This window comes from Pinus tabuliformis, chromosome 7 (assembly GCF_031772625.1).
Source record: "Pinus tabuliformis cultivar Carrire ecotype Pingquan chromosome 7, CPIR1, whole genome shotgun sequence".
In the NCBI taxonomy this organism is placed as follows: domain Eukaryota; kingdom Viridiplantae; phylum Streptophyta; class Pinopsida; order Pinales; family Pinaceae; genus Pinus; species Pinus tabuliformis.
In genome coordinates this window covers 1,473,948,807-1,474,009,754 of record NC_142293.1, presented here as the reverse complement: position 1 = coordinate 1,474,009,754, position 60,948 = coordinate 1,473,948,807, and the positions used below count along the sequence as shown (strand labels likewise).

The 60,948-nt window shown below is 37.5% G+C and overlaps 1 protein-coding gene across 1 annotated transcript; it reads left to right on the top strand.

The window, feature by feature from the left end:
• The first annotated feature begins 21,051 nt into the window (after positions 1-21,051).
• LOC149253376 (signal peptidase complex subunit 1-like) lies at positions 21,052-25,744 on the top strand. Its single transcript, XM_089456819.1, has 2 exons — positions 21,052-21,700; positions 25,404-25,744. Exons 1-2 carry the CDS (start codon positions 21,405-21,407, stop codon positions 25,489-25,491), a joined length of 384 nt encoding a protein of 127 aa, XP_089312945.1. The 5' UTR covers positions 21,052-21,404; the 3' UTR covers positions 25,492-25,744.
• The last annotated feature ends 35,204 nt before the right edge of the window (positions 25,745-60,948 follow it).

The window sequence follows — 60,948 nt, the reverse complement described above, 5'->3', positions numbered from 1 at the left end:
TGAAAGAAATGCTGCATATTCAAGCCAGATAACCACTTCTACTATGCTTAACCCCAGACATGGGTGAACACCCTCAGACTACAAGGCTTTAGACCACCAATTACTCACAGTTTTAAGGAAAATGTGAAGATGGAGAACACTGATCACACCAACAGATGCACAGGACCCTGATATGGCCCGCTGCAACCAGTTAAAAGGTCTGTCAATGTATTTCTTAATGCACAGATAGGATGACAGCTTTCTGGCATTAAAATAACAGAAACCTGCATACAAATTCAATGATACTAGCTAGATTCAAACACAAAGGTGGGATGACAGCCCCTCTAATGCTAAACATCAACAACACATGAAAAATGCATGACAGGCACAGCCTGGAACATAGAAGAAGTGAAAAATGAGCAATTGACAGCAAAAGAAGTTTGCATTAGTTGAAAATGAAGACCAGAAGCTGCAGGTGTCACAATAGTTGCAGTCTCCAGAAGTTGAAGTTTACATCAGAATAACATTCATCAACCTGATTACATCTTTCTTTTGGGTATATATAGAGTTTGTTCACAAAAAATTTATGCAGACCCATGCATGGAGGGGTCATAACTGACCACCAACCGCATTTACAATTATATATGGGCTTCTGATACAGTTTGATTGTTTTAATGGACAAAATGACATTTACTGGTACTTTGTTGTCCTTCCTGAACAAGTGAAGTATGATTTGAATTCTTTTCCATAACTGCTACAGTCATTGAGCTGCTCGAGGATCGTCCTTCTCGTCCTTGACCGTGTTGTTCTTTAAATGTGGTAGCTGAGGAATTCATGTGTAGATTTCTGGATCATCTCTTCCTTCTTCGCGTGCATGGGACAAGCCAAAAACTCTGAAAAATGCATTGAAAATGGACGAAGAGCCGAGAAAGAACGTTGGCCATTGGATGGCTCAGATGGACGGCCTAGATTTGATTACGCGGGCCATCGGAAGACATATGCGGATGGCAGAGTTTGGGCCGTCGGATCATGTGAATGAACGGTGGAGATTCGATCTAAGAGGCTATCAGGAGCAAACAGGAATGGAGGGACAAGGGCCATTGGATCGCGGGCGGCAGATCCAATGGCTGACGGGAGCGGAAGGTGCACGAAAATTAACGGGCGGGGAGCCGTACCGGAAGGGCGGTAAGCGGTTTCCTTGCACCGCTTTTCGACATCGGGCGGTTTACGTACACATGAGTGCGATCCAGTAAAATGATGACACGTGGCTGGCGAGAAACCATTTCCCCGTGGGTTATATGACATGCAGTTTATGGGAGCGGGGGTAGCATACAACGTTAGATCCCGAGGTGGAGGATTGGACGGACAGGATTTAACGCACATGTTTCGGGGTGATGTGACAGGTAAAGCCATGGTAGGTTATAATTTCCTTTGTATGCGCCTTTATAAGTGTTAAGACTTAAGCGCCTGGGGACTAAAGGGAGAAGGGGTAAAAGAGGTTTTTATAGTGTTAAAATAAAAATGCCCGGGAGGTTAGAGGAACATGGGTTATATAACGTTTAATCCTTAAGAACCCGGGTGCTAAAGAAACATAACTTTTACATTGAATTCGGGTGTAAAACAAGGGTAATGAGGGTTTTATGGAATTATAAACAAAAAGCGCCCAAAAGCCATTTTAAAGGTTTATGCGAGGTTATGGGAGGAAAACAAGGACAAAGGGGTTTAAAAGAGAATAAGGAGGATTTAAGGGGAAGGAGGAAACAGAGATGTGGGGAGTTATAAGGGAATAAGGCAAATGAAAGGGAAGGATAAAATAAACAGCTGCAAACCCTTTGCAACCCAAACCAGCACTGTCTGACCTAATTTAATCCATCAAATGTTGCAAACTGTAGCAGAGCTAACACTGGCTCCTTCTGGGGATGAGATCCTCCCTGTGAGGTCTCAAGAACCTGCAGATCAATGCCTTTCCAGCTGAAAACAAATTAGCCAAAATTCCTAGTGTTCCATTGGGCATGGAGTCTACTGCATCTGTACTAAAACTAATAAAAACACAATATTTACAACCTTTAAGGCCAAAGGACCTTAAACAACATAATTTTTTAGAAAATGCCCATTAACTGGGCCATCAAAAACTACTTCTACTCCCATACTTTTTAGTATGAAGGTGTTGTTCCCTTGAACCTGTGAAATAATGAAAGGCCCTGTCCAGAAAGCATCAAATTTCCCATGATTGCCTTTCTTTTCTTTTAGTGCATCCCATTTCAAAACCAAGTCACCAATCTGAAAACTATTTGTTTTTGCCTTCTTGTCAAAGGCATCCTTGATCTTTTTCTGATGTGTTGTAGCCTTTTCAACCAGTTGTTCTCTAATCTGATGTATTTCTACTAAATCAGTGATCCTTTTTGCCATGCATTCTTCCTCATCCTACTCTTCTTGAATGAATTTTGCCACAGGAAGAGTTAGCTGAATTGGAAATACAACATCAGTGCCATATACCAACTTGAAAGGAGAATTGCCTGTGGATTTTTTAATGGTCACTTTGTCAGCCCACAGTGCATACTTGAGCTTTGAATCCCAATTCTTTTTATTGTCCTCTAACAGCTTTTTAATTATCTTGATCAGACTTTTATTAGAGGATTCTGCTAGACCATTTCCCTGTGGATAATATGAGGTGGAATGAACAAGTTTGATACCCATTGAATCACACATTTCCACCAGTTCTTTTGCCCTGAAAGCTGCTGCATTATCTGTGATTAGTTTATGTGGACAACCAAATCTGCTGAAGATATTTTCAATTAAAAACTTCATGACCACATTATGATCAGCCTTCCTGGTAGGGACTTCTTCAATCCACTTGGTAAAATAATCAGTGGCTACTAATATCCATATGTGCTGGCCACTGGAATGTGGATTGATTTCTTCAATAAAATCCAAGCCCCATTGCTGAAAAAGTCCTTTTGCATGTATTGGTTTTAAAGGCAAGGATTTCAACTGCTGTTTTCCTTCAAATATTTGGCTCCTGTCACAAGATTTAACAAAAGAAAATACATCAGAAAATACATCAGAAAATAAAGTGGGCCAATAGTACCCAGCTCTGAGAATTTTAGGGACTGTAGTCTTCCAATAATGGTGCCCTCCACACATGCTGTTATGAAACTGTTGCATCACTTCAATTAACTGTTATTTGTCCAGACACCTTAAAAATATTCCAAATGGATCCCTCCAGTAGAGCAGATTTTTCATAATGCAATACTTTGCTGCTCTAAGTTTTAAAGTTCTGGCCTGACTTTGAGTAAATCCTGAAGGGATCTCTAGCTTCAGCAAGAAATTAATTATTTCAGCATACCAGTTACATGAAGCTAGATTTTCGGCCACTAACTGCTTTCTCTCTGTTTCAGCTGTTTCCTCTTCTTCTGCTTGACCATTTTCTGCCATTGTGCACAAGAAATCAACACCTAAAGACCTGCAATTTTCTTTAGCCAATAACTTGGCAAGCCCCTGACCTCTGACCAGCTTGGTGGGCTTCAGTTCTATGTTAAATTCTATCATCTTTGCAATCCATTTTTCCCTTCTTCCATCAGCATCAGTTTGAGTTAAGACATCTTTTATTGCAACAGAGGGTACATATGCAATTATATTTGAATGCAAGATATAAACTCTGAAAGCTTTCAAGGATTTGATGGGAGCATATGCCTGTTTCTCAATAATATCATACCTCAGTTCCGCATCCCTCAAATTCTTGCTGAAAAATGCCACTGGATGCTCTGAACCTTCTTCATTTGCTTGCAATAAAACAACTGCAATGGTGTCTTCAGAGGAAAAAGAAAATATATGGAACTCCTTGCTGTAATCAGGGCTGCTTAGTGTGGGAGCCTCCATAATAGCTTTTTTGATAGAATCAAATGATTTTCTTGCTGCATCAATCCACTTAATCTCTAATCCTTTCTTCAACATGGAGGTCACATGCTTAACCAATTCTGCAAAAGTTGGAATAAACCTCCTGACAAAGTTAATTTTGCCCAAAAAAGACTGAATATAATTCTTTGACCTAGGGACAGACAAAGTTTGAATTGCTTTGACTCTTTCTGGATCAATCTGAACACCTGCAGCAAACACAATATGTCCTAACAGCTTGCCTTCTTGTAAAGCAAATTGTGATTTTTTGGGATTGACTGAGATTCCAAACCTTCTGCACTTCAAGAATACTTTTTTCAAATGCTGTAAATGATTTTGATGGCTGCTGGAGTAAATTGTTATATCATCAAGGTAGATAAGCACAAATTTGTCCTTCTCTCCCACAAATGCTATATCCATAGCTCTCTGAAAGGTGGCTCCAACATTCATCAATCCAAAAGGCATTTTGGCATACATAAAAGTGCCCCAAGGAGTGGTGAATGCAATCTTTTCTTGATCATCTGGGTGCACAACAATCTGATTAAATCCTGAAAAACCATCCAAGAAAGACATTACTTTAGCTCTTGAGACTTTTTGCAGCAAATGCTCCATCTTGGGCAGAGGATAGTTGTCTTTCTTGGAGCATTTATTTAAATTTTGGAAATAAATACACAGTCTGATTTCTCCACTCTTCTTCCTCACCACCACTAGATTGGCCACCCATTTTGAATATCTGAGAGGGACTATTATCTTAGTAGCCAACAATTTTTTAATTTCTTTTTCAATTAGAGGAAGAAGCATGGGATTTATCGGTCTCAGCTTTTGTTTGAAAGGAATAGTGTCTTTTCCCAGAGGGATTTTATGTTGAATTATATTATTATCACGTTTTCAGATCACTATACTCCCAAGTAAACACATCAACAAATTGCCTCATTAAATTGCAGTATTCAGCACTTTGATCAACAGACAAATGAGTGGACAAATTTACATATTTAGGCTGACCTAGACTTCCTATATCATGCTTACAGACTGCAGATTGGTCTTATTTTTGGGCAGCTTTGTAAGGCACATCATTCCGGTCAAACAATCTTTCAAGAGGAATTAGATCCTTAGGAATATGGTTACTAGGAAGCTGAACAATGCTGTCTTTACCAATTTTATTTCTAAGATGGGACTAGGGCTTTTCTAACAAGACATCATTCTCTTGGTCAATTTGCAATTCAGAAAAATCATTAATAACTTGTAGAAAACTATTTATCTCATCATCATCTTCAAAAACTTTCCAATGGTGGACATTATCAGGTAAGGAAGGTCTGTATTTCATTTGGACTTCATAAACCAGTCTGGGAGGCATGGGAGGTATAAATAGACTAGCAGAAATAGCAAGGGAATCAGCAAGCTAATTTTGGGCTCTGGGAATATATGAAATACAGAAATAATCAAAACAATCTTTGATTCTCCATACCTCATCTCTGTATGCTTTCAGCCTTGGGTGCTTTGCTTGAAATGTTTTATTTACTTGCTGGATAATCAGATCAGCATCTCCAAATACCTTTATACTCTTGATTCCTCTGTCTTTTGCTGCATTAAGGCCCAACAACAGAGCTTCATATTCTGCTATGTTGTTTGTGACTTGAAAAACCAGCTTAAAAGACAGCTAAATGCTTTCTTGTTGTGGAGATACTAGCACCACCCCTGCTCCTGCAGTCTCCCTGGAACATGCTCCATCAAAAAACATATCCCAAACCTGACTTCCTTGCTCTTCCTCGGCCTGAACTATTGGTTTCCTGATCTGCATTGAGGCCTTCTGAGATTCTTCTATTTGGAGAATACATGCTCCAAAATCAGTGTCCACTGCATATGTTATGAAACCAGCTCAAGAAAAGATAGAAAAGATAGATCAACGCCTTAGAATTCAGCCTCTTCGAGGGGGCAACCTCCTTTACATTACATAAATGAACAATTCTTGGATGATTCAAATGACAAAACCTCCTTTCTATATATAGGAGTCTAAGGAGTCACAATATAATCCAGCCGACCTAACAATAATAATATAAAGCCACAAAAATAACAATAGAGGGATTCTATGGGCACATTAATAACAATATGGGGGCAATGGGGCACAACAATATAAATAAGGGGTATAACTACAATAGTAATGGGGTAATCACTAGTATTATAGGGACCCAACATGCCCCTCTCCTTCAAAAAAGTGTTGTCCTCAATGCTTGAGTAGTTCTGGATATTTCTGCATAAAATTCTCATCCTCCCATGTGGAATTTTCAGCGGATAAGTTCTTCCACTTGATAAGGTACTCTGAAATTGATCGATTTCGTAGCTGTCGAGTTCTTGTTTCTATAACTGCTTCTGGTTCCAATATAATTTTTCCTTCCTCGTCAAGTTTTGGCAATATTGTTTGAACTGGGAGCTTGTCACCTATAACCTTCTTTAAGCATGAAACATGGAAAACTGGGTGCAATCGAGAAGCTGCAGGAAGCTCCAATTTGTATGCCATAGTACCAATCTTTTGCAACACCTTGTACGGACCATAATACTTTGGTGATAATTTATTATCCTTCTTAGCTTGCTTGAGGGACATTTGCTTATATGGTTGTAGCCGTAGGAATACCCAATCACCTACATCAAAACTTCTTTCACTGCGATGTTGATCTGCCTGTTGTTTCATTCTATTCTGTGCCAACACAAGGTTATTATTTAAGAGTTGGAGGACTTGTTGTTGATGTTCGATGTGATGTTCCATTGCCTGAACCTTTGAATTTTCTCTTAAATATGATGTGATGGATGGTGGTTGATACCCATAAAGTGCCATAAATGGGGTCATTTTTGTTGCTGTATGAAAGGAAGTGTTATACCACCATTCAGCCAGAGGCAACCATTTGACCCATTGTGTATGTTTATCAGATACAAAGCAACGAAGGTATCCTTCCAAACATTTGTTTACTATCTCAGTTTGCCCATCAGATTGAGGATGATAAGATGAGCTATGAGCTAACTGAGTACCAAGACGAGAAAATAATTTTGTCCAAAAATTTCCAGTGAAAATGGGATCTCTGTCACTTACAATAATCTTTGGGTTTCCATGTAGCTTTTGAATTGTTTCCATAAATGCAGTAGAAACTGTACTGGCTCTAAATGGATGTGATAATGCACAAAAGTGTGCATACTTGGTAAGTCTGTCAACTACCACCATGATGACACTCTTTCCCTCAGACTTGGGTAAACCTGTGATAAAATCCATTGATACCTCCTCCCAACGTTGGCTTGGAATGGATAAAGGTTGTAATAGACCCGGTGTCTTAATTGTTTCAACTTTATTTTGTTGGCAAACCAAACATTCTGCCACAAACTTTTGAATATATGATTTAAGGCCATCCCAAAAAAATTCCTTCTTAACCCTGTGGTAAGTTTTTAAAAATCCTGAGTGCCGTCCTAAGGGAGAAGTGTGCAATTCCATAAGAATCTTTTGTTTTAGCTGAGAATTCTTACAGAGGTATAAGCGATCTTTGTACCATAACGAATCATTTTTCCAGGTAAATGTATCAGACGTACTGGAATCTTGTTGTAGCTTTCGAATAAGAGCCCACACTTCTTCGTCATTCTTCCATTCCTCCCTTGCTTCATTTATCCAATCTGGTTGGATGATAGAAATAGCGCACAACAATGCTTCCACATCCTCATCCTTTCTTGAGAGTGCATCTGCCACCACATTTTGCTTCCCTTTTTTGTAGATGATTTCAAAGTCATAACCCAACATCTTTGTGACCCACTTTTGTTGCTCTTCAGAGGATAATCTTTGTTCTAAAAAGTATTTAAGGCTATCATGATCCGTTTTTACCTTGAAGTGTCTTCCCATTAGGTAGGGTCGCCATTTCTTAAGTGCATGGAGTATTGCCAACATTTCCTTCTCATAAATAGCTTTTCTTAAAACTTTCCCTTGATTGGACGACTTTCAAAAGCAATGGGTCTTTCATCTTGCATTAGAACAGCACCAATTCCATTTCCTGAAGCATCACATTCCACAATAAAGGTTTTTGTGAAGTCCGGTGTAGCTAAGACCGGTGCTTGGCACATTGCCTCTTTAAGATGTTCAAAGGCCTTTGTTGCTTCCGGAGTCCATGAAAATGCATATTTCTTCAATAATGTCGTTAGAGGTGCTGCTATTCTCCCATAATTCTTAACAAACTTGCGATAATACCCTGTCAACCCAAGAAATCCGCGCAAATGCTTTATGGATGTGGGGATTTTCCATTCCTTAATGGCTTTAATTTTGCTAGGGTTTACTTTAACTCCTTCATGAGATACAATATGACCCAAATATTCCACCTCCTAGACTCCAAAAAAACATTTGGATCTTTTGGCATATAATTGTTTCTCCTCTAATAGTTGTAGCACCCTATCAACATGTTCAACATGATCCTTCCAAGACTTGCTGTAGATAAGTATATCATCAAAAAATACTAACACAAATTTTCTAAGGAATGGTTTGAAAATTGAATTCATCAAACCTTGAAATGTTGAAGGTGCATTGGTAAGGCCAAAAGGCATGACCAAAAATTCATAATGACCCTCATGAGTTCTAAATGCCGTTTTCGGAATGTCTTCAATCTTCATTCTGATTTGATGATATCCTGAATGAAGATCCAACTTGGTGAAGTAAATTGATCCATGCAATTCATCCAGTAATTCATCAATGACAGGAATGGGGAACTTATCTTTAATAGTGAGCTTGTTGAGCTCCCTATAATCCGGACACATGTGCCATGATCCATCCTTCTTGTGCACCAATACTACTGGAGCAGAGAAAGAACTTTGACTCGGTTGAATTATACCAGCCTCTAGCATTTCTGCAACCATACGTTCAATTTCACTTTTTTGGACATAGGGATATCTGTACGGCCTAATGTTTGGAGGAACACTTCCTGGAATCAGATGAATAGCATGATCATGATCACGCATAGGTGGGAGACCTTTGGGAGTCTCAAATACCTTGGAATGATTGTCCAGGACTTTTTGGAGATCTGGAGAAATAGATGATTCCAATGTGGAAACATCTAGCGAACATAATTGTGCAATTACACCTCTTTGCTCCTTTTTTAGAAGCTTTGTCATGCCATTAGAGCTGATTATCTTTCCTAGTTTCCCTGCAATACCCCTTAATTCAACTTCCTTTCCTTCCACAGAAAATTTCATGAAAAGTTCTTGAAAATTAAAAGCTATTGTACCCAAGGATTGTAGCCATTGGACTCCTAGTACAACATCAGCACCTCCCATTGGAATGGAAAGCATTGGGCTAGTCAATACATATTCTCCCATGGATAGCTTGATATTATGGCACTTTCCAGAACAATTTATTGTTCCTCCATTTGCAATCATCACTTGACACTCTGGTGCTGGATGTAGGAAGTAATTCAATTTTTTTGCTACCCTACAATGAATAAAATTGTGGGTGCTTCCTAAATCAATCAACACTATTACCTTTTTCTTCTTGATTTGTCCTTCTATCTTGATGGTTTGAGGAGTGGTAATTCCCGCCAATGCATTACAAGATATGGTCGGATTTATTTGCTCTTCATCTAGGCTTTGTTCTTGGAATATATCCTCTTCTTTGGACCTTTCTTGCTCCTTTTCTTCTTCCTCTTCACAATCTATGTAGAATAATTTCTTCTCAGCACACTTATGACCTTTTGTGTATTTGCTATCACAATTGTAACAAAGCCCTTTTGCTATTTTTTCTTCCAATTGTTGTGGTGTCAACCTTGTAGGTTGTGGAAGACTATGGGCAACAACACTTCCGTCTTTATAGTTGTGAATGGCATGCTTCCTAGTTGCCATAATTTTGCTTTCCATTTTTCTTGCTAACCTGAATGCCTTCTCTAATGAATCAGGTTCCCAAAGGCACACATCATGTTGGATATTATCCTTTAAAGACCCTATGAACACATCAATCCTATGCTCCTCTGGAATATCTTTTACCCTTATGTTCAATTTTTGGAACTCCTCAATGTGCTCCATTATTGAACCCTTTTGTTTGAGACTTATCAATTGGCTAAAAAAAGTGTTGCTTTTTGTATCCTCATAATGTGCTATCAATTATTCCGTAAAAATTGCCCAAGTGATAAACTGTTTACGAAAACAAAGCCATTGATACCATACAAACTGATTTGGTTCCAAATATAAAGTTGCCATACGTACCTTTTGTGTGTTTTGCACATTATTGAGATCGAAGAATTGCTCCATCTGTAATATCCATGTGGCGGGATCCTTGCCATCAAACTTCTTCATATCGATTTTTGGAACATGGTGAGTCTTCGATCCAACATTAGAGTCTATGGAATCATGATTAACATTTCTTTTGTTCTCATCATGAGTTTCCTTTAGTACTCTTTCACCCTTAGTGACCATTTCTTGTAGCAACTTATTCATATTTATCTTCAATTCTTCCATCTTATCATCCATGCCATCAATTTTACCGTCCATGCCATTCACCTTAGCTTCCATGCCATCCATCTTAGCTTCCATGCCCTTTATCTTAGATTCCACGCCATTTATCTTAGCATCTGTTAGCTTTTGTGAGCGTGACATTTGTTGCACTTGTTCTTGTAATTTTGATATATCATGTAGCATTTCTTCCTCTTCTTCATGAGTCATGCTAGAGCTTTCAGGTTCCTTACTAGGTGTTTGCATTTTCTTTCCTCGGGGCATCAGTTACCGATAATAATGCTTTACTATGCCCTTTGAATTCCTTCAAACCAAGCTTACGCAAAAATTTAAAAAAAAACTATACACCTTTTTTTCTTTGTAGAATCCTGATATTGAATCTGATGTATCTCTGTAATTTCGAATCATCCAGTTCTAAAATTTTGACCTGTAGTAGCCTTCTATGTCCTCTTTCCAATTCCACTAGTCTGATCCAAATTGGATTCTCCAAGAAAGAGTTATGCACAATCTCCCGCAGTGACCTGATTATAGACTAGTTCAGTAGAGCGAACTTGTACGAAGTGCCACGTGTCACTGTTTCAACCTTTGACTCTGAAAAATATATAAAATAAAACTAAAGTCCGTCCTCTTTCTGTACCTTCTTACGAAATTTCAATCCGATGCTCAGAAAGAAAGTTATGACGATTTTCCCCAGGTCACCTGTTTTGAGTGTAATTTAGGAGTCTGCAAAAAGACCAAATTCCTCAGATCATATCCCCGAAAATATCGAGCGAAAAGCTCTGAAATTCGGACCCGAGGTTCAACGCGATTACTTCTCAAATGGGTTTTTTTTGCGACTTCTGAAACGTCACAGAAAAAAAGTTATAGTGAAAATGCCACGATGACCTGTTTGGAGCAGCGAAACCCTAGAATCCAAAGCTCTGATACCAAATGTTATGAAACCAGCTCAAGAAAAGATAGAAAAGATAGATCAACGCCTTAGAATTCAGCCTCTTCGAGGGGGCAACCTCCTTTACATTACATAAATGAAAAATTCTTGGATGATTCAAATGACAAAACCTCCTTTCTATATATAGGAGTCTAAGGAGTCACAATATAATCCAGCCGACCTAACAATAATAATATAAAGCCACAAAAATAACAATAGAGGGATTCTATGGGCACATTAATAACAATATGGGGGGTAATGGGGGCACAACAATATAAATAAGGGGTATAACTACAATAGTAATGGGGTAATCACTAGTATTATAGGGACCCAACAGCATAAATGGGATGATTTGTAGGATTCTTCTCATCACTGATGATATATGCCAACTGTGCTTCTCTATACAATCTCCTGCTTTCCCCTCCAAAAACTGGGACAATGGCATAAGATAGATCATTCTGTAATGTCCCACCTAGTCTCTTAATCCACCCTCTGGACAGCAACATGCCAAACTTAGGAGGGACATCTGCTACCACAATATCCATCATCATACTCTTCATGGGCAGCTGAGTTAAGGTAATGGCCAGATCTTTAATCAATCCAAGACATTTCACCTTCCTTGAATCAAAATAAAATAAATCATGATAGGGTCTAGTGATATCAAGGCCTAACTCTTCCATGACAGCTTTAGGCATTAGATTGTGGCTGGCCCCTGTGTCTAGCAGGCAATTGTGGAGGATTTTGTCATGAATGGTCAATGAGACATAAAAAGATGGAGAATTATTATTAACAGGTTCAATCATAGGGCTGAGCATAATGGCAGGCTTGTCATCTTGCAAATTAACAGAGTCAGTGGAGGTTTGTTTGGTTTCTAGCTCAAGGGCTTCAAGGATAGGCTTCCTAAATACTTCACTCTTCACCAACTCAACCAGAGGCACATATATTTTCAATTTCTGAACTTCTGACTCAAAGCTGAAAGAAGAAGATGATTTATCAGAACTTTTTACCTCTTGAACTGGAGCTTTGAGGATGACTGGATCAGCTGCTGGTCTTCTCTGCTTGATATTCTGTGGTTCTGTTTGGACAACAGCTCTTTGTGCAGGATTCTCTTTGACATTTTTTGCATTTGACCTCAGGTTGTATCTCTACTGCTGTTCAGCTTGTAGGACAGCTTCTCTGTCCCATTCCTGACTGTTTTGTTCTTGCAGCAATGATTCTTCATAAGCAGCTAGAGTAAAAAATGCAACATTGCCTTTATCTTCCATGCAGTTAATTTCATCCTCCTCTTCTTCAAATTGTTCTTCCTCCATGACTACATTTTGGAAAGGAGCTGTAATTTTCTGTTCTTCTTTTGATTCTTCACCCCTCTGCATAATATGTAACTGCTCATTTGCTCTTCTAAATGGGATAGGATTTCTTGGAGCAAATGTGTTTTGCTTCCTTGTTTTCCCTGAATTCTGTTCAACTTTCAGCTTAGAAATTTCAGCAGCCAATGACTCTATCATCTTAGTCATTTTGTCCAATTTAGGCTCTGAAGATGAAGCAGAAGAAGTAGAAGCTTGAGCTCTCTGCTTTCTTCTGTCAGCTTGATTTTTTAACTTTTCTGCAGCCATAATATTATACTCTACTTCTAGTGCTGCATCCTACATATCAATTAGAGTAGCACATCTTCTTTCTCTCAATAACAGGTAGAAATCAGAGTCAAAAGCATTGGCATATGTGAGTTTGGCAAAGGTAGGAGTAGGCTTTACCTCAGCTGGTATCTTACTATACATTCGATTGAATCTTTTATTAAAATTAGGCAAAAATTCACCATTTTCCCTCTTCAGATTACCAAACTCAGTATGATAATACAACAAGTCTTTTTTATCTCCCCATTGCTTCAAAAACGCATCATTTTATGCTTCAATATCTGTTATTGATCTCTGGGGTAATTATATAAACCACTTCCTAGCCTCTCCATCAAGGCTCTGGACAAAAACTCTCATCCACACATCATTTTCACTTATATCTAAATTATCAGCATAACTGTAGAAAGCTTCAAGGTGTTCTTCTGCTGTTACTCCATCTGTGCCAGTGAATTTAGGCATATATTTTTGATATTCTCACACAGACATAGGATTCAAAGGGACAGGCAAAACCAAAGGTCCATTTCTAGCAGCAACAATTCTCTCTATCTTCGTAGGTGCTCGCTGTCCTGCCATGATTGGAATATGTGGAGGAGTACTAGCAGCTTGAATGATAGGAAGTAATGTGATGGATGGCAGAGACAAAGGGATGTTTTGGACTATATGGGAACCTTTCTTTGGACTGAGATTCAAAGGGGAACTAACTGAACAAGGGGCTGAATTAATCTTTGAAGGAATTTCCTTATTAATAGTGCTGATTTCTAAATCTTCAATCTGTATGTCTTCAGCTACAACTTTATCTTTCAGAGATGAATGAGACTTCTTAGGATTACCTGATCCTGATGCCCCTTTCTGTGATGCTTTCTTCGTTTTGACAGTCCTCTTAGGTTCAAGCACTGATTCAACAGGTGATTTCTGAGGATTTCTTCGAGTATTTCTCACAAATTGAGCTAGAACTTCAATGTGGATTCGCCAGATAGATGATTACAACCAAAAACTGTGTTCAAACCTTGTCTATCATCAAAGCTTGAAGCTGTGTCGTTCTCCCAGGGAAGCTGAGCTTTAATTCTAATCTCCTCGGCAACGACACCAATTAATGTTATCACCCCAAGAAACTCTCCTAGGTTGTATATCAGAGATGCTCGGGAACATTACAAACTCAACAAAATGTTGGATAAATGGTGGATGAATGAAAGAAATGCTGCATATTCAAGCCAGATAACCACTTCTACTATGCTTAACCGCAAACATGGGTGAACACCCTCAGACTACAAGGCTTTAGACCACCAATTACTCATAGTTTTAGGGAAAATGTGAAGATGGAGAAGACTGATCACACCAGTAGATGCACAGGACCCTGAGATGGCCAGCTGCAACCAGTTAAAAGGTCTGTTAATCTATTTCTTAATGCACAGACAGGATGACAGCTCTCTGGCATTAAAATAACATAAACCTACATACAAATTCAATGATACTAGATAGATTCAAACACAGAGGTGGGATGATAGCCCCTCTAATGCTAAACATCAACAACACATGAAAAATGCATGACAGGCACAACCTGGAACATAGAAGAAGTGAAAAATGAGCAATTGACAACAAATGAAGCTTGCATTAGTTGAAAATGAAGACCAGAAGCTGCAAGTGTCACAATAGTTGCAGTCTCCAGAAGTTGAAGTTTACATCAGAATAACATTCATCAACCTGATTACATCTTTCTTTTGGGTATATATAGAGTTTGTTCACAAAAAATCTCTGCAGACCCATGCGTGGAGGGGTCATAACTGACCACCAACCGCATTTACAATTAGATATGGGCTTCTGATACAGTTTGATTGTTTTAATGGACAAAATGACATTTACTGGTACTTTGTTGTCCTTCTTGAACAGGTGAAGTATGATTTGAATGCATTTCCATAACTGTTGCAGTCATTGAGCTGCTCGAGGATCGTCCTTCTCGTCCTTGACCATGCTGTTCTTTAAATGTGGTAGCTGAGGAATTCATGTGCAGATTTCTGGATCATCTCTTCCTTCTTCGCGTGCATGGGACAAGCCAAAAACACTGAAAAACGCCTTGAAAATGGACGAAGAGCCAAGAAAGAACGCTGGTCGTTGGATGGCTCAGATGGACGACCTAGATCTGATTGCACGGGCCGTCGGAAGACATATGCGGATGGCAGAGTCTGGGCCATCGGATCATGTGAATGAATGGTGTAGATTCGATCTGAGAGGCTACCGGGAGCAAATAGGAATGGAGGGACGAGGGCCATTAGATCGCGGGCGGCAGATCCAATGGTTGACGGGAGCGGAAGGTGCACGACAATTAATGGGCAGGGAGGCGTACCGGAAGGGCGGTAAGCAGTTTCCCCGCACCGCTTTTCGGCGTCGGGCGGTTTACGTACACATGAGCGCGATCCAGTAAAATGATGACACGTGGCTGGCGGGAAACCACTTCCCCGCGGGTTATATGACGTGTAGTTTATGGGAGCGGGGGTAGCGTACAACGTCAGATCCCGAGGTGGAGGATTGGACAGACAGGATTTAACGCACATGTTTCGGGGTGATGTGACAGGTAAAGCCGCGGCAGGTTATAATTTCCTTTCTATGCGTGCGTTATAAGTGTTAAGACTTAAGCGCTCGGGGACTAAAGGGAGAAGGGGTAAACGAGGTTTTTATAGTGTTAAAATAAAAATGCCCGAGAGGTTAGAGGAACATGGGTTATATAACGTTTAATCCTTAAGAACCTGGGTGCTAAAGAAACATAACTTTTACATTGAATTCAGGTGTAAAACAAGGGTAATGAGGGTTTTATGGAATTATAAACAAAAAGCGCCCAGAAGTCGTTTTAAAGGTTTATGCGGGGTTATGGGAGGAAAACAAGAATAAAGGGGTTTAAAAGAGAATAAGGAGGATTTAAGGGGAAGGAGGAAATAGAGGTGTGGGGAGTTATAAGGGAATAAGGCAAATGAAAGGGAAGGATAAAATAAACAGCTGCAAACCCTTTGCAACCCAAACCAACATTGTCTGACCTGATTTAATCCATCAAATGTTGCAAACTGTAGCAGAGCTAACAGGTACTAGTTAGATATCTAGGCATAAGAAGAAAAATAGATGAATGAATGGAATTATGTGGAAGTTACTTCAATAATCAGTTACAACCCAACCCAAAGAAAGACAAAAGAGGAACAAATTAAATCACAAGTTTTAGCTCAGGATAAGGCAACCAACCAAGAAGATAAGATGAAGTAGGAACAAGAAGCAACCAAAATAGAAGAGGAAATAACCTACACAACTAACCAAATAGAAAAATAAGAATATGAATAGGAAGAGACGGGGAAAGAAAGGGAGTGAAGAAGAAGAACTACAACTTAGTAGGAAAAATAGAAAAAAGGGACACAAGATGAAACTGAGGCTAGAATTCAAAATAATTCTTGTAGATTCAACTAGCAAAACCAAAACCACAACCTTAATCCAACATAATTGATTTGGAGATAGACCTTGTAATTCAAGCACTACTAGAGATCACAAAAAATCATTTACCAATAGAAGAGGTGGGCATTGTGCTAGGTAAAATAAAGAAGGTGGTAAATATAAACAAGATCATATTTGACGACACTAAGAACAAAATCATGGAGCACACAGAAAGAAAACATGTTAGACTACAACTTCCACCAATACATATTATGATTGAGAGGACTATTGTGCTAGATACTAGAGAGGGCCTGTTGATAGTATCCTCTACAGGCACAACATTTTCCCAAGTAACTAAAAGAAAAATTTATGTTCTTTTTGACCAAGTCCAAGAAAAGGATGCTTGAATCACAAAGGTTGAAGAGCAAGTGAAAATGTTGAGGATTGAAGCCAAGACCTTGGGGAAGATGAGTGTTAGGGTGGATGATTACAAGGATTACGCATCAAAATTTCACAACCATTACAAAGCATATTTCCATATCATTAGCCATGTATCAAAAAAATTATTCTCCAAATGACAAGATCATCAAAGTCAACTGTCATCTATTTGAGTTCAGAGAGAAGCTAGAGATGTTGAAGAGGGAACTGGGAAATTGGAAGGATCACCCAATGAAAAAGAGATATCCTTCAAAATTTTCACCCAAAATATTTCCAAGGAAAACATTAAGCATAATTTGGTGGAACCAACGCAACAACACAAAATACTCAACTCCTTCCTAGCCACAATACAAAGAGAACTACCCATATTCTCTCAGGGCACTAAAGAGGATCATGTTGTCATGGAGAGTTTATTGTCAAGTAGGATAAAAATGATTGGATCCTATCATGAAGTGTGGGTATCATATCTTAAGGAGAATGAGAAGATTCCAGTAGAAGATGTGATAATATTGTATGACTTGAAAAAAAATCAACAAATTATTATTGTAATTGTAATTAGAAAATTGGAGAAGTTGAAAGCTTGTAACTAATTTTGAAAAGTCTAATAGTCTTAGGATGCAGTTACCATTTAAGCCTACAAATAGTGTTGAGTTGAATGTAACAAGGATTGTTTTGCATCTTTTTTAAATCCTTGTAAATCAAAGATTGGGAGTTGGTGTCTATGTATTCTTTTGGCCATTTAATATAGAGAAGTCATGAAGGCCAACACTGAAGTTCACTTTCCGTACAGGGTGTTTTTGTTTATGGCTGTTCTTAAACGATTCACTTATGTATGTATCGGTGAGATTAATTACTGTTGTTTTTAGATTAATATGAAAATTGGATTGTAATTTCTTACTTGTGGTTTTATATTGAGTTGCTTTCTTCATTGAGTACTTATTAGTCTAGGAACTGATTATTATGTGTTCTAATTTTGATAAGTATACACCGTCGTCCAAGACTACACCTAACTATCCCTTGGTTGTGTAGTTATGTAGTTTCTTCTAATTTCTTCCAATTTCCTCATCCGTTTTCCCCCTAGATAGGTTAGAATAGTTGCACTTCCACACTTAGGACAAATGCTAGCTCAATAGGTGCACCACAATATTGTGATGATCACATACATCTTGTAACATTGACCCAAAACCAAGAATAATAGTTGGACTAGAATCTGGATGGGTCTCTCATCCTAAATGTTGTTAGGTGGGTGTGAGGTATAGTTGGGACCTCATACAAGAGAGTACCCATCATTGTTGTTGGGACAATTTTTCCAATCAATAGGTTGTAATAATGACCTCCCTCTCCTGAATATGCATCCACAGAGTCCTGTGGAAGTCCCCTTTCAAACTTAGGATCCACACCCAAAGCAGTCTCCTCACCACCTGATCCTGTCTCAACAGAAGAGAGATATTTTATGTTTTGAAACATATCCTTCCATGGGATGAATTCACGTTAGGGATACTTGGTGACCACCCACTAGATTCCATGATAATCCTAAAGAGAGATTTGGTAGTGAAATAAGATATAAAGGAGGAAAGGTTTGGGTAATATTACCTGATGAATGAGAGATAGAGGTAGACAATAGGCATGTCGAAAATTGCCTTCCCAAAATCTACTCCCAAGCATTGATTTCCTCCACATCCATCGACTTTCAAGAATGAGATCTAGTCAAAACCACTAGGAGGGGGTTAGACCTCATATCCCTAATAACCTTATCCATGTAAACTTTAGAAAGTTGAAATTTAGATAGCCATTGCATGATATCTTAATCAACTAACATACCTCTAGATGAATTCCTATCCAACTCAAAATCTTGATTCACTATCTTGGGAGTTATCAATGGTGACACTGATGAAACTAAAGAACCCATAACCTGAAAAAGTGTTTGCTTTTGAACTTTGTTATCATGAGCACAAGGATCCTTTTCAATATTGTCCTTTATCTCCAAGATTTGACTATTCTCCTTGTCATTAACACTATCTGAAGTCACTCTATCCTTCATAAGATGATATTCTTTTAACATTTGACACCAAGATCCCTCTAGAATTGGGGTCATAACCCGAGGAATTTTCATAGCTTCTTATATATTCGGTTGGAAAGGTAACTGACACTCCTCAACAAGGTGACCTTGAGTATGACAATGCCGACATTTGAATGGAACACCTTCATAATCTAGTTGTTGAATAAACTCCATCAGACGCTTTCTAATTTCTAGAGTTTCTACCAAGTCTTCCCTTAAATCCATTGACACAAGTATTCGAGCCAATTTCATTTGTCCCATTTCTAAGGACATATCCATCAATAAGATGACCCCTAAGCTATCACCAATAGCTTTCAAGGCATCCCAAACAAAATTTCCATAGGTAAACTTGACAACCTTACCCACATTAGGATTAGGTCAATCCTTTATTTTTTAGCACCAAAGAGTGGGATCCATATCTTTAGAAAATCTAGGGTTGAATCCCACATCCATGTACCTTTTAATATGAAATTAGCATCCCTTGAGTATTTAAAAAATACTGCAAACAAACCTCTTGGAAGAATGTAGCCTATAGGGACATAACTAAGCATCTAAGACCATCTGAGGTTAGATCATTCTTTTAAGATACAAATATTGAAACATCGACCCCTCACATGACATATAACTACCATTTTAGCCATATTTACAACCTCACCAAGTTTTATATCCTCACCAACTAACTTCACTGGAGACTTGTTAGGCTTGATGCACTTCTTCTTTTTCCTCAGATTGTCTCTCCGCCTTTCGTCCCCTTGCCTTCAGCTAGTCCCACTCCCTAAGGCTATGTAGATAACATATCCTTCCCATGAGAACAAGAGTAGATAAGAGCTTCTTAAAACTCTTCTTCACCTACCCTAGAACCAATGCATCACCTTGTGCATGCAACTACCCCCTTATTTATCAAATTCTTCAATAAGAAAGGGGGCTCCAGAGATGACCTAAAATCTCCATCATTGGACTGAATCTTGTCACCATGGGTTTGCTCTAAACCGCTATCCTTGAGGTGTACACCCCTGCCTCTTTCCACCCCACAAAACTGCCCTTCATCTCTCTCTTCTCTTGACCTCTTCACAAATCCATGGATACCCACAACTCACGAAACAGGCTAGCATATGAGGATTCTACAATCTACTACTTTGAGAGAATGAGATCGTATCAAATGACAATTGCCAATCTGATTTACTCTAGGATTGAACACTAAAAAACAACCTTTTAAACCATGAAAAACCCTCCTAGATGTCGGCGAAAGACAAGTACAAGATGGTTCAACCTTCCAAAAATGTGAGGAAAAATGTCTTGAGGAATTAATAACACCCAAAAAAGTATTTGTGATACCCTTATGCAAATCAACCCCCAGCTAAGAGATGATCAGGATCAAACCCAAATCATGTACCTTCCATAAAGGCAGTTGTACCAACCCCACCTAAACACCTATGTGAGGAATGTTTGGCATTTTCAGGGCCTCCTCACACTAATGAAGTACTATCCCATCTTGACTTTGCCAACCTCCATCTAGACTCGAAAACACCGCGTACAACTAACCATTTGTTATAAGAATTGACCAGGTATTTGCACCCTTGCAAAGATCGTCGGAATAGCCCACTTTGTCTAATCCTTCATCAAACAAAACTTTACTCTCACTTAAGTGCTCAATCAAATCCAATCCCCAAATGTAAAACTCCTACATATTTATTTATTTACTTGCTTTTCATATATATAATATATATATATAATCTCTCCTACATGTTTATTTATTTACTTGCTTTTCATATATATAATTAATATTTTTTTTATAATTTATAATTTTAATCTTTTCATTATAATCTAGATTTAAAAAAATATTTAATGTTAATTTTTTAAATATCAAAATTGGAATGAATTTTAAAACTATTATATCTTTTAACTTAAACTCTAAAATATTATAAATAAGAAATTGTCTACAAATTATTAGATATAAATTTCTTCCATCACACCCTCAACGTCCCTGTGACTAAATATAATATAATATTTTTCATGTTTAAACTCTGTTTAGGTGAACGCGATGTCACTTTTGCATTTTAAGAATGGTTTCCTTATTTAGTTGAACTGTCATTTAGAATAAAGATATGGAAGTTTATGATATAATTTTCTTAATCCTTTGGAAAGGAGAAATTTCCATAATGAACTGAAACAATAAATTCTAGCTGAAAATTTGTAACCAAATTTGGTCATATTTACTATAATAATTACAAACCATTAGCACGTTCATGGGCCTCACCGGTCTACCAGCTAATAAATAATCTATTCAATGCATACGCTGATTACCAGTATGTCTGCATTAATGTTTTCTCAGTCGGCAGCCATAGATACTTTCTTCAATTCAATGTAAAACACGTCGGCTATAGATGAACATGTTTGTACTTGGACGTATTCGGATTTCGAGCTTGATTCCCGAAGAAGTAGTTGGACTGCCACCGAAATTGTGCTGAACCACATCGTCTTAAATTTTAATGACTGAATTGAATTGGTTTGGGTTTGTAATTGGGCATGCCCCGGTTTATTGGAGGCAGTAAAGAAGAAAAATCTCATTATTTGGTGCCTGAAATAGAAAAGGAGGAGGAGAAGAAAAATGGGTACTGAGGGTTTTCGGTCGCAGGAAATTCTACTGCAATTCCTGCAGTATTCTTTGATTGTGTCGGCTCTGATTGCGGGAGTTGTGGGGTATTACAGTTGGTCTTTTAAGAGAATGATCATCACATATGGTGTGGGAGTGTTCTTCGCCCTGCTGGTCGCTGTGCCCGACTGGGAGTTCTTCAAACGCCATCCCTCGGGGTGGCGTTTTCCCATGGCTTCTGATCCCCAGAGTGCAATGGCCCAGAAGGCCAGGTTTGAGATTCTCAACAACTCACCCAAGTATGCTCAGAGGTATGAATGATTTTTTCTAACCCTCCCTTGTCTGTTTTTTTCTTTCTTTGTTTGATTGCCCTATTGAAGTCTGAAAAAAAATTATATGGTCCCCATATGAGTACATGGGTAGCAGGGTTTATTGCAGAAGGGTTGTATCTATTTGTTTTTCTGATTTTGATTTTGAGCAGGCAATTAAGGCTACTCAATTATAACTCCACACTCATTAGCATACTTATTAGGCGTCCATGGTGTCATCGTGGCCTGGAAGCCCATCCACTCTGGTTGCTTATGAATTTTAGGTCATCACAATTTAGGCGCATACAACTTGGAATTTCGAACATCGCTATTCAATTTTGTTCAGAGTGGTGTCATAGGCACTGATGGTGTCGTCGTGGCCTGGAAGTCCATCCACTCTCGTCGATTATGAATTTTTAGTCACCACAATTTAGTCATTTACAGTTTTGTTCAATATTCGTTATAGCTGCTTGGAATAAATTTGATTCAGTGTTTTTTTTCCAGATTAATGATAACCTATGGTTTTGTTCGTAGTATTCATCATCTTTAATGTAGCTTATTTAAAAATCGAAAAAACTTTATGTTAATTCATTCTAGTGCCAGTGAAATCTCAACAACTATGCTGTGTCTTTAGAGACCACCATTTCTCTAAGATTTCTTGATCTACCAATATTTCTTAAAAAATTTTGAACATCGATGTTCAATTTTTTTTCAAGATGGTGTCAGACTTCAATGTCCACGGGCATTACCAATTTACCACCCGGATCACCTTCCCTGAAAGGTTTGAACAAAGCACCCAAAAGGATAAGTACACCGTAAATGCCTATTGGTCTGCTTTTGCATTACCCAAAAAGAAGGCCCCTAAAAGAACACTTGCGAGGGGGATTTTTTGAATTTGGTTTTGGGCCATGGAAGGCCCCCAAGTCACTCGAAGGTGCAAGGGTCGCTAGTTCTGCAATGTCATTTCTTCGAAAGCAAGGTCGTGCACCGACTTTACTGGGTTGTTCCTGCCATACTGAGAGTAGCACTTGGTCCTTGTGAACTCGTAATCATGCCACAGAGATTGCCAATTCCACCATCAAAGAAATAGCTACACGAGTGACAATTCGACCTGAGATGTTTAGAGGCGTCTTCAATTTTGGAATTGGGGATGGGTGTGAGTTTGATAATTTAATGGTCAATCTCTTGCCCATCTGACATATTCTTAATTTACAGAGTTTTAAAATATTTACCACAACTGCTAAATAAGTCTGACAAATATTTTCGTATTGGCAAGTTTCAGACAAAGCAATAATGAATATATATAAAATTTTGCATTTCTCCCAGACGCAGTTGTATACAAATTTTTAATTGAGAAAGGTTCCTTGGCTGGAGGTGACATTTTATGAAGTGAGACACTTAAAGCTTTTGCTATTTTTGAATGCAAAATGGGAGATGCCTCTTTCCTCTTCATCCTTACCTGAAGCTGTTTGTTCGATAACTTTCTTTGGGCTCAAGCAGAGCTTCAGGTTTAGGCTTTGACTTCAATCTCAACGAAACAATGGAACCGTTTCTTAAAAAAACGATGAAGCCACTACAGCTTGCACCTTTAGAAGGGGTCTCTGAGTTCTGAAATGCTTGTTTTGCCCACCTGTTTTAGTATGGTCTATGGTTTTCAGGAACAAGCTCAACTTTGTACTGAGTACCACTGACAGTTATACTCCAATACAATAACAAGGATCAAATTTGACCAGCGTTGAGAATTGGACAGGCTAGGAACCAAACCCAGAATCTGCCCCTAGCTGACAGGTTGCTCTACCACTAATCCACATGCCCCTTTCATATTGGGCAATGGTACCATTACCAATTTAATATTAAGTTTTAATGAGTGAAATTCTACTCCCACAACTACCAGGTTGTTCCTCCAGTCTTGAGAACTCCCTTGATCATTGAAAGTTTGCAAGTGGCATGGTGCTGACCTCCCAAGCCACAGTGCGAACTTGCAGGTGCCTAATATGCATGGAGCTATGTATAAGATCTCAGCTTTTCCAGCTTTAAAAATAACAAGAGATAGAAAAAAATAATCATAACTTGAAAGTCAAATAGAAATTAATGTTTTTACAAGATACCTCTTCAGTGCTTTTCAGGAGAAGTAATATTTTCGTTGCTTATCATTTGAAGGGACAGAGAATTTTAGCCCTTCTTTTATGTGTAAAGTACCCTGTGAAGGGCATAAACTCTTACCCTTCTTTGATGTGTAAAGTGTCCTGTGAAGGGCAGAAAATCTTACATTGGTTCTCTTACTCCCATTTTCTAACCTCTGGAATAAACTTACATTGTTAATTTCCAAATCATGGATATCTCAGTAATTTACAATACAATCATTGAATTCTTCCAACGTGGCTATCCTTTAGAAGAAATCTGTTATAGTGCCTCTTAAAGTAAGCCACGGTGGCGCAAACTGCCCTAGGGTATACAGGGATAGGTACTCCAACGTCCATTGTGGATTTTGGAGTATATTTTGGTGTTGGTTGTGGTTGCAAGTAAGATATTCCCTTGGATATTTTGTACCGAGCATTTGGTAGCTTCCATTTACAACAGCTAATCAAGCTTGCCCAGCATCTGCTCTAGACTAATGCTAAGCGATTGGGATTGGGATGTAACGGGAATAGGATTACATTTTTTTATTTTATTTTATTTTTTATTTTTTATTTTATTTTTATATGTTTGAAACAAAATAAAATTTGAAAATTCTCAACTTCTCTATGGTGTTTAACAAATTACGTTTTTATTGTATTTTATAATTGTCTTTTTAAGTATAGAAAATTTTAGGGGCTAAATTTCATAGATGGATTCATTTTCTATATTTTCTTTTAAAAAGGTTATTAATTCCATTTTTTTTTTATAAATGATTCTCTCCAATTCTATAGGATAAAATTATTGCAATTTTATAGAAACTATATAAAACCATTAGAAACTTGAATATTTTTTCAAAATTTTTGCTAAACATATCATAGTTTGCATGTTAAAGACTAATAAAATTCATCAAAATTTCTATACTTTAAATTCTTAAAATTTTCTTGGCTTTCAAACTAAAATTTAAACCAATTTGAACGCTTTCAAGCTAAAACAATTTGAATGTTCTTTCGTGCTCTGAATTTGGAGACATTTCAAGTCTTTAATTTAACTTCTAAAGGGATGCTTCCTAATCTATAATCGTGAGAGTCACGGATGAAAGTTTAGGAAAGCTATTTTTTAATAATTACTCTGTATCCAGCACTGCATTCACGTGGAAATTTTCCATGGTCCTGTTTGCTCCAGTGTAAACAAATTTATAGAACTATGCCCTGAAACAAAATTATAGATATGAAGCATTTTACGAGGTTTTGAATGACAAAGATAAATCTTTCAGACACCATGGGTAATGGCAAAGTCTGAATACAATCTCATACACATAATATTGTAATAAATTCGATATGACAGTCATATTGCTTTGTATTATTCTTGAGTTTCATTTTTATTTTTAAACAGTAAATGGTCCAAATAGAAACCTAGCTGTGGAAAATGTTTGGCACATTAATCACCTGTATAGATGTGTCTTTTAAATTTGCTCATTGACTGGACTGCTTGATTTTTCTCAAAGGAACGAAGCAATAAATTGATGCATTACATTTTCCTTACAATATAAACTTATTTATACCATGCTTTTTTGTGTGATCGTTTGCAGATTCGAATTTTATCCACTTCGAATGATTATGTTTATTATTTCCTACGGCTTTATTTTCTACAGCACATGGAAGTATATAACTAGCTAATAAAAGGTTTATCACTTTGACAATGTGGCAATTCCTTAGCCACATAACTGTTGCAGTGTGAACTGTGAACTCATTTGACACTCTAGTGGGCAATATTCTTGAAGTGGTAAATGTTCTTTTATGTGAGATTTCTCGTCTGTTGCTGCTGCAAACTCTTCATGTGTCTTCATTGAAATAGAAAATCATGTGAAGAAAAGGATTAATCTGTCTTGGGAGGCAATTTTCATTTGAAGAAAATTTCTTTATCTTTCCACTTGAGGGTTATATGAACTTGCGTAGTATTCTTATACATGTTTATCTCATAGTTAAGTTGAGGAAAATATGTCAAAGAACCTCTTTGACCGAAAAAAAACATTGAAAACGTTGTGATCTTAACTCATCAACAACTAAGTTATTCATATGCATGTTCAGTCTTACAGTTGAAATATTTTTACGTTATACACAGAGATCCAATATAGCTTGTTCCTATGTAATTCTTTTTTATAATAGAACAATGGTCTCATAATAATTATTCATTCATTTAGCAAGTTCGATACCCAAAGTGGGCAGAGCTTGATTTACAATGAATGATTGCTTCATAAAATGGATGTTGTTATTAATTTTAAAATCTCCATTGCAGATCCAACATTCCTTTTTTATATTTTGTGATTATATGACATAAATGAAGGACGTAGAAATAAATATTTTGTGATTATATTATATAAATGCAGGGTCTAGAATTAAATTCAAGATGAGAATATAAACCAGTTAACGGCAGAGTTTTTTGGATTGAAGTTATGATGTTTCTAGCTTAGGAGAAAATATCTAATGAACAATAGTCGTATTTCTTTATAAGTATGTCCGACTTGTTTATCCATTAAGCATGTTTTCCAGAAACACATCCACATAGATTTTTAAGAAAAAGGATGAACTTTAAAAATCAAAATCATGTTTTCTAGAAGCATATTAGCAGAGCTTTGTAGGAGAAAGGATGAACTTTTAAAATCAAAATCATATCACCAGAGCTTTGTACAAAAAGGAATAGAGCTTTTAAAATCAAAACATGTATCTACATGGATCATGAGAAAAAATCAATCAAAATATTCTACCCAGGTTTAGAATGTTCACTTCCGGAGGAACCTAAGCCAAGGGCCTTATATATGGACGATCAATGTTAGACCTTTTATATATATGGAGGACCAAAGTTCTCATTGCCTTTTTTAAAGCATTTTTCTTACGCTTTTGGTCTTTCATGAGAAACTTACTCCCCTTTTTGCTGGAGAAGTATGCATGGCATTGAAAAAACCATCCTCCACAAGCTATAAGATTGATATATTTTTAATATAGACCACTTATATAACCAACTATCCATGGCTCTCTCTTTATTATTCTGGTGTGTTGTTTTATTATTTAGAAACATATTTATATTTATATTTATATTTATACACACAAAAATATATGCTTATAAGTGTGTATCTTGAGAGAGAAGAATATGATCTATGAAAATTCCTTACATGAATTCCTCTTCTTTTATTCATTCTATTATTTAGTTCATTTTAGTTCAATAAAAGTGAGATAGTATATAAGGGAATTCTCATTTAACAAGTGTATAAGGGCATATGCATTCAATATTTCCCAATATGGGACATTTAGTATGAAATATATGGTCATACACCCCATGGTCAACCATGTAATTTATTATTTCTAATGAGGATTGTGTTTCACAGTGGTATATTTTTTGTTGGTGAGGTGGAATTGTTGTAAGGGAATGAAAAGTAAAGTGGATATTATTTAGAAAGATGGCATCTACGAATCGTGTAAGTTGTAACTTTAGTTGGTGTTGCAACACCTAGGTCCATGAATGAGGCTCCTTGACCAAAGATACATTCAATACTAGCATTGCAACTAAGACAAATTGCTTAGGAATTGAGCCTTAGCACAAGTCTCTCGAGAAATGCTCAAGAACTGGGCCTTGGCACAAGTGTCTAGAAAATGCTTTTTGAGATTAGAAGAGATTTGGGATCTTGTTACTCAACATAGGTCTATACAAATGTTTAAGAATTGAACTTCCACAATATGCTTTTGAGATCAAAGACGAGATTTGAAGTCTCCTTTTTGTTTTGTAAGTAATAATACTTTATGTATCATTCCAGATGTTAGGGTCCTATGATTCATAGTTTCAATTGATGATTTGGCTATTTCCTTTTAGTTGCTGAAATTGTAAATAATATTGTATTCTGCAAATGATATATATATATATAATGATGAAAAGAGGGTATAAAAAAAATGTATATGAGAAAAAGAAAATGAAAAAACCCCATCCAAAAATGTATGCAAGTGAGCAAGTTGAAATGCCACGATAAAAAATGCATTAAAATGAATTTAGAAGTTTTTCAAATAAAAGTGTGCAGCTTGTTTAAATGTCACATAGAAATAAATTGTATAGTTTGATCATACTGTTTAATCATGATTAAACTAAGTTAAAAACGCTGCATAGGTTAGATAATAAATCAATCATCAAGCCTAATCTTGGTTGAAATAAATAGGTAGATTAGAGGAATATTAACAAAAGTGTCTAAACTTGGGTTAATTGCTTAAATATGCATTAGGATAGGGTAGAAGCAATCTTAGGAAAATAATATGGGCTTGCAAGACAAAATGCGCCTTTAGGATTAAATTAATTATGTTTAGTGTAGATTAATCCTGATTTAATTAGTTTAATCGTGTAATTTAAACACGATTAATTAATATGTAATAAGGCGCTTGGCACTAAAGTTTGGGTTTTGTTATAAAGTTGAAAAAGACAAAATTAACCTATCAGTTTGCAGTATTGAGCACGCACAAATCAGCCACTGAGATCTTCCCCGCTCGGATCAACGACGAGGAATTAAGTTTGTACCCCCTTGCCCATTCTATCTTTATCAGTAGGGGGGTCCGAAAAGTGGTATTCACAATCCCGGGCCCCACAGTACGTGGCGAGCACTTGTTACTTCGCACCCCCCCGCTCCAAACTACTTACCACCTACCCCCACAAAAACCACTCATCTTCCTGCCAAAGTTTATATATGCCCATCACATCATTCCTCCGCCACGTCCCTACTTCCTCGCCACTCCTATTTCACCACGTGGCCTCCCCGCTCTAGTTCCGTTGTAGTCTGCTTGTTACACCATGCTTTTTACCTCCCGAACGTTCACTACTTGGCAACCGATCCGCTCCATAACAGACCAGAAGTAAAAGAAAACTCCTAATTGCTTATAAGAATCCCTAAAGCGATCACTCTGGATCCTTTCTGCTCCCAGTGCATTTCAGATAAACAGGTACATGATTTTAAACTACCACCTCATCTGCTTGATTTCTTGGTCACCTCTGCAGATTCCAGTCAGCCATTTCGATCACGTACCTGTCACAACGACCAGATTCCTCATTAGACATTTGAATTTTCCTGGGTAAAGATCAAACTCCTCATCTCTGTTCCTCATTATTCTGAAAAATGGCACCTAAAGGAAAGTCAAAGCAAACCAATGAAAATCTAATGATCCTTCCTGCAATTGACTTGGACCATATACCCTTGGCAGATCAACACTACAAAATTGTAGAGATCAATTGTGAGTTCGACTTGTTCGAATTGCACAATTGGCTCAAGTAAACTTTTCTGGACCAGAGTGATGAAATCAACCTTTGGGAATTCCTCTTGCCACAATTCATTTTTCCCTAGACTCATCCTTTTCCAGACTTTGTCATATGGTGTCAATCCATATATATTCTTAACCAAAGAGCCATTATGGCCTAGAATGGTGACATTCTGCTGACCATAACCCTAAAGTCCATTAACCAAATGCTGCAAATCCCACAGAATAACTCTTTGAGCCATTTTTCTGTAAATTCCCTCGTGGAACTCTACCAGAAGTTGACCTTCCCTCAGAGAGCTAGGATATTTGATATTTTCCAGCCAAAAGATGTTCAACTCCCAAAAAAGAATCCACCATACCCAACCACTATGTTTCCTGAAAAAACTAAACAAGTTGTGTTATTATTGTCTTGTCTACTAGGATACCACTTAGATTAATGGGTAGATGAACCTATTTTAGGTTTTTTGTCCATCATTTCAACAGAAGAAAAACCTTTTTTAATATTTAATTTTAGTCAATTCCTTGCAAACAACATCCATGACCAATTCCTCAAGATCACAACTGAAGGAATGTTTAAACATTCATCAGTGTTAGTGTACATGTTTTTGTTTCATCAGGCAGACAAATTTCCAACAACCTTGCATAAATTAGATGATCAAGATAATGCACAATCAGTGATACATCAGACCTCTTTAGTAAGGAAGAATTCAAGTGATTTCACCTTCAGTGACTTCATTGACTAGTTTATCTATACAGTGGTGTGTCTTCTAAACAACAATGTAGAACCCATAATAGGTTATGAGATTCAAAGAACCTTACACCTTAGTGATCAAGCCAAAACAAGAGACTGGTACTTGTACTAGAACTACACAGAAAATATGGTGTATGGTTGTGATCTGGCCGCATTAGATTACCAAAATATGTTCCTATGAGAATTTTCTCATTGGAGTATATCAGGCAAATGATCAATATGGATGATTTGCAGTTTGTCTCGGCCAAGAAGAAAGTCTAATTCAAACTCAAAACACAAGTGGGACCATTTATATGCAACAACAGGGCAGCAGGCACTGAGGTAGATACACTTCTCAAGTAGATGAACTTTCAGTTAAGTTTCACTTGGTCCTATGACCCCTTCAACATAATTTCCAGTCTAAGAGTGGAGCAGAAGACCACTCCTTATTCTCATACTCCCATGCCCGAGATTGAGAAGTTTATGAACAAATATTAATGGGAAGAGAACACCTTGCAAGAAGCTGAGGAGTAGATTTTATCTACAGTCACCTCACAGACACCAGTCCCTCAGGAGAAGCATGATAAAAGGCCTAGAGAAGAAGAGTCTTCTCTAGTGACAGAAATTGGAGCCAAGCAATTCTTAATTTATACAAAGAAGCCTAAAACTAATCCAAAACTAGTTTTCTTGCAGGATGATGAAGGAAAACATACTATAGTCATGACAGGTAAACATGTTTCAACAACACCAGAAGACATTTTTGTAGGTACAAGACAAGAAGACATTTTTGTAGGCTCTCCATCTTCCTCTGCTTCACAAGATCCTCCAGATGTAGCTCAGACAACAGACTTGGCTCAAGGCCAAACAGAGCCAAATATTTTGCTAAGTACAAAGCAATCAAGCAGAAGAATGAGATGCTAAAGACCAGCACATACACTCAATTCTAGGATCAAAATTTTTCTTCCCAACACAGGCTCCTCTCAGCCTTTGATACTGAATAAGGAAGAATGCAAATGGCTTTTCTACAGGCACATGTTCCATTCCCAAAATCACTAGCAGACTACAAGAAGACAATCTTCTCCTTTGACACAAATCAAAACCATCTAATTGATCAGATAGATATGCACAAACATATTAGAGAGATGTTGTATTCTACATTGACTAACACTGCCATGAAAACTTCAAAACTGTAGGCCTCCATCAACAACATACAATCACAACTGAATCTGGAGAAAATCTCATCTTTGGCAAAAGATACTAGAATTAAGTCATTAGAGGACTTAGTCATTAATCTAGGTTATGACCCCAGTGATGTAAAGGCAGTAGAGGAGATTGTAAGGAAAAAGAATGTAGCTCTGGGGAAGAAGCTCAAGCTGCCATCTACAAAGGATCCACAGACATGTTCAAGATAATAATTGAACAAAATGTCCAGATTAGAGAAATGGAGGTGGAACTAGAAAAATTGCTCAAAGAGGAGCAGTCCTCACAATTGGCTATAGTTCCACTAACTGCAGTACCAATTGCAGTTGCAACAACAGAGGCTTCAACATCAACAACAGCACCAACACCGACTACAGATTCTGCCACCGAATTGGTTAAAGCCATGCAGGAGATGTCCATTCAGGGAAAGGAGATTGAGAAATTGAAAGAACAGTTGAAGAATTTACAGGAACATAAATTGAAGAATGATAACTCCTATATAAAAGAATTACAAAAATCTCACAGGCTTGCTCAAAGAATAGAGTTTTTAGAGAGTGAGTCAGTAATGGCTCAAACTCTAGCACAAGCTAAAGAAAACATATGGACAAATATCAATGAAGCTATAACTGAGATTTGGCCATCAATCCAAATCATTTTCAAGCAGGAAGAGTTGATACAGAGGTCAAAAACATTGATAGAACAAGTGAGGGAAGTATTGGGAGACAAGCCAACTGAAGCAGCAACATTGATCAAAATCCTAAATTCTAAGACTAGAGAAGAATTAGAGGAGCTACAGATTGAAGATAGGACTAAAACCATCTTAGAAATCAAGAAGGTTTTGCAGAAGAGAAACTTGATGGTTCAATTAGAGAACAAATGCCAGACTTTGGAAACTGTTGTCCAGAGATTTCATACCAGGTTTAATCTACTGAATCAGAGAGGTCTTCCAGGTTTAGTGCTTTGAATGACAAGTTAATCAGTTTGAGTGACTACAGTAAAAAAATTTACACTATTGCCAAAGATAAATCCAAGTTTGCAGGGGTAAAAGGAAGTATGACATGCAAAGCTTTCATGAAGGCTCTAGATTTTGATCTTGTCATGAAACATGAGATTAAACATATTTTCATCAATAAAACTATCTTTGAGAAATATACCGAAGTTGATGAAACATATAGAAAGCTAATAAAACTTTCTATCCCCAGTGAAGATCGATGGGATCACTTGTGTGAATTACTTGAGTGAAACATTTTTCATCCCAGACAACAAGGCAACACCTTTTTGGGACAATCATCAACAACCATCCTCGACAATAGTGTCAGTAGCTCTAGCGGTTATGAATTCCTAAATTTTTGTATTATTTATGTAATTTGTTTTAGATATTTTAGGATTTTGTCTTGATCTTTTGACATCAAGATATTTTGTAATTATTTTCCTATAAGTACTTCATAATTCGAAGTAGTAGAGGTTGATGTTTATGTAAAGAAAGGACCATTGATGTAAATCTATTCCACCGAGTTCCAATGGACACATTTCAATAATATAGAAGCTTTTTCAAGATTCCCGTGTCAGATTTTTTGGTGAAGTGATACTCTCTTTTGTTATTGTGTTTTCTTTGTTATTTGTGTTTCTTTTCTCTATTGTTTTAAAGAAAATTAAGTTCAGGATTTGTTTCAATAGCACCCTGTTCTAGCTTAAAACAATATCAATGTTTTCTATTGAAGTTAAGCAATAGAATTCTTAATTTCTTTCTACTTAATGTACAATCCATCATTTCTTCTTTTTCCATCTCATTAAATATATAAGATCCAATAAATATGCCTACCTTGACCTATTAGATTTGTTTGTAAATGCTGAAATAAATCCATTCGAAGTATATTGATTCCATTACTCAATGGTGTATTGTTACATTATCAACCACACAACCAAACCAAACCAAATCTAAAACCAAAACTTGAACTTTCACAACTAGCCTAAAACCTTACCAAGTAAACAAAGCCAAATCTGACAAAGAGATCCCTCTCTGAGTTTAGGAGGGCTATCTCCTAGACTTAAAAGCGGTTCTGTGGTTACCTTTGCAATTTCTTTCACAACCTTAAGAAATTACAGAGTGTTAACATTTTGGCGACCATACTAGGCAGACTAGCAAATTTGATTCATATTTAAGTCTTTCAAAAAGTAAATATCATCTCAGTGCTTAAATTTTCCATTTCTAAAATTCGAGCTAAGATTGTTTGTTATTCATAAGGGTGTATAAATTTTGATAACTATACATATTTTGTAATAGATCTGGCTCCCAAAAGAATACATACTAGAGCCAACCCAGATCCCAATCCCCCACAGATTGTAGACAACCCTGAACTGATCCTTAGAAGGAAAAGCCCAACTGAAAGCTAGGGAAGTAACAACCCTCCATCTAAAGCTCAATCTCTCCCTATAGGTTTTGAGAATTTAGATGAAGTTGATATTGGGTTGGATCTAGATTTTGAGCATAGTTTATTTAGAACCAAGTCAGATACTTGGATACCTCAAACAATGGTTGATGAGAATATATTCAAACCTCACATTTTAAAACCTCAAGCTGATAAATCTGATCCTGATGATGATGCCATTAAACAATTTGAAAAACTTGAGAAACTGGTATCTGAACTAGATCAGGCCATACAAACATCTTGTGAGTCACCTAAAACTGCATCCTCTTCCTCCACTGCTTCATCCCCGGAACCACTTAAGAGTTCTCCAAAAAATTTCACCCCACCCAAAACTTCCCTTGTTCATACCACTCTTTTCCAAACTCCTATTGTTTCTATTCCCCTAGGATTTTCTTTCACTTCCACTACCTCTCCAGTAATTACTCCCATTACCATCCCAACTGTTTCATCTTCAATCCCTACCACTACACCTATTTCATCTTCAATCCCTACCATCCCTGCATCTACACAACAAACTGTTATTACACCTCCTTTCATACCTTCCATACCCATACCTGTTGTAGTTCTGTTTGTACCTCACATACTAGCCATGGTAGACATATATGCTCCTTTGGAATTGCAAGCACCTTTAAATGCTATGCCATAGAACTATGCTTAGAGATTTCCACAATTTGATGGTACAGGTCCTGTGACAGCACAACAACATATTGATAGAATGAATGACTTCTCTGACTTAGAAGAAGTCGATGATGATGATGTTAAAATTAGGTTGTTTGCTCAAAGTTTAACGGGAGAAGTTAAGAAGTGGTATAGGGCATTACCAACTGGGAGCATAGTTGATTTACCTCAGTTTCACCAAAGCTTTCTTACTAGATGGGAAACTAAAAATAATCCCCTTCAAATTCTAAATGAATACAAAAACTTAAAGAGGGCTCCAAATGAGACTGTTGAAGATTATTGTGCTAGGTTTAACCGTGTCTATAATGCCATTCCAGCTGCTATAAAACCCCCACCAGGATTAGCCCTTATTCATTTCCTAGAAGGATTTGATGTAGACATGGCCTATTAGTTAAGAGAAAGAGACCCAACCACTCTTGAAGAGATGCAAAGCAATGTTGTTAAGGTAGAGGCTAATTTATTAGCCAAAAGAGCTAAATTAAAAATAGAAAGAAGGGTCACTATCAAGGAGGAACCTACCTCCTCTTCATCATATTCAAAACTAGATAATCTAGTTAAAACTATGGAAAAAATGATGGAGAGGATGACAATGGTAGATAGAACACCTCCTAGAGAACCCCAGGGAGGACCTCAAAATCAAAACTCCAACTTTAGGAGAAACCCACCACAGATTAAACAAAGGGAACATAAAGGCCCTAGTGATCAGCAACCAGTGAGACCTCCATTTCAGGAAAATTACACTAATGAAGAACTTGAATTGTCTGAAGAACTAGAAGAAAATCAAATAAATCTATTTGAAGAAAGCGAGATAGATCACATATTCTTGACCAAAGAAGAGCAAGACCAATTTTTTCTCTCACAACCAGAAGAGATCCCATTAGAATCAAAAGATTATAAACAAGGATATCAAAATGCCATTATGGAGGTGCATAAAAAATACAACTTAGGAAGCAAGATGGTTATTGGAACTTCTTCCAACAAAACTCAAAATGATGCCCCTTCCTCTAGTCAAACAAAACCTAATTCTCAAAAAGAAATTTCTAAAAAACCTGATGTAAATGTCAAGGAAAGTGAAGCCCCAAGGGTTAGCTCAGTTGGTCAAAATCAGTGCCTCGCCAATTGGGAGGTCACAGGGTCCATTCTGCTCGAAGCCCTTGGGTTTAGGCTTTGCTAGTGGGTCGCGAGGCTATATTCCCTTCGGGGTCGATCAACCCTGATTTTTCCATGGACGTAGCGACCACCCGTTGACCAAGGTGTGAACCACAACAAAAAAAATAAAAAAAATGTCAAGGAAAGTGATATATCTTAGACATATTTTAATATGAAAACTGGATTGGCTAAGGTAAACATCCCCATTCCTTTAACAAAATTGGTGACCAAAAGTGTATACAGACTCAAGTCACGAAAGCCTTAAAAATAGGAGAAGGGTTAGACACAATCAATTTAATTGATGATCGTTCCGAACTCTTGTTTGGACCCGAAGTTGAGGGTAAGCCTCAAGATGGGATTGTTCCACCTTTCTACATAAGCTTGAACATCCATGATAAAATCCTACACAATGCAATGCTTGACTCTGGAGCCTCTCACAATTTGATGCCCAGAGCTATCATGGAGAAATTAGGGTTAGACATCACCAGACCATACAAAGACTTGTACTCTTTTGATTCAAATAAAGTTAGATGTTGTGGTCTGATAAAAGATTTATGTGGTACTCTAGCTCCAATACCTGCTAAGAGTCTAGTCATGGACATCGTAGTAGAAAACATACCTCCAAAGTATGGGATGCTACTGTCTAGATCATGGGGGGCAAAGTTGCAAGGCACTTTGTAGATGGATATGACTTATGCCACCATTCCTGTGTTTGGCCAACCTAGAAGACTTTATAGGGAAACACTCATGAAGTACATGGTCAACAGTCAAGATAAGCCTAACAATTATCCCCTCTATTCAGTACATTTAGACATGGACTCTTTCATCTTATACAATGATGACTGTGTAGAAAATGAAGTTTCACCCTTAGAAGCCGAAGTTAGTAATACATAAATAATAAAATTTAATACTGAAGAAGCAAATCCAGAGGGAGAAGCTTTGTGGAATATGAATTTTGATGGAGCTATGTGTAAAGATGGAGCAGGGGCAGGTGTATTTGTTGTAAACTCAACAACAAACATAGCAGAAGGACATGGTTACAAACTTAATTTTCAGTGCACAAATAACATTGCAGAATATGAGGCACTGATTTTAGGGCTGCAAATTCTAAAGAAACTAGGAGAAAAATGGATTTTTGTGCATGGAGATTCTGAGCTAATTATAAAACAAATTAAGGGTGAATATTCTGCAAAACACCCTAGATTAAGGGATTACATAAATGTAGTTTCAGATTTTTTACAATGTTATCCTAAATATGTTTTGTCTGTGATACCTCAAAACCATAACATTTTAGCAGATTCCTTCCCTGTTTCAGCCAGTACTTGCAATATGTCTTTCCACTCAAATAGGAAATATGTTGTAGAAGTTAAACATAGGCTAGCTGTGCCTGATAACATCATATACTGGCAAGTTTTTGGCAATGATGAACAAATCGAAAATTTCTTAAAATTAGAAGATGAATTCGAATGTACACATATAGATTTAGATAATGATGTAGAAATAAATGAGAGTGAAGTAGTGTTAAAAGAAGCTAATTAGGAATCAAAACCTTTAGAAGTGTTGCAATTAAAGGATAATTTGTTGCCCAAGGGGCTAGCACCTTTAGAAGATCTATTTGATTTCAATGATGTAGAAAAAACGCCCAAACTTGAGCCGTCAGGGGCTGGGGTAGAGGAATGCAACATAGGGACTGCAAAGAGCCCTACGATTGTTAAATTATCTAAATCCTTGCTCCCAATGAAAAACAGAAATACATAGAACTTTTAAAAGAATTTTCTGATGTTTTTGTCTGGAGTTATGAAGACTTAAAATCCTATGACACCAGCATCATTCAACATACTATTCCCCTTAAAGAAGATCAAAAACCTTTTAAACAAAAGCTAAGAAGGGTCAATCCAGTCCTATTACCTCTAGTAGATAAAGGAAGTTAAGAAGCTATATGATGCCAAAATTATTGTACCTCTTAGATTTTCTAAGTGGGCTTCAAACCTATTACCTACAAGGAAGAAAACAAGAGAAATTAGACTATGTGTAGACTTTCGAAACTTGAATAAAGCCTCTCTTAAAGACAACTACCCCCTCCCAAAAATGGATCATATATTACAAAAGGTAGTTGGGTCGAGTAGGATCTCTTTATTAGATGGATTTTCAAGTTATAACTAGGTCTTGGTTCACCCTGATGACCAACAAATGACAACATTTACTACATCATGGGGTACCTCCATGTATGTAAATATGCTTTTTGGTCTAATGAATGTTGGAGCCACCTTCCAAAGGGCAATGTATTTTTCCTTTGCTGATGAAATTGGCAGGTTCATTGTCATTTATTTGGATGACATCACTGTATTTTCAAAGATTGAGGAAGAACACTTGTTGCATTTAAGAAGAATCTTTGAAAAATGTAGGAAATTTGGCATCTCACTAAACCCCAACAAAACAATGTTTGGCTTGGAAGAGGGAAAACTTTTTGGCCACATCATTTCCAAGGAAGGCATTATAATATATCCTAATAGAGTTGAAGCTATTATCAAAATTGACCCTCCCAGGAATAAGAAAGAAGTTCAATCCTTCATTGGGAGAATAAATATCCTCAGGAGATTTATTCCTAATTTAGCAGAAATCCTAAGGTCCATCACAAATATGTTGAAAAAGGATACTGAAATAAAATGGAACTCTGAAGCTAGAAAATCTTTCAGTGAAGTAAAACTAGCTCTAACATAAAACTAGTGAAGTAAAACTAGCTCAGTGAAGTAGATGGATTGGGCCCTTAACAAGCAATTAGGGAGCGATCGATAAAAGAACCTTTTTCTTTATCGAGTTAGCATGTTATTGTAGGGAAGCCCTCTTTTATATAAATATTATACTTGCTAGTGAGTAACACCTGGTTCTATTCATTATTTTCAAATCTATATTATATATGAGACTACTTCCTATTCCTAATATTCATGATGTTCTTCAAGCACATGACCTTCCTTTCACCCCTTCCTTTATCCAAAATAGATTCATTTATATTCAAGAAGTTACGAAGACCTTAGACCAAACAATAAATAAATTGTTAAATTAAATTAATAATTAGGAGAATAATCTCCAGTTGTTGCAATAGGATTCCAGTTTGGAATTTTCACACCATATCAGAATACAGTTGATCATCTAGAGAGCTCAAAGGCGAAGAGAGAATGGATTTCACTATTCATTGTGGGCAATAGATCGGAATTCCCTGGGGCAACACAGTCACATTGCCAAGAAGCCGAATTACTTGAGGAGATTTGATTTTTCTGAGTGAAGGGCAGAAAAATTCGATCTCTCCAGATCGAGTGATTCCAAAGGCAGAGGGAGCAACTCAATATTTTTGTGGAGCAGATCTCTAGCTGGACGTAGTGGTTTTGCAACAGTTTGCTAGAATAGAACCAACGTAGGGTGCAAGGAAGAAGAGCACACACTAAGGAAAATTTTCCTCAGAGAACTTTTAGTCTCAAGAAGTTCGATTTTTCCTTGCAGACTAATAGTTGTTGTGAGAAAATCTTCTCACTCCAAAAGGGAGTGTGAATAGATGAGCAACAACTGAGCAGAAGGAAAGAGGATATTTTCGACATTTTGTTGAGATGGCCATAGCTGGACTGAGAGGTCATGATAGGTTGGATGGCTCCTCCAACTATGTCATCTGGAAGGCTAATATGTCCTCCCTGTTGGATGAATATGGCCTGAAGCTCTATATAGACAACATTGTGGCAGTTCCCTAGGATGTGGATCAGCTGAAGTAGTACAAAAAAGAGATGGCACGGGGGAAGTGGTTGATCCTAGATGGATATCGGGACCATATAGTCTCACACATAGCTGACAAGAATATTGCGAAAGAGATGTGGGATGCTCTCACCATGCTATATCAGGGCGCTTCCGAGCAACAAAAGATGTACTTAGAGGAGAAGTTGAGATGAATCTGGATGCAAAAGAGAGAAGGCATAGACCCCTTACTAGGATTCAAGAGGTCTGCGACCAGTTGTCAGTTGTTGGGGCAACGCCTCAACCCACAGAGCTTGTGAGATTGGCACTCAACAGTGTCTCTGAGAAGTGGCAAGTTTTTGTCCAAAGTATATTGGGCAGATAAAAGCTACCATATTGGGACAAGATGTGGGCCGATTTGCAGTAGGAGGAGTTGAGACGAGTTCTTCTAAAGATCTCCATCAGTGACAGTAGCTGCAGACAGAAGCAGGTGAAGGAGGAGGAGAATGTGGTTCTCACATCAAAGGGTCCCAACCAAGGATAGGGGGAGCAGAGAAAGAAGAAGAAGGACCTGTCAAAGGTCAAGTGCTTCAGATGTGGTGAGCTTGGTCACTACAACACTCAGCATCCTCTCAGGAAGGAGGACAAGGAGGAGAATCAAGATCAAAAGACAACGTCAATAGAGATCGATAGGCTGTCCTCCAAGCTAGAGGAATATTTCTCCATGTTTGTTGATATTCCCCCAAGAGTGAAGTGTGCTGACTTGGTGTTGTAGCCTCAGAGCGCTACAGATAGGCAGAATCCTTGAGGATTCCATCTCATGGATTAATACCTTGCTATGGAGGCCGACAATTGTCAGTAGTAGGATGGATCAGTGATAGTTGATGCAGTCAGATTCCAAAGTGACAATTGCAAAGACTAGTAGCATCTAGATGTTGGGGAGCACAATGTAGAGTTGGTAGCAGTGAAGTTGGCACAATGCAGACTCAACATCAATGCATATTATTTAGTGACAATGCAGATACTAGCAGCAATCAGAGACTCGAGTAACAGATGCATTATACTAACAACAACTGATTTAGTGTTTTGGATGCTTTTTAGTTGCAGATGTTACGGTTGCAACAAAAACAGATGAAGAGGGAGTTGTAGTGCAGATGCAGTGTTCGTAGCAGTACAACAAGGTCAATAGCAGCACATATGCAACGTATATCAGAGTTGCGCAGTGGTTGGTGGGTAGTATGGACAAACATCAGCGATGTGATAGGAGATGATGCAGAGACAGGGTGTGCAGTAGCACTAGAACATATTCCTCGCTAAGAGGGAGTGTTAGTTTTTGTAGCATCGAATGTGTTCTAGCCTTGAAATTTTGTGGAGAGGCTAGAATACATGAGATCTCCAAAACCTAGAAATCGTTTCTGGAAATTTCGCCTAGAAATGACTCAATTAGATTATTAACCAGTTTTCTAAATATTTCATAAAGCTAAACTTAGATAATATGGTTAACTAATCATAATTAATTAAGTCAAGACATGAATCATTTAGAAACTCACACAAATCGACTCCAAGATGATCCTAACCATTGATTATGTTTTAATATTGGTCGTTGGTGCTCCAACAGAGGATTATAAGAGGAGGTGATTTGGTGATGGAGATATTACTTGAGAGGTTCGATTTCATGAGCAGATTGATTTCCAGAGTAGCAGTAGATAGTTGCTGGAGAGAGAGCTAATGAGACTGAAGTAGTAAGAGAGGGGCAGAGACAGTGAATCCGGAGTAAGGATTCTAGTTCCAATGAGTGCAATTACAAAGAGGCAAGAGAGCCACAGAAAGGTTAGCGTTGGGGCAACGCAGTAGCCTCTAGAGGCAAAGTCAATTTGCTAGGAGAGATTGACATTTCCAGTTCCAGAGGTCGGGAAGGAGTCCCAGAGTCTTAGAGAAGTGTCTTTCTGGTCAGCAGAAGACATAATGACTTCATCAGAGTCCAGTTCAAGGCTAAACGCCTAGCCAGCTACAAAAAGCAGCACAGAGGCTTAGCGGGCCGAAATTCTGAAGGCAAGTTGTGCTGGGAGATTGCTTGTGGGGTGAGAAAAATTCCTCTCAAGATTTTTGCCAGTGTTTCTTTGTAGGATTTCTAGTTTCGACATCTAGTTGTACTCAGATTATTTTAGTGCTGCATAATAATAAAACCCTTACCTGCTGCACCGGTTTTCCCAAGTTGGGTTTTTCCGAGGACTTTTGTCCAAAAATAATTGTGTTATTTATGTGTGTGATAGCATTTATTCCAGCGTTTATTCTTCTACAGTTTTATTTGTGTAGGTTGTAGTGTGATTTATTTAGTATTTATTGTAGAAAACAATAAATAAATTGTTAAATTAAATTAACAATTAGGAGAATAATTTCTAATTGTTGCAATAGGGTTCCAGTTTGGAATTTTCACAGAAGGTACAATGCTACCAAGATTGGTATAGTAACCTTTAAGGAGTCAGGATCCCCTCTTTGCCTCAAAGATGTCATGTTTGTTCCAGGCCTGAAGAACAGCCCCATCTTTGTAGCAGTTTTGGAAGGCCGCGGCTATGATGTAATCTTCAGTAAAGGTAAAGCCTTTCTAAGGCACATAGCTATTGGAAAAGTGAAGCAGATTAGGGTTCGTGTGAAGAACTTGTATAAACTAGATGTGGAAGATTGCACTGCATTAAGTAATAAGGTAGAGAAAGTGCAGAGTCGCGATGTCAATGAGCTCTGGCATATGAGATTGGGCCATTTGCATCATAGTGCCTTAAAAATTATGCAACAAATAACCACTTACCTCCCTAAAGGATCACACTAGCAACATGATGTCTGCAAGGGTTGTATCTTGGGGAAGTATGTGAAATCCACATTTCGTGACCGAGACAACAAAGAACATGCAATCTTGGAGAGAGTCTACTCTAATGTTTGTGGACCTTTCTCGACAGCCTCCATTGCCATACATAAGTACTATGTTATTTTATTGATGATTTCTCAAGGAAGTGCCATATTTTCTTCATGCAGAAGATGAGAAATTCTCAAAGTTTGTAGAATTTAAGCTAGTTGAGAAAGACACTGACAAGAAGGTGAAGGCTCTTGAGAAAAAATAGAGGTGAGTATGTTTTGAATGACTTCAAGGATTTATGTGTGAAAGAAGACATTTGAAGATAGCTCACAACACCCCACAACCCACAACAAAATGGGGTAGCTGAGAGAAAGAACTGAAGCATTATGGGAGTTGCGAGAGCTATGCTACATGACCAAGCTCTGCGACTGCATTTGTGGGAAGAGGCATGTAACACAACATGCTACTTGTAGAACCAGAGTCCTCATCGGATTCTTGGTATGATTATAGCGGAGGAGGCTTCCTCGGGGAGAAAGCTAGATGTGTCTCATTTCAGAATTTTTGGAGCCACTGTTTACTGCCATGTCTCCAAAGATTTGAGGAAGAAAATTGAGATGACACTAGAGTTAGGAGTTTTTGTGGGTTACACCAAAACTCCCCACAATTACTGGGTGTACTTACCTTCCCTCAAAATGATAGTGGTGTGAAGGGATGTAAGATTTGATGAGGAGAAATCAATGAGATGTTCTATTGAGAGGGAGCATCACATCCAACTAGAAAAGGAGATTTTAGCTCCAAAGGAGGAGCCTTAGGAAGTTGTGGAGAAACCACAAATGGAGGATCAGAGAGGTGGCAGAGTGGAGACATACGCTTAAGCGGAACCATCCAAAGAAGGTAGAAAAAGAACCAGGAAAGATGATAGATTGGTGCAAGATCTGGGAGAATGTGGAAGCTCCTTCAAGTTTGCACAGACAAAGGAGGTCACCTGAAAGGTACACTGGCTACATGGCTCTAATGATGAGCTTGTAGATACTAAGCCATCCTCTTTTGAGGAAGTAGTTGAGCAACTAGTTTGGGTTGATGCAATGGTGGAAGAACATGAACCCATCATGAAGAACAATGTTTGGGAAGTGGTTCCAAGATTGGCAAATAAATCAGTTGTGGGTTCGAGATGGATCTTCAAGGTTAAGCATGCAGCAAACAAAAGCATAGAGAAGTATAAGGCCAAATTTGTGGCCAAATTATTCTATCAAGTTGAGGGAATTGACTACGATGAAACCTTTTCTCCCGTACCAAGGTATTCATCCATTAGATCAATTCTTGCACTGGTTGTACAAATGGGGTGGAAAATCCACCAGATGGATGTAAAAGTAATATTTATCAATGATGTTATTAAGGAGGAAGTGTACATTGAGCAACTAGAAGGATTTGAGACATTTGATCAGGAGTCTCATGTGTGCAGACTCAGGCGAGCATTGTATGGTCTCAAACAGGCACCCCGAGCTTGGTACACTCATATCGATAGTTATCTCACTAGATTTGGCTTCACCAAAAGTGAAGTGGATGCGAACCTATATCATATTTTGGTAGAAGGTAAGTTGCTTATCATTGTTTTATATGTTGATGATTTAATATTGACAGGTAATGAGAAGTTGATCAATGCTTGCAAGGAGGACCTTCCAAGACAGTTTGAGATGAAATACATGGGTCTCATGCACTACTTCCTTGGGCTGGAAGTATGGCAAGGTGATGGGGAATTGTTTGTGTCTCAAGGAAAGTATGCCACCAAGATACTGCAAAGATTTTGCATGGAGAGTTGTAATCCCATGGAGACACCTCTAGCAACCAACTGGAGAAAGGAGAATGCCACTTCAGGTGAAAAGGTTGATGCTACCATTTACTGATAGCTAGTGAGTTCACTAATGTATCTTTTGAATACACGACCAGATATGTGCTATGCAGTCAACCAGCTGAGCCAAGCTATGGTTAGGATAACCAAATTGTATTGGAAGGTAGTAAAGCATGTCTTATGGTACCTCAAAGGCACTACCCAATATGGATTATGGTACATACAAACAGAGGGAGTGAAGTTGTGTGGATTCACAGATGTAGATTGGGTAGGGAGTCCATCCGATCAAAAGAGTACATTAGGTGGAATATTCAGTGTTGGGTTCGCAACAATTTTTTGTTACAACAGGAAGAAAAGGTATGTGGAGCTCAACTCAGCAGAAGCTGAATACATGGCTGCAAGTCAAGCAACATGTGAGGTGATTTGGATGAGAAAGATACTTGTGGGATTATTTTGTCAGGAGATGGGTCCAACTATAATCTATTGTGATAACCAAAGTTGTATTAATCTCTCTGAGAATTCACTATTTCACGATCGATCCAAGCATATAGATATCTGATATCATCATTTACGAGACTGTGTGCAGAGGAGGATAATGTTGCTGCAATACATTCTGAAATAGGAACAAGATGTTGACACATTGACGAAGGCTTTGTCAAGAGGGAACTTTGAATTCCACGGGTGCGGGATAGGGGTGGTTGAAAATCCCTCTCTTGCTAAGAGGCAATGTGTGTAGCAAGAAAGTCTCAATTTGACTTTTACTTGGTAAAATTGAGAAAATTTGAATTTCCACATCAAAAAACAACTTGGAAGTAGTTAATTGAGGTGACATAGCTCTTTTCACCCAGTTAGCTTAGTAAATTCAATTTAGAGGGCTTGGAGTTCCATTATGCTTGTGTGATTGCTAATTTGTAGTAATCCAGTTTAGTTATTTCCAGATGTATTTAGTTAAACTAGCTCTAACTATTGATAGAATTAGTTGGAGATCAGTGGTGTAGTGGGGAAACAATCTAAGTCAGTGATCATCCAGTTTACTGATTAATTAACCAAAAATAGCTAGCGCATGTAGAGAATTCGATTTCCCCAGCCGTGGTGGAGATTCCAAGGCAGTGTAACATCAGTTGTAGACTAGTCTTGAGTGTACATGTGTTACATGCAATCAATGATCCAACCTTGGGAATTGCACAATCAATTGGAGGAAAAATACTAAAAAATATGGGCATAATTACTTAGGATTTGCACAAGTAAATAGGACTCAAGCAGAGGTAGAAATTGACTAAGTCTAGGTCAGAGCTTCTCATTGAACAGTGAGAAAGGTTATTCACTTGCAGGGTGAGCTCAAAGCGAGCAAGCAATTGTAATACATTCTCTATTCATCTAATTAATGCACGCATGATTAAGGGGTTTTTACCCAAAAAAAACAATTTTTTCAACTTGCATTTTCAACTTATCTATCTTTGTTTTTACTCAAATTTCGAGCGAAAGCACTCGTTGGATGCATAATTTAATTCCTTATTTAAGGAGTGCAATCACGTTTTTCATGTATTCCTCATTTTTCATGTAGTAGGGTCCATCAAAAATATGCAACATGGGTACTCCTTGGATGAGGAATTAAATTCTGCATCCAACGAGTGCTCCCGATCGAAATTTGAGTAAAAACGTAAGGAGATAAGTTGAAAATATGAGTTGAAAAAGTAGTTTTTTTTTTTTTTTTGGCTCTAAAATTTGATGATGTGATCTAATCTTATGTTATTATTTCCACTATTATTTTATAATATTCCTTAGGAGGCCCATTTTAGACCTCAAAATTTCTCTAATGACTTTGGTCATTTCCATTTAATGGATGATCATTCCAAACAAACTCAAATCCAGCGTTATAAGGAGCCTAGGGCACATCCCCATGTAAAAAAATAATTCGTTTCACTTTAAATGTCTCATTATCAAAGATCCCCGATGTTAGTGGCTCTGGTATGAGGATTTTAGTCTTTTCAATGCAGGTTGGCTCATGCCAATCTCCGCTCTGTTTCTATATATCAATTTATTTGACGTCCCATCTTCTTCGCTGTAATTCGGTTGATGCTATGGGTGGTTTGGATTATCAGTCTTCGGCTCGTTGTATTGCCAACGCTTTTCCTCATCTCAGGATGACGAATCCTCAGGACTATGTGGAGCTCACATATGTGATAGATAGGATGATAAATGCCTCTCAGGCACTACTAGTCTCAATTAATAAGCTCGAGGACATGATGGATCGACAAAGAAGCTCTTTCCAACTTTTCATGGAAGCAAATATTCTCACTCACTGTGTGGAAATGAATGACACTTTGGATAATTTATGTAGAAATTTTGAATAATATGACATTTATTCACAGAGATTATCCCGATTATACACTATTGCGGAATACATGCATAATACATAACCTCCTCTATGTTGATCATCAATTTAGCAGCATTAAAATCAATGAAACATCAATCGCATACACACATTAACACAGTATGTAACTCGGGGAAAGCTTACAGCTGAAAACCCCACACTATCTGTGTATTAATGATTGAGAACATGTAACAATACATAGTACAATACTCCTCACAAGTACTCAGTGCTATCTCCACTTGTTACACACAAAACTAGCTCAGATCCGAACAAGTCACAGGTTCAAATCTCCTCCGCTGCTTTGCGTGCCTCCACTGCACAATCCCACAAGAGAATCACGCGAGCACACGCTACAATTGCCTTGATATTGGCCCACACTGCGCAATCCTCATTGGCATAACTCAATCCATGCATGTGAAAATCTCATGCACAACTGATAGTCACAACTCACCCTTTCACTTACCTCTAGCACCTGTCTCTGTTGAACTGTCCATGCACTAAGTTAACTGATGTATTCTTTAGTTTCTTTATGAGTTAATAATTAGTGAATTAATTAAAAATCAATTCACATCACTCATCACTAGTGTATTCTGCAGTTAGACTAAACACAACTAGTTTAACTAAGTCAAATTGAACACAACTCCATCAACTCCACATCCAACTCCACAGAACTCACATGCATGAGTTCTAACTGAAGTCCTCCATGCAGTAGCTCAACTAACACATAAGAAGCCACGTGATTCCTTTTGTCAGCTGCATGTACCACATCCGTAGCTCGAACTGAAGTGCTCCAAGAGAATAAGATAATGTTTAGAGTCCAAATATTACTAAGGGCTAATAATATTTCACTGTTTCTATTTTTAGCTTGGCAGTCTAAAAATAGACTCTGATTACTCCGTTATGAACCAAAAATAGAAGTCCATATATTTTTCCCAACATGACCAATCATTCATAAACAGCATCCTGCAACTCATAGACCATGATCCATATGTCTAAAAATAGACATAGTCTAAAAATAGACTTTGCGCCAAAAATAGTCTGCGGGCCCACTTAGTGAAGGCGACTTCTTTCCATTAAGATCCATCATCTTGTTGCATTTTCAACACTCCCTCTCAACAAGATATGGATTATCAGCAACCCCTATTCTGCAACTCTGGAATGCTATGCATGCAACACATTTGCCTGGTCCACTTTGCTCCAACAACACTTGGAACAAAAACACTCCCAACTGACCACTCTGTTAGACTAGGAACATACTCTGATGCTGAAGCTCTACCTGCTGCTGACAAGTGCTCCCTCTCTGACATCTGCGCTACTGCAACATCTCCATGCATCTCGCACCATTGCACACTTCTCTGTGCCACCTAGCACTGTGCAAAACACTTGTGCCTCTCGCATTGCTGCAGCCTGCTAGCTATGCGCTGTCCTGGGATTCCCTACACTGTCGCTCTCTCTTCCGCTCCATCCGCATCTATCTCTAGCCAATAAGTCAGTTCCTGCTACTCCACATCGGGGCTCCCGTAGCAAGGTTTCATCCAAGAGGTTGGGTACCTCAAGGATCTTGCCCCTCCTCCTTGGGACGATCAATCCACATCACCCCACCTCCTACCTGGAGGTATGGCTGCATGCGATCCCTCAACCCACCTGGCTCGAAGTTTCCCCCTACTGGAGGTCTTTGCATGAGTAGATGTCTCTACTCGATCTCCTCTCAACTTCCCTTGTTGTGGCTACTCCACAACCTCCTGAAGCTGCTGCACCAATCGTGGCTCCTCCACAATCGTCTGAGACTTCTTCTGGCTCTGCATGTTGAGAGGTAATATACGCTCCCTCTCAACCACCAAGTCTCCATCAGTTGCCTTACTTCTCAAGGCTTTGCATGCATCTACATGCAACTGATAAAGGTTCCTGACTCGAACCCCTATCTTCCGGGTTTCTCCGGTTGTCTTGCTGCGTAGGAAAGCCTTTCCCTCGCTGAAGACAACATCATATCCCTTGTCTTCTAACATCACCACAGAGATAAGATTCTTCTTCAATCCTGGAACATGCATCACTTCTTTCAATCTGAAGGGATTACCAGACTCCCTCTCAAAGGAAATGGTACCGATACTGGTTGCACTGTATCTACCATCATCGCTCATCTCGATGTGCACTCCAAGATCTTTCTCATCCAGATCAGAAAACAAATCTCGATCTCCTGTCATGTGAAAGGGCGCACCACTGTCCAAGAACCATACCGATCCCATCACACTTGAAACCAAGCATGCGATCAATGAAAAATCAAGCTCAAACTGCGAGGCTAGAGCCTCTCTTGCTACAGATCCAACAACGTTCTTGTTCTTCTTCTTCTGCGGACAATTTGTGGCATATCCATTCTCAGCTTTGATGTTTCTAAGTTTATCCTTGAGCGCCATTCCACCAACTCAAAACTCAACCGCTTCTGATCTAAAATTCGTGAGAACAAAGTATTTATCGTACAGAGATTCACTGTATGGGTTTTTACTGGATATCTCACCTTCCAAAAGAAGGATGAATCCAGAAGTTACCTGGCCCGATTACAGACTCTGCCTGAAGAAATAAAATGTAAACACTTTCTGAATAATAGATCTGATGATCAACAGCTCTGATACCATGAAGAAATTTTGAATAATATGACACTTATTCACAAAGATTATCCCGATTATACACTATTGCGGAATACATGCATAACACATAACCTGCTCTACGTTGATCATCAATTTAACAACATTAAAATCAATGAAACATCAATCGCATGCACACATTAACACAATATGTAACCCGGGGAAAGCTTACAACTGAAAACCCCACACTATCTGTATATTAATGATTGAGAACATGTAACAATACATAGTACAATACTCCTCACAAGTACTCAGTACTATCTCCACCTATTACACACAAAACTAGCTCAGATCCGAACAAGTCACATGTTCAAATCTCCTCCGCTGCTTTGCTTGCCTCCACTGCACAATCCTGCAAGAGAATCACGTGAGCACAAGCTACAATTGCCTTGATATTGGGCCACACTGCGCAATCCTCATTGGCATAACTCAATCCATGCATGCGCAAATCTCATGCACAACTAATAGTCACAACTCACCCTTTCACTTACCTCTAACACCTGTCTCTGTTGAACTGTCCATGCACTGAGTTAACTGATGTATTCTTTAGTTTCTTTATGAGTTACTAATTAGTGAATTAATTAACAATCAATTCACATCACTCATCACTAGTGTATTCTGCAGTTAGACTAAATACAACTAGTTTAACTAAGTCAAACTGAACACAACTCCATCAACTCCACATCCAACTCCACTGAACTCACACGCATGAGTTCTAACTGAAGTCCTCCATGCAATAGCTCAACTAACACATAAGAAACCACGTGATTCCTTTTGTCAGCTGCATGTGCCACATCTGTAGCTCGAACTGAAGTGCTCCAAGAGAATAAGATAATGTTTAGAGTCCAAATATTACTAAGGGCTAATAATATTTCACTGTTTCTATTTTTAGTCTGTCAGTTTAAAAATAGACTCTGATCACTCCGCTGTGAACAAAAAATAGAAGTCCATCTATTTTTCCCAACATGACCAATCATTCATAAACAACATCCTGCAACTCATAGACCATGATCCATATGTCTAAAAATAGACTTTGCGCCAAAAATAGCCTACGGGCCCACTTAGTGAAGGCGACTTTTTTCCACTGAGATCCATCATCTTGTTGCATTTTCAACAATTTAAAGGATGAAATTCTCCCCCCCACAGACCGAGTTGTTGCTTTGGAGATCTTAGCATCATCTGCAGAGGGAAATTCAAATTAAGTTCAAGCCCTTGGTACCTATCTCCCAAGCGGTAAAAGAGCTTGTCGCCAAAGGGTCTAGACGATGGTGGATGCAGTTTTAGGTGAACTCTAATTTTTTTTGTATAAACTGGTGCAATCCCACTCAGAGTAGTAAACTTTTAGTTTACTATGATAAATATACATCTTTTCTAGCTGAGATCAAATGTAAGGGTGTTGGGTCCTCTCCTACTTTTCTTATATATATATATATATATATATGCCTATTTATTTTAAAAATAAAATAAAATGATAATTGATTAGGGGATGTGAGTACGACCATCCATAGGACCATTCTTTTAATAATTTCCCTTAAATTTGGCCATGTCAATGTCATTTTAATTATATTCTAACTTAGACAACCATTTTAAGATTTTAGCCCACTTTAACCATATCTCATATTTTACATGATGATCTGATGAATGGTCCTACTCACATCTCCTAATCAATTAACATTTATTTTATAAAATGATAATTGATTAGGAGATGTGAATAGTACCATTCATAGGAGGGCCTGGAGTATGCCCTAAAACTGATTTTGCTTGGCTAACAACTCCTCTTTATCGAACATAAAGAAACAAGTTAACGATCCAAGACCGAGAAGCATCTGGCAGGAGTTAAACCCTGCCCCCTTATAGACCACCAGCGGGCTATTCCAGGTGGCGTGGTTTTCCTTGAATAATGATGATGAGTCAGCCTACATTCGCGATTAGCAGCCAGAGATGGTTATCCTCATCGCTGGTTTAACAACTGAGTTATGATAAGTTTTCCCACCATGTTAAAAAAGACTATTCATAATATCATCATGTAAAATATGAAATATGCTTAAAATGAGCTAAATTCTTAAAATGGAAATGGTAATGGATGAAGAAATGTGAGTAAGACCATTAATACGACCATCATGTAAAATATGAGATATGCTTAAAGTGAGCTAAAATCTTAAAATGGCTAGCTAAGTTGAACAATAGTTAAAAATACACCGACATGTTATAAAGCTTTAGATCACGTGACTTTGATGGAAATCAATCACCCTTTACTTAGTTTGGTTCACATTAAGGGTATTATAATGCAATTTCAAGCATAACAAGTGAGGCTATTGAGTAGCAAAGTCCTCCCTACCTTTGGGGAAGGAATTGAACACCAACGCTCAGCATAATAGATTTGGTAAGACGAGGTTGGGGTAAACGAAATTTGGTTTCGCAACTCAATGTTAATTTAGAAGCACAATGATTCACTGCTTAGCTAACTTTTAGGAGATAGGGATGACCATCCCAATAAAAGAAGAAAGGGATTTTATCACAGATAGGTGGTTACGGAATTGTCTAATGATAAGGAGGAATTGCCTGGATTGCCAAAAATGGTCGGAATTAGGGCAAAAAAATTAAAAAAAATCTTATAGAGGTAGTGTTTGAATCATGTTTTTGATAGTGGAATGGATTCAACACCATAAAAAATGTCTAGAACACTTAAAATATTGAAGTTTGACAACTATATCTTGGATTTACAAAAATCTTTGCCAAATTTTTTGTAAATATGATTAGAATATCCATAACTTTCCGAGCAACTCCTCCGCCTCATTAGACTACGCGTAAAAAGTTACTACTCTGTAGTTATAAATATGATTTAGCTTCAATTATCCTTTACATGTTAAATTATATTTATAAATATAATTTATGTTCAGATTTTTTCATTTAATATGATTTAGCTTCCAATCTATTCATTTTATATGTTAAACTTTAAATATAATTTAGTTTCACACTTCATTTCATATGTTATTAGGAGATGGTGTTAGTATAGGTTATAAAGGACTTAATTTCAACGCTGTCCATGCTGCATTTTCTTACTTTATTTATAAATAATTTTATATGAATTTTTTAAAATTATTTTTCAGTATTTCTCTATAATCGAGATATAGATTGGAATTGGAACATTGCATCGCTCCGTTAGTAATAAGCTATTTGTATAATTGTATATTGGACATTTACATATTTATAATGCAATTTTTAAAATGCGTTAAAATATATCTTCTGATGTTTATGGAGTTTGAGATTTGGTGAGTCATAGCGATTGTCATGCGCCGGGGAAAGTAACTATGGCAATTATTGTTATTGGTTTTAAACAAAAAGTAAGGATGATTTAAAATTTAAGTGGTATAATTATATAAATTAAATGAGTGATAAATATTGATATATATTAATACATTATATTTAATTAAATTTTTAGTTTATGATATATTTTATATGGTTAAAATTAAAAAAATTATTAAATTGTAATTTTATTTAAATTATTATTATTAGTGATAAAAAAGAATATATTATGATGATGTGGTTAATGTTTGTTGAGATTAAATTTTGGTCTATTGGATCTAAAGAAACAGATTATTTAGTTCGATTTAAGATTTTATACATGTGCTCAAAAACGAATTATTTAGTTCGATTTAAGATTTTATTCATGTGCTCAAAAAGCTTGGAGAGAAGCCTCCCGAGCTCACTATAATTTTGACATTGCAAAAGGCTAGGAAAGTCAGTATTGCAACAAAGATTATGAAACTGAGATCTAATGTGGTTGTACGCAGGGCACTCTAAGAGGAAGTGATTTTTATCTTCGATTTTCATATTGTCATAGAGATGGCAGATCCTTTCCATCCATGGTGTTGTAGGAATTGCCCAATGACCCGTTTCACTATGGAGCTAATGAGAGTTCGTTCTAATCTTGGCTATATTAATTTTCTTCTTTGAGCTAGTTAAAATAGAGAGACACTTTTGATCTTCTAGGGTGGGGTTGATGACCTCCTTATAATATCTTAATTTTTTTTTAGCTGCTAAATCTTTCTCACACCACATTTTTTCTTTGAACTTAGAAGTAACAATATTTTAAATGTTATTAATGTTTTGTAATGCAACATTCTCGTCGATCTCCCAATGGTTTAACCAGGCCCTCGTGTCTTTATACCAACCTCGTTTGAGCCTTAGGTGGCTTTGGCTGGAATTTAAAGCTAGCTTAGGAAGTCTATGGTTTCCTATGTTATTGAGTTTGTGCTTGTACAACAGAAGCCTAGTCATAGCTAGGCTCTCAATAGGGGAAAGACCCATTTCTATAAGGAGATAGGATAGGGTGTATTGCTTTTAATTTTGAAGTTATACATTATAAAATGCTTCTGGATTTGCTCAATCTTTCTCCAGGATTCTCTAGAGATGTTGCAATCCCAAACATCACATTCATATAAGATAACAAGAGTGACTAAAGTTTCAAAGAGGAACTTATTTCTATCCCACATTACGAGGTTTACCATTTTACAATTATTTTCAAGACCAAAATAAGCTTTCCACCCCCCATTAATCCTTTTCTCAATGCTATAGTTCTAGTTGAGCTTGTGATGTATATCAATTCCTAGGTACTTGTAAGACGACACTTCCTCCAAGTTACTATTGTCATACATAAATTAGCGCAAGTGTCCTTCTTGGATTTGATAATCATAACTTTTGTTTTGTCAGTGTTAACAGTCATACCCATGGTAGAGCAAAAATCTTTAAGAAGTATAAGTTGCTTATCAAGATCAGATGGGCACTTTGCAAGAAGAAAGATATCGTCATCATAGAGAAGAAGGATGATGACTGTCCCAGCTAAGATTGTGCTAGCACAACCTGCTTCCTCTAAACAACCTTCTAGCTTGTAGATGTAAATGCCAAATAGGGTAGGGGAGAGGGGGCAACCTTGTTTAACTCCGATATTACACTTAATATCATTCGACCACCCCTCATTACTCTTTAACTTGGTAATTACATTCTCGTATAACCTTATAGCGGCAGCTCTTAACTCGAAAGGAACCTTTATTTCTTCTAATCTATTCCATAGGTTATTTCTAGGAACCAGATTGAAAGCTTTTCTAAAATCCACAAAGCAACAAAAGAGATTGGATTTATCATTGCGGCATTCCTCCACAATGATCCTAAGCATAACGAGGTGGTCCGTTGTTGAGTGTTGCCTTCTAAAACATGCATGGACTTTAGCCCGCTGACCTTCACTTTCAAGCCATATGCTCAACTTCTTTTTCAAAATAATACCATATAACTTGGCTAAGAGAGGGCTGATCATAATTGTCCGATAATTAGAGGGGTTGTTTGTATCCCCACTTTTAAAAATAGGGATAATGAGGATCCAAGTCCATGGTTTAGGGAACTCTTGCTTGTCCGCTTGATTGAAAAGCTTGTGGATGTGGGGGATGAGGACAAGACCTCCAATTTTTTAGATTTCTGCATGGTAACCTTCAATATCCTTAGCTTTCCCATTTTCCAGGCGTTTAACCCCAAAATCAATGTCTTCTAATGAGAACAAATATTTCGTTGTGAGCAGGGTTTCAAATATATCCATGACATTTAGAGATTCATAAAGCTTTTTAAGATAGGAATTCCAGTCGTGTAAAGAAATTTCATTATTATCTTTAGTTTTCCTAGTTAGAATCTGCCTCCATAATTTCTTAGGAGCTACCTTAGAGAGGTGTAAGAGATTCTTTTGTTTTTTATGAATATAATGCCTTTTTTTTTCTTCTTTTAATTAGGGCTTTGTATATTTTTATCTTGCCAATTTTAAGAGGTTTATCAACATCGTCCTTAATTACTCTCCTTGCACTTTTACAATCTTTGTCATACCATGGGTTGGTTTTGCTATTTATTTTATTACTTGAAACTTCAATTGAGAACTTGTTAATACAATATGAGAGGGTTGTAGTAAAATTATGATATAGGTCTTCTATGTTGTCTATACTAGATAAAGGAAGCAAGTTAGTTTTTAATTCATTTATAAAGAGATCGTTTTTATTTCTATCAAAGATTGAATTCTTTTGGCTATAAGGATTTTCTTCTATAGGATCTCTATGCATGACAAAATTGAGAGTTATAAGTAAAGGGCTATGATTAGAGTCAGGCTCGTGGTCGTTTAACATGTCAAAATTTATTATTTCATTGTATAAAGGGAGATCGGAATTAACATAGTCTACCACGTTGCTACCAAGCCCATGGATGCAGGTCATCTGGCTAGAATTGGGCCACTTCTTTAGACTGTTGCAAATTATGAGATCCTGAGCACTACAAAGCTTGACTAGCTCCGACCTAAACAAATTCTCCCCGAGGTCTTCAGAGCTCCTTTTGTACCGGCTAGCCAAAGTAAGGTCTTCATCTAACCAAAGAGGATTAGGGTTGGAATGATTGCTTAGAAGAATAGCTTGGTTGCTTGAAGTTTGAGCATTAAAGTCACCCTTTAACAGGATATTACCTCCATTCCTTAGGCTATAAATATCATTCTCTAAACCATTATAAGGACTATTTTTATCTAGATTCTTTTTCTTATAGAAGTTAGAATTGATGGGGGAAAAATAACAGATTGCTATGTAGGTCTTTTTATCATTAATGTCAGTAATCTCTATCCAACTATATTGGTTGTAAGGGTCGTTTTTATAAATCTTAGCATGGGGGCAGATGTTCTTCTTAATGTAACAAGTTATAGCCCCAATGCCTCTACGGGAGGATCGCTTGTTCTAGGTAGACCATAGTGCAAAGCCATCTATGTTAGGGACCTTAGATTCTTCGTGCTCCCAAGTTTCAACGAGCAAAACAATATCAACATCATTCAAGATCCAACTTATCTTGGGGCCTTTGTTCCATGGAAAGCCCCGACAATTCCAAGAAATAATCCGGAGCATGTTGAATTGCTAGGTATTACTATCTTTTTGGTTTCTATCTCGAATAATGGCTTTTCTATTTCTAATTATTGCCCATTTTCCTTCCTTTCTAGCTTCTTTTACCTTTTGAACCTCCTTTCTTAATCCTGCTTGATCTTTTGGAATGAGATCTTCATTTATAAATATTCCCGTTCTTTTTAGACTTAAGGTTTTACTAAGTATGTTATACTTATGGTTAGTCGAGCTCACCTTTATTCGGATCAGCGTTCCTTTATTCTTAGTTAATTTCCCAACCTTGTTGCTTCTGTGATACACATTGTTTCAATTTGTAATCTATTATGTAATTTTGTCTGGGCTATGGCTAAAGTATCCTTGTCTACCTCCTCTTTCAAACCGAAGATTATAAGGTTAAAGGCCCTTTTGTTAAGCTCATGGTCTAATTCTATCAATTTTTTCATTTCATTTTTAATTGGTTTGATATCTAAATTATCTGCCACACTATTTAGGGTGAGGCGGCTATTAACTTTTTCTTTTAGTTTTTTAATCATGTCCTTCATTTTAAGACTCTTTAAAGCATCAACATCTCCTTGCTGGGATGTTTGGTTTGTATCTTGGTTTTTTTTCTATAACCTGCAATCTAGTCTCCATTGCCTCCATTTTATTCTCCAATAGTTCTATTGTATTTTCTATTTGTTTTTGGATCTTGTTTTCAAGAGATGTGAATTTAGTTTCTAGCATGGCTTCTAACTCTGTTTGTACCTTGACTTCTCTTTCTTCTCTACGTTTCTCTAAAGACTTTATATACTCATAAAGGCTCAGTAGAGTAATTGTGCTAGGTCTACCTTAAGTAATCTTTGGTAGTTGTGGTGAATTATTCATACTTGAAAATATATGAGCAGCTATATATTAGAAAAAGATAAGGAACGTATGCACTTGATATCAACAAACTGAATTGTTGACCGCACGTGCCCCAGACAAATCGCAACGTGCAGACAAGATTGGATCTGTGCCAAGATGAGAGCTTCAGATGTTTGTGAGAATTGAATGTGAGCCCTAGAAGTTATATGCGAGAACCGTGCCAAGATGTGAGCCTCAGAAGTTTGTGGTGACCTCTCCGGGGTTTGTCAACACGCCAACAAAATAGTTCATTGTAAAATTTGATTGGATAAGACGTGGATTATTGTAATTTGGTTTATCGAACTGACAGCCAACAACGCCCCCAAACAATAGCAACAAAAATGGCCTCACATGTAATCGAGATGCGCCCACCAAAGTCTTGAATAATGGTTGTTCAAATATGTTTGTTGCAGGGCTTGTTGCAACAACACTCGTTGCCCTAGAAGTTACATGCAATAGAAGTTATGTGTGAGATCTGTGCCAAGATGCGAGCCTCAGAAGTTTGTGGTGACCTCTCCAGGGTCTGTCAACACGCCAACAGAGCAGTTGGATGCGAGCCCCATTTCTAGGAAATTTGAATGTGAGCCATAGAAGTTATATGCGAGAACTGTGCCAAGATGCGAGCCTCAGAAATTTGCGGTGAACTGTGTTAGGTCCCTATAATACTAGTGATTACCCCATTACTATTGTAGTTGTATCCCTTATTAATATTGTTGTGCCCCTATTGTCCCCATAGAATCCCTCTATTTTTATTTTTGTGGCTTTATATTATTATTGTTAGGTCGATTGGGTTATATTGTGACTCCTTAGACTCATATCTATAGAAATAAGGTTTTGTCATTTGAATCATTCAAGAATTGTTCAATTATGTAATGTAAATGAGGTTTCCCCCTCGAAGACGCTGAATTCTAAGGCGTTGATCTATCCATTCTATCTTTTTTTGAGCTGGTTTCATAACATTTGGTATCAAAGCTTTGGATTCTAGGGTTTCGCTGTTCCAAATAGGTGATCGTGGCATTTTCGCTATAACTTTTTTTTCTGCGATGTTTCAGAAGCTAAAAAAAACCCATTTGAGAAGAAATCACACTGAACATTGGGTCCGAATTTCAGAGCTTTTCGCGTTATATTTGTGGAGATATTATCTGAGGAAGTTGGTCTTTTTGCAGACTCCTGAATTACATTCCAAACAGGTGACCTAGGGAAAATCGTCATAACTTTCTCTCTGAGCATCGGATTGAAATTTCATAAGAAGGTATAAAAAGAGGATAGACTGTAGTTTCTTATATATATTTTCAGAGAAAAAGGTTGAAACAGTGACTCGTGGAACATCGTACAAGTTCGCTCTACTGAAATAGTCTATAATCAGGTCACCGTGGGAGATTTGGCATAACTCTTCATTGGAGAATCCAATTTGGATCAGAATAGTGGCATTGGAAAGAGGACACAGAGGACTACTGCAGGTCGCAATTTCAGAACTGGAGGATTTGAAATTACAGAGATACATCAGAGGCAATATCGAGCTCCTACAAAGTGAAAAAAGGTGTGTAGATTTTTTTTAAGTTTTTTCTTAAGCTTGGTATGAAAAATTATTTTGAAGAATTCAAAGGGCATAGTAGAGCATTATTATCGGTGACTGATGCCCCGAGGAAAGAAAATGAAAACACCTAGTAAGAAACCTGAAAGCCCTAGCATGACTCATGAAGAAGAGGAAGAAATGCTACATGATATATCAAAATTACAAGACCAAGTGTAACAAATGTCACTCTCACAAAAGTTAATAGAAGTTAAGATAAATGGTGTGTAATCTAAGATAAATGGCGTGGAATCTAAGATAAAGGGCATGGAAGCTAAGATGAATGGCATGGAAGCTACGATGAATGATTTGAAGATAGATTTGAAGACAGACATGGAATATTTGAAGACATATTTGACAAAGTTTCTATAAGAAATGCTTACTAATGGTGAAAGGGTAGTTAAGGAAACTCATGATGAGAACAAAAGAAATGTTAATCATGATTTCATAGACTCTAATGTTGGACCAAAGACCCACCATATTCCAAAAATCGATATGAGGAAGTTTGATGGCAAGGATCCCGCAAGATGGATATTACAAATGGAGCAATTCTTCGATCTCAATAATGTGCAAAACACACAAAAGGTACATATTGCAACTTTATATTTGGAACCAAATCAGTTTGTATGGTATCAATGGCTTTTTTCTCGTAAACAAATTATCACTTGGGCAATATTTACGGGAGAAATGATAGCACATTATAAGGATACAAAAAGCAACACTTTTTTTAGCCAATTGATAAGTCTCAAACAAAAGGGTTCAATAATGGAGCACATTGAGGAGTTCCAAAAATTGAACATAAGGGTAAAAAATATTCCAGAGGAGCATAGGATTGATGTATTCATAGGGACTTTAAAGGGTAATATCCAACATGATGTTTGCCTTTGGGAACTTGATTCATTAGAGAAGGCATTCAAGTTAGCAGAAAAATGGAAAGCAAAATTATGGCAACGAGGAAGCATACCAATCACAACTATAAAGATGGAAGTGTTGTTGCCCCTAGTCTTCCACAACCTATAAGGTTGACACCACAACAATTGGAAGAAAAAAGAGCAAAAGGGCTTTGTTACAGTTGTGATAGCAAATACATTAAAGGTCATAAGTGTGCTGAGAAGAAATTATTCTACACCGATTATGAAGAGGAAGAAGAAAATGAGCAAGAAAGGTCAAAAGAAGAGGATATACTCCAGGAACAAAGCCTAGATAAAGAAGAAATGAATTCGATCATATCTTGTAATGCATTGGCTGGAATTACCACAACTCAAACCATCAATATAGAAGGACAAATCAAGAAGAAAAAGGTAATAGTGTTGATTGATTCAGGAAGTAACCACAATTTTATTCATTGTAAGATAGCAAAAGAATTGAATTTCTTCCTATATCCAGCACCAAAGTGTCAAGTGATGGTTGCAAATGGAGAAACAATAAATTTCTCTGGAAAGTGCCATAATATCAAGCTATCCATGGGAGAATATGTATTGAATAGCCCAATGCTTTCCATTCCAATGGGAGGTGCTGATGTTGTACTAGGAGTCCAATGGCTACAATCCTTGGGTACAATAGCTTTTAATTTTCAAGAACTTTTCATGAAATTTTCTGTGGAAGGAAAGGAAGTTGAATTAAGGGGTATTGCAGGGAAACCAGGAAAGATAATCAGCTCTAATGGTATGACAAAGCTTCTAAAAAAGGAACAAAGAGGTGTAATTGCACAATTATGTTCGCTAGATGTTTCCACATTGGAATCATCTATTTCTCCAGATCTCCAAAAAGTCTTGGACAATCATTCCAAGGTATTTGAGACTCCCAAAGGTCTCCCACCTATTCATGATCATGATCATGCTATTCATCTGATTCCAAGAAGTGTTCCTCCAAACATCAGGCTGTACAGATATCCGTATGCCCAAAAGAGTGAAATTGAACATATGGTTGTAGAAATGCTAGAGGCGGGTATAATTCAACCTAGTCAAAGTTCTTTCTCTGCTTCAGTAGTATTGGTGCACAAGAAGGATGGATCATGGCGCATGTGTCCGGATTATTGGGAGCTCAACAAGCTCACTATTAAAGATAAGTTTCCCATTCCTGTCATTGATGAATTACTGAATGAATTGCATGGATTCGTTCAGGATATCATCAAATCAGAATGAAGACTGAAGACATTCTGAAAACAACATTTAGAACTCATGAGGGTCATTATGAATTTTTGGTCATGCCTTTTGGCCTTACCAATGCACCTTCTACATTTCAAGGTTTGATGAATTCCATTTTTAAACCCTTAGAAAATTTGTGTTGGCATTTTTTTATGATATACTAATCTACAACAAGTCTTGGAAGGATCATGTTGAACATGTTGACAGGGTGCTACAACTATTGGAGGAGAAACAATTATATGCAAAAAGATCCAAATGTTTCTTTGGAGTACAAGAGGTGGAATATCTGGGTCATATTGTATATCATGAAGGAGTTAAGGTAGACCCTAGCAAAATTAAAGCCATTAAGGAATGGAAAATCCCCACATCCATAAAACATTTGCGAGGATTTCTCGGGTTGACAGGGTATTATCGGAAGTTTGTTAAGAATTATGGGAGAATAGCAGCACCTCTAACAACATTATTGAAGAAAGATGCATTTTCATGGACTCCAAAAGCAACAAAGGCCTTCAAAAATCTTAAAGAGGCAATGTGCCAAGCACCGGTCTTAGCTACATCGGACTTCACAAAAACCTTTATTGTGGAATGTGATGCTTCAGGAAATGGAATTGGTGCTGTTTTAATGCAAGATGAAAGACCCATTGCTTTTGAAAGTCGTTCAATCAAGGGAAAGTTTTTACACAAAGCTATTTATGAGAAGGAAATGTTGGCAATAC

Coding starts and splice junctions, on each gene's coding strand:
- LOC149253376 (XM_089456819.1), top strand. CDS start 21,405: ATGGGTACTGAGGGTTTTCGGTCGCAGGAAATTCTACTGCAATTCCTG. Junction 21,701..25,403: donor TCACCCAAGTATGCTCAGAG/GTATGAATGATT, acceptor GATCGTTTGCAG/ATTCGAATTTTATCCACTTC.